This window comes from Xiphophorus couchianus, chromosome 8 (assembly GCF_001444195.1).
Source record: "Xiphophorus couchianus chromosome 8, X_couchianus-1.0, whole genome shotgun sequence".
Taxonomy (NCBI): Eukaryota; Metazoa; Chordata; class Actinopteri; order Cyprinodontiformes; family Poeciliidae; genus Xiphophorus; species Xiphophorus couchianus.
Window position 1 is genome coordinate 22,181,635 of NC_040235.1, and position 69,552 is coordinate 22,251,186.

Consider the following 69,552-nt stretch of genomic DNA (forward strand, 5'->3'; position numbering starts at 1 on the left):
TTTCACCAGTGACTTTATTTCTGGTCGGTTTCTGAGTTTCCTTTGATTTTTGAGATCCCTTACCTCATCATGTCAGACAGTTTCCATTTAATAGATTTCTTAATAGTGTATCTCTTGAAATTGAAACCAAACTTTTCAAGATATGTGATCAATCATAGTAAATTCCTATTTTATCAATGGGGACAATTTATTTTTCTTGCTTTGAATGGCTTTTCTTTTTTTTTTTCCACAAACCAAAATTTGTGCTTCGCTATGAGCCAATCGCGATCCCCGTCTTTCCAGAAGTTCTTGTTTGAATTTGACAACTGGCTGGAAGAGATGGGGGTTGTTGGAGGGGGAAGGAGAAGGTTAGTATGGAGGACAAACATCCACACACGGATACACACCTCCTTGTGCAGATGGTGCGTGACCATTGATCACCAGAGTCACCGGCGGCTCTTATCAGCATCCCGTTCCAAGTGAACCCGCACTGATTCACTTTCACAGTCTAATCAGCCCACAGTGTTTATCTCAAACTCGTGTTTGCTAACTCGGAGTGTGAGTGGGCGAGCGCAGGAGAGGGGGAGGTCAAAGGGCAGGAGCGGCGGAGTAAATGAGTAGCAAAGTAGAAAAGGCTACAGATGGCTTCAGCAACCTCTGGCTCTCCATCTTCGTCAGGAGACTGACATCGTTCCCCCGAAATCACACAGCTGAGGCGGTTTTTGTGTCAGCGTTATCTTTGTGTATGCATTTCTTTCCGCTGTAATCTTAATTCATCTTTTCATATTTCATATTACCTTTTACATTTTGTCTGAAAATGTAAAATTATACATTTATTCTCCATCCTCAATAATAATAATTAAAAAAAACATTTAAATGTTAGTCCATGAGACAAACACCCAAAATGAGAGTTAAGCCCTTCCCCTTTAATAAAACTCATACCTAAGAGTTGCACATCAAGGCACCTTTTCCTAACTCTGCTACATTCTGCTTCTACTCTCCAATTTCGCAATTTTTTCTGCTGTTATTTTAGCGTTTAATTTAAACGACAACCGGCTGAGAGTTTTTCAGTTTAGCTCTCTTCCAACGAATCTGTCTGTACAAGCTTACATTTCTCCAGTCAGAGCATTTTCTGACTGTTGGAGAGGTTCAACAACATGCTTAAAGAAAAAGGTAAGTCGAAAATCATCTGCATTCTAAACTTAGAATACTCTTGTTTTAATGTTCTTAGCAAATTACTGAGTATTGATTTAATTTGCTGTAAATCAATCACATACCATAAATCTTAAAGAACACTACCCATTACGTTTCAAAAGGATTCTGATTAGAGAGATGAAAGAGATCCACGACAGGAAGAGAAACTCTGACTGATATCCATTCTTTGATTCACCCATTTTACTCTCAGTATTTACAGTCTTGCTTTTTACTGTCCAAGATCTCACCATCGACTCCACCGCCTACGAAGCTGTGCTGGCCTAAAGTCTTGATTTACACACTTTCACTCGCAGGACTTGAAGATTTATTCAAATCGCTCAGACAGTTAACCCTCAGCAGATAATATAAAACAGCTGCCAGAGCAGGTGGATGTAAAACCAGCCCCATGTTTGTTTGTTTCTCGCCCCAACCTACCCGTCCTTCCCCACTCACCCCCCTCCCCAGCCCCTTTCATTTATTCGGGGTTTCCTCCTTTCCGTCTCTCTGCTCCGTCTGTGGCAGGCCGTTCCCAAGCCCCCTCTCACAGCAGGGATTCACACATGGTACAATAGTTGATGGCTAGATGATCTACTACTGTTTCTGACCTGGCCGCAGCCTTGCAAAATCCGATTCGGAGCTGTTACTTGTGACACTGTAGCCACAGATTTGGGGGTTTCTGATGGCTGTGAAAAATTGTTTTATTGTGGTTTTTTGTCGTGAAGACAAGCTGTCAGGACCTTGCTGGGATTCCTCCGAGGCACCTGTGTGAAGAACTTGTGACCCCAGTTCGATTTGTGTTTGTTTGGCTGCCAGACCAGAAGGACACTCAAATACTCCAACAACAACAATAAAAAGTAAAAAAACAAACAAGTGAAGGTCGGCACAGATTGGTTTGATTGCCCCGTCCTTTAACTGTTACTGCTCCTAAAAGCTGGTTTAGCATCTCAACTGTCTCCCTGCCTTCCTGTTTGCTCTGTAAACGCGGTCACTTGACTTCACGCCTTTTGAAATCAGCTCAACTTTCATATACGAAAGGATCTGTTGCTAATCGGTGCGTAGAGCTTTTTGTTTTAGTGTTGTTTTGGTAACACCCATGCCCGACATGTCCCTTAAATTTCCCAGACAGTTAAAATAGCGTCCCAGATGAAGCATCCATCCGTTCATCCATGCGTGTTCTGGGATCGATCACGAGTGAGACCAATAACCAATCTGGCCTTCTTGAACCTAGCCAACCTTTTTCCCTGAAGTGGTGCTAAGTTCAAAATGTACAGAAATATGTTTGCTTTACAAACCAAAACAGTTCGCGGACAGGTATTTCTCCACTCCTTCTCCACTCTCTCCAGTCAGCACGTTTCTCTGCATGCATTGCTGCGTGTTACATGTGGATTTGCTTTAAACTATACCAAAACTCGACCCTTAAAGCTTCCTCTCAGGTTTTATGAATGTCAGCCAAGTATGTCTGCCTTTTCGTCAGACCGTTAGCTCGCTGCTTGTGCTCTTCAGCCTTGTTCCCCACCTGGCTCACTGTAAGCTGAGCTAAAGACAGACAGGTCTCTGTATATTTGTTGGCTATAAGACACACCAGAATTTTCTCATAAACTAAGAAAAAGAACCAAAACAATTTATTTATTTTCTTTCTTTTGCCACACAATCAGCCCTCTAGATTTCACAGTTCCAATGTCATGATGTGATTTTCCATTTCAACTAATCATCCCAGAATTAAAATGAAACGGAGAAACATTTTTTTTGTATGATATCATGACTATTATATACTCTTTGTGGAAAATTGTGGAAAACACAATTACGATCCATTGTACGTTTTCTGATGGAATCCACCAGAGATTTAATTAAAATCATCTGGTCTTTAAAGTCTGTAATACCATGTGATATTTAATCCAAATATTCAGTTTTTACCCACCATCAAGGAGTTTATTATTACTGATGCATGTTTTCCTGTTTCACTGGGATATAAATTTGCCATTTTCCAAAAGTAAAAAAAAAACAACCTCCCGAGATCACTGGAAATTCACACAATGGACAACAACACAAACATTTAGATCACAACAAGATTAGGCAAACGAATGTAGTGACCCAAACAGAAATGTGTTCATAAATATGAATTAAAAAAAACAAACCAGGAAGTGTTTGCTGCTTGTAGCATTCAGTGGCATCACAGTCTAACCTCTGCTTCCTTGACCCTGGAGGTCCGCTGCTAAGTATGTTCCCCACCTGAGAGAGGAAGAGTGCGGCGGACGCTGGACATGAAGTCACTTCCTGTGGGGAGTCCGAATATAGTTGCGTCTCGGCACAGAGAGAGGATGTTTACATTATGTACCGCTGCTCTGACACAATAGGGAATGTTTGTGAAATGACTGCAGGCATTGTCGCTAAGGCGCGTTTTTTTTCCTATTGACAAGCCTCGGCGTAGAATTTGGGGCCTGTCGTTTTTTGTTGCTCTGCATTGTCCTGGTGCATGATGGGAAGTGAGAGCTCCATCTCGCCGCTGCATGGGGGACATTTACGTCCGACATGGGAAACCCGTCCCAAGGTTGAGGATTTTAACTGCTGCCACCGCAGCGACTGGCATGACAAAAAAAAAAAAAAAACTGTCTCCGCGGAGATGTAAAAATCGATTTTGTTTACATGGAAACCAGCAGAAAACCCCCATCATAATTCACTCCCTGCTGAGGCTTACACACATGTGGTGCATCCGTTTGGATCTGACAGCAGGTGTTGCAGATTATCCGTGGGAAGCCGAGCCCGGGATCATCCAGGTTTCTTCTCCTGGCGGATGAGCAAACCAGAACACAAACACAGTTGGTTCTGGTGTTTTGAGTTATCATTGTCATATTTTATAAGAGCTAAACTTTTTGCCCTTCGATGATCATAATCCATCACGGAGGAGATGCTTTCGAAACGTCGTCTTCCTCTCTTTGCTCTGTTTTTATTCCATGTGGCGGCCAGTTGTCAAGAATTTTTAGAAATCCCGATTCACGTTTGATTTTTACATTTTCTGCAAAACAAGTAAGACAGTAGTTTAAGATTATGTTTTATTGTCCATCCACCCACATATCGAGATGAGTGGTGGTACTTCAGTCTGTCAGTTATAGAGCAAGATGTTTGTCCCAACAGGGAAAGACGAAACGTCTTTTGCTGTAGAATTTTACTTTATAAAATATCCAAGAAATTATTTGTCTCAAAGAAGCACCGAATCTTAATGTCGGTATTCCACGCAAAACTCTAAAACACCGCATGAAAATATTGGCACCAAAATATATCAATAAAATTAAATTGCCTAAAGATGGACCAAGTAATTGCTTGATGGTGACAATTGGCCAATTTTCAAACTGATTGGTCCTACCTGGTGAGCGACCAGTTGGAAAATCACAAATGAAATCTTTTTTTAGAGCAATTAGCACAACACACAGAAGCACTACCGAGTTGTGGCGGCGACAACGTTCTTCTCCAAGTAGAAGTGAACTGTTTAATGTCTGAGGCAGAAGAAATGAACAGATGTAAGAAGACATTTAAGGGAAAAAATTTCAGCTCTTCGTTCAGGACGCTAACCAGTAGCACTAAACTCAAGAGGGCGTCGGTCTCGAGATCTTAGTGGAAAACAGGAAGCTTAAATGTACCCAACCTCACCTCTGTTGTTCACAGCATATGTTGGCTTTAGACATATTTGAGAAAAATACAAAACCGTCCTAATATGAAGATGTTGATCAATCTTAAGGCCGCAGTAGTTTTGCCTTAAAAGGATAAAACCGTGTTTTACTGTGACTGCTCTACCACGTATGGTGGGACGACGTCTCTGCTCAAAATACATGATATTGACTTGTTATGGCGAAAAAGCCGGATTGAGACAGTTTGAAAGCTCTTTAGTAAACAAAAAGAAAAAAGAATTATGCATGACAAAACTGAAGATGAGAATTTACAAATATCTAATCTGTGCATCAGTACAAAAAAATCCTGGGAAAAGATCTATTAGCAACCCAGAACAGGGATCAGAACAAACTTAGAATCCAGAAAAGCTACCTTAGCAACTACGTTTTCGACTCCTATTCTTCCAAACTAGAAAAGGAATTAGACCAGAGGATACTCATCTACCAACCCCGAATAGGAGTATCGAGTTTACATACTTTAGATCAACATTAGATTCTTTTTCTAGTTAAAGCCCTTTGTATTGCCTTGTTGCTGAAAATGTGCAATCTTAATAAAATTACCTTTACCAAGTTTATAGCTTCATTTCTTGCTGCAACAACACTCCGTTAATTCACAAGAAGAGATTAGATTTGGTTTTAGATAACCAAATGTTGTATATCGTTGCCCATTATTGAGTTCAATATAAGTTTTGTTTCTCATCATATCAATGATTTTGAATTTTTTACAGTTTTTTTTCCCACGCCACATAAGTCTTGTACTCCAGCAGGTCACTCTTTCTTTAGACCAGAGTAACATTTGTATTGTTCATACGTTCATTAAACATTTCTGTTTTTATTTGCCATTTTCCATGCAATAAATATTACAACCAGAGATTGTCGAATGTGAGCCTCCCATTTCACTCCTGAAAGCAGAACATGATGGAACTCCCTATGGTTTCCACTGAAGCTTGGTATTACTAAAATGTGTCTGCAGCGCCACCAGCAGAAGAGCTTAAGTCCTGCACAGATTGCTAGTTTTACAACAGATCAGAGGCAACAAAATATAGTTGTGCTGCCCGCTTCGCAAAAATATGTACTTCATTTTATGTCAATATTTGGAGAAAAATAATTTCAAAATGATTTAATTTACTAAGGGGGTGGGGGACGACATTAAGACATGACAAGTTATTAGATTTTGGGGTAATTTCTTTTTCCCAAAGAGACAATTTTTTTAACCCAAATAAATTAAAGCCATTGTATGATTTTGTTTTTTGTTGTTGTTGTTGTATTTACTCAGGTTATATTTGACAGATAATACAATTTGTTTAAAGCTCTGAAACATTCGAGTGTGCTAAGAAAGCCAAAAAAGAAGAACTTTGAAAAGGAACAAATCAACAAACTGCCTATTTTATTCTAAATAATATAAGACATGAATGTGGAAAAAGACACATTCATATCTGTACTGTGGCAACAGGTTCAGATTTTGGTGTTGATTTGTGCGATTTTGATTCTTATTCTCCCCGAACTCTTCAGATTTAGAGAACAGATTTAGACGATCTTTTAAATACTACATTACATAAAGGCTGTTTGACATACAATTTGGAATTCCAGTCCACAAATTCCACAATCTGGTCCTATTCTTTCAAAAAGCTACATCAAAGTAAATAAAATAAAATTCTTCAACGCGATAATTGCTCAAAAAAGGTGCGACATTTTACATGCCTACTGTACCTACATGTTTGCTCCCCTGCTTTATGAATCAAAAATACTATTGTCAGCTTTGGCAGTAAAAGGTAAACAACATTGTTTTACAGCTAACCCTGTTTGAGATAATATAAAAATCTTCATAATTCTACATAAACATTTTTTTAAAAATCACAATTAAATAATCATTGTTACTTTTCCTGGGTTTATCCAAATGTGAGATATCTATAAAAGGACTTTTACAGTTAAGAATGTTTTTATTTCTTTTCATTGCAGATCAAGTTTATCCATCAACCAGTGACCTTAACCTTACAGGTTCTTTTTCTATCATCTCTGTGACCTTTTTATATTTTCTAGACAAAATAAAATAACAATAATTAAAATTAGATTGGGACAAATAACAGGAATTATACCCAGCTACACCTCATGCTCGCTGTTCGCACCCCTCCTGGTGGGTGAGCAGCACCACCACTGGAAAACACACCTGGCTTTCTTATCTTCCAGCATTATGTACATGCAGATCTTCAGATGTGGCTCTCTGAGCCTCCTTTCTGTGGATCATCTCATTGTTCATGTCACAGGAATGTGCTTTGATTCTCCGAGAGACCGTCCTCCAGGCGAGCATGAGACGAGGTGAACAGCGTGGGAGTGGGAGTGGGGGGCTGGAGGGAGCGTTTAAGTGTGATTGGTGGCACTGCTTTCTGTTTATGGAAGGATTAAAGGTTGACCTGTGCCCTCTGGTAGCCTTCTCCTAACTACTGTGGGAATATGCGCTGGAGAAATGAAAGGAAAGAGCAAAGAGCTCCAATCATCCAGTCATCAGATCGCATCCACACACTGCCTTTTCCCACCTGATGACGGCTGAAACGGCGACCACATCTTTCTGGGGGAAGTTTTATTCCTCCACATAAAAATAGGCTGCTTCCACAATTGGCTGCTACTTGTTTATTTATCTTTTCTGAAAAGAATCTCCATTGTTTACATGTTGATCAATGCCAACCTGGAGGAATGACTGTGATTTCAGATACAACAGTATCTCCATGGCACCAGCAGTGATGTTTTATTTTGTCACAGTATTCATCCAGTTTCTGTCTTATTTTCTGCATCCTAATGGAGATGAGGTTTTTTTTTTCTCTTTCATTTTTTTCTATGCTTTTATTAAAGTTTGGTCGGGAATTGTGTGTTTTGTGCGTTTTATGTCTGGTTCTTAATCCCTGGGACCTATCTCAGCTGTGCTGTAGCGCCACCATGAGGCTGATAAGTCTCACTTAAATGTATTTGGTCTGGTGCTTCTTTTTTTCAACATTTTGTACATGACGCAGAAAAAGTTGCATTTGGGTTTGTGGAGATATTTTTACTATCAGAAACCAGGCTCCACTCATTAAGCAGATGACATCTCTTTTAAGCTTTTTTTTTTTTTTGCTTTATCAAGAGCAAAACAAAAATATTTTAGCAGAAAGGTTAAGAATATATATAAACAATTATTATTTTGTAATGTGAAACATTATGACGTGTCTTACAGCCACGTTTTTGCTAATCTTGACCCTAGGGTCATGACCCCAACTGTGTAACAGTGGTGTTCATATAATCTCCAATGATTATATTTAAGCAACAATTTTGTAAAGCGATAAAAAGAGAACAGTCATTAGTGACTTGTGATAAAGATATGTCTTTACTTCATGGATTCAGAGGTTGTAAGAGTTAGGGAAACTCAGCCATTAATGTGTAAACTGATCCCCTTTAAGAAGGAGAAGAAGAAGAAGAACCTTTGGACCCTGACGTCACCAGTTGAACCACAGCAGCACTTCCCGTTCGGGACGCTTCGCCATAACAACGCGTCCCTCTCGGCTTTTATCCCGGTTTGCCTTCGCGAAAGAAATGCAGCCGAGAAAGCAACACGTCCTGCTCCTCTGGTTGCTTTTCTACTCCAGCATGGCGGAGGCGCTGGAACCCATTAGCACCACTATCGCAGTAGGAATGGCTGCGGCTCTCACGGGGATTTTAGCGAGATACCAGAACATTTTCTACTACTTCCACGAGTGCTGCCGACCCGAGTGGATATCATTCAATATAACAAGTAAGCAAACAATCCTGCAAAGACTGCTGCTTTTTAGTGTTGTTGGGGATTTTTTTCACTTTAATCCTCGTGAGTATCCAATTTAAACCATTTTTTCAACCCTGACTTGAACGAAGCTCAAAAAATGACGTAGGCGGAAGCGCCCGTTGCAGGCTTTCCGTCGTTTCTTTTTCTCGTGCTCTACCATTTTATGACACAAAAACGTCTTATGTCGGAAATAACCCTTGTGGCTCGACAATGAAGGCTTCGCATATCTGTTTGTGGGTGACACTGGCGTTCAGCGGGTTGGTGAGCGCGTTTGATCCGATCACAACAACGGTGGTGGTCGGTTTCGGGGCCGCGCTGGGGCGGGCTATCTTCAAATACTTCAAGGAAACGTGCGATCCAAAATGGATAGCCTATAACGCAACAGGTGAGCTCGGATGCAGCGTTAATGCTTGAGCTTGGTGTAAGAAATCTACTTTGTTATTGTTTTGCACTAACGGTAAAAGGCGGTAAAATGGCGCTTGTGGGGGTGGGGTAATGTAAACTGAAAGCGGAAAATATTGCCCTTTTAGCTAATGTTGCAGAATGTCTGCATCTGTAGATCTCCACAGCAGTGTAGTGCACATTAGAGGGCTCAAGAAACTTAAAAAAAACAACAAAAACAAAACCCTCATAAACAACAAAACGGACATAAATAGTTAATACAGTTTGTTATTCATTGTCGTGGCATAGAGGTGTCGTTACCCCGTTTCTCCTTCTTCTGCAGCCAACTTCAGTAGCAGTCAGTTTCGAAAAGATTTCTGCAGAAACCTCTGACTGAAGACACTTTTACCTTGTCAACCTTATAGCACAATATCCAGGGAAAAATAAGATATTTACAGTAGTATATCCTGGATGACATCTCCAGTTGTTGGCAAGCATTGCTAATCTGCCTCATTTGCTTTTGCAGCTCCTCTTTAAATCTCTGTCTTACCATATAGTTGGAAATCCAGGTAGAGAGACATTGGAGTCAAGGTTGTGATCCTTCACCATTTTGATCAGTGGAAACCATCTTGTTGCCACGGTTACGAATCATGAAACCCTAGGAGAGTGAAAAACCAAACGGAAAACAAGAGGGAAAAATCAGAATGGACCTAACTTCAACCAATCCTGATGCCTCTCTTGTCTAAATTCTCCAGGGCTCAAGACGGACCTGGACTGCAAGCTGTTCGGACAGCACATTGCATCCCGCATCATCTTAAAAGCTGTGAACGGCTTCATGAGCAACACGAACCCGAAGAAGCCCCTGGTGCTCTCTCTCCACGGGTGGACCGGCACCGGGAAGAACTTTGTGAGCCAGCTCATCGCCGAAAGCGTTTTCGCCGAAGGAATGCACAGCCGCTTCGTCCACGTGTTCACGTCCACACTTCACTTCCCACACGCGGAGCACATAGCCACCTACAAGGTGAATTATAGTCCATGCAGAGTTTTACAGCACATTTCAGCTGTCTGACCTGTTTTCATTGCTTGCTTTTGTCCTCAGTCTCAGTTGCAGCAATGGGTCAGAGGCAATGTGACCAACTGTGAGCGCTCCATGTTCATCTTTGACGAGATGGACAAGATGCACCCGGGCCTGATTGACAGCATTAAGCCATACCTGGACTATTATGACAAGCTAGACGGGGTTTCTTATCGGAAATCCATCTTCATCTTCCTCAGGTAAACGACTAAGTCTTCAGAAGATTTGGCTTGTGTCCTAGGAAATTAATACTCTTGGTTTTATATTGATTTTTGTCAATGTAGTAAATGAAGAGAAACAAAGCATTTTTCTTAGGGCTATATATATATATATATATATATATACAGTACAGACCAAAAGTTTGGACACACCTTTTAATTCAATGAGTTTCCTTTATTTTCATGACTATTGACATTGTAGATTCACACTGAAGGCATCAAAACTATGAATAACACATGTGGAAATATGCACTAAACAAAAAAGTGTAAAACAACTGAAAATACCCCTTATATTCTAGTTTCTTCAAAGTAGCAACCTTTTGCTGTGATTACTGCTTTGCACACACTCTGCATTTTCTTGATGAGCTTCAAGAGGTCGTCACCTGAAATGGTTTTCACTTCATAGGTCAACCTGCCCTGTCAGGTTAATAAGTGGGATTTCTTGCCTTATAAATAGTCATGAAAATAAAGAAAACCCATTGAATTAGAAGGTGTGTCCACACTTTTGGTCTGTACTGTATATATATATATATATATACATATATATATATATATATATATACACTGCTCAAAAAAATAAAGGGAACACTCAAATAACACATCCTAGATCTGAATGAAAGAAATATTCTCATTGAATACTTTGTTCTGTACAAAGTTGAATGTGCTGACAACAAAATCACACAAAAATCATCAATGGAAATCAAATTTATTAACCAATGGAGGCCTGGATTTGGAGCCACACACAAAATTAAAGTGAACTAACACTACACACTGATCCAACTTTAATGTAATGTCCTTAAAACAAGTCAAAATGAGGCTCAGTATTGTGTGTGGCCTCCACGTGCCTGTATGACCTCCCTACAACGCCTGGGCATGCTCCTGATGAGGTGGCGGATGGTCTCCTGAGGGATCTCCTCCCAGACCTGGACTAAAGCATCCGCCAACTCCTGGACAGTCTGTGGTGCAACGTGACGTTGGTGGATGGAGCGAGACATGATGTCCCAGATGAGCTCAATCGGATTCAGGTCTGGGGAACGGGCTGGCCAGTCCATAGCTTCAATGCCTTCATCTTGCAGGAACTGCTGACACACTCCAGCCACATGAGGTCTAGCATTGTCCTGCATTAGGAGGAACCCAGGGCCAACCGCACCAGCATATGGTCTCACAAGGGGTCTGAGGATCTCATCTCGGTACCTAATGGCAGTCAGGCTACCTCTGGTGAGCACATGGAGGGCTGTGCGGCCCTCCAAAGAAATGCCACCCCACACCATTACTGACCCACTGCCAAACCGGTCATGCTGAAGGATGTTGCAGGCAGCAGATAGCTCTCCACGGCGTCTCCAGACTCTGTCACGTCTGTCACATGTGCTCAGTGTGAACCTGCTTTCATCTGTGAAGAGCACAAGGCGCCAGTGGCGAATTTGCCAATCCTAGTGTTCTCTGGCAAATGCCAAGCGTCCTGCACGGTGTTGGGCTGTGAGCCCAACACAACCCCCATCTGTGGACGTCGGGCCCTCATACCATCCTCATGGAGTCGGTTTCTAACCGTTTGTGCAGACACATGCACATTTGTGGCCTGCTGGAGGTCATTTTGCAGGGCTCTGGCAGTGCTCCTCCTGTTCCTTCTTGCACAAAGGCGGAGGTAGCGGTCCTGCTGCTGGGTTGTTGCCCTCCTACGGCCTCCTCCACGTCTCCTGGTGTACTGGCCTGTCTCCTGGTAGCGCCTCCAGCCTCTGGACACTACGCTGACAGACACAGCAAACCTTCTGCCACAGCTCGCATTGATGTGCCATCCTGGATGAGCTGCACTACCTGAGCCACTTGTGTGGGTTGTGGAGTCCGTCTCATGCTACCACGAGTGTGAAAGCACCACCAACATTCAAAACTGACCAAAACATCAGCCAGACAGCATAGGTACTGAGAAGTGGTCTATGGTCCCAACTGCAGAACCACTCCTTTATTGAGTGTGTCTTGCTAATAGCCAATAATTTCCACCTGTTGTCTATTCCATTTGCACAACAGCAGGTGAAATTGGTTGTCAATCAGTGTTGCTTCCTAAGTGGACAGTTTGATTTCACAGAAGTTTGATTTACTTGGAGTTATATTGTGTTGTTTAAGTGTTCCCTTTATTTTTTTGAGCAGTGTATATACAGTATATATATATATATATATATATATATATATATAGTGAACTACACGTGAACTCCGTTTCCTAATTACAAGACTTCTAAAGGCAATTGGTTGCACTGGATTTTATGTATCACTTCTGGTTTTCACCCGACAGCAACGCAGGAGGAGATGGCATCATCCAGACGGCTCTGGAATTCTGGAAAGCGGGAAAAAATCGAGAAGAGATCGAGCTCAAAGACCTGGAAACGACACTCTCGCTGTCCGTGTTCAACAACAACAAAAGTAAGCCGAGGTCACGTCGTAGTTTCTTTTAAAAAAAAAAAAACCCAACAAAAATAAGTAAAGTTCTTCAAGTACTTTTCCGTTTCTCTTCCCTCAGGCGGCTTCTTTCGTACAAGTTTGATCGACAAGAACCTGGTGGACTTCTTCGTTCCCTTCCTGCCTCTGGAGTACGAGCACGTGGTACAGTGCGCCATGGCTGAGATGGAAGCCAGAAACCTCAAACCGAACCCCGACGTGGCGGACATGGTGGCCAGGGATTTGGTCTACTTCCCCAAATCTGAGCGAGTGTTCTCCGTCAAAGGCTGCAAGACGATAGAGAGCAAACTGGACTTCTACACATAGATGTGCGCATCTGAAGGACGTGAAAACGAGTCACTAAGTGCACTTTTTTTTTTAGAAAAAGAACTTTGCAGCCAAAATGACTAGAGACAGGAAGCCAGTCTGGCTGAAGAGAGTTAAGTGAAGATTTCTCTGTCTGACCTTGTGGCCATCAAGCCATCAGGAGGCCTTCTCACTTACACTCAGCGCCAGCCGGATGAAATATTCAAGCGGTCAGAGTGATTTGTCGCTTGCTAAGGAGCTTAACCTCTGCTTTTATGTCGCCAGTCTCGGACGGTTGTGTTTGCTTGCAAAAACTCTTAAATATTGATTTCCTTTTGGAGCCGTTCTCTGACGTGTTCTTGACGCGAACGAACTGCCTTAAATCTTTATCTCAGTTTCTAGTAGAATTTTTACAGATCAACAGCTGTTCATTTACCTCAATAAACGAGCAGCTGGTGGTGTAGGTTGGGTGAAAACAGGAAGTCTTTTATTCTGCACTGTTAAACCTCACTGCACTGCAAAGATTACATCAGTGAAATGAAGTGTTGTAACGTGATTTGTTTTTAAGAAACTCAAAACTGTTGTCTTGTCGTCAATTTTGATCGTCTGAATGGAAACAGCTTCGGTTGGCGTTTCCCAATCAAAGCGCTACATTACGTGTAATATACGGTGAGTCTCAAAAACGAACACTTGCTTCTTAAAATGTCAGGTTTTTGTTACGAAAAGAAAACGAGTCCATGATAAATCGCTTTAAAACATTTTCACATGTAATGTTGCGGATAAATTTATCGTTATGACAACATAATGCAGTGTAATTATATTTTAAAAGGTGAAGGTTTTAGAGAATTAACTTAGACATTGACCTGAAGCCATTTTGTAATAAATCCTTGTTAAGATGGACATTTATTTCATTTTTCCAACATTCGGACGGATGATAATCTATGATTTTTGTTTTCAGGAAACCAAAAGCAGAAAGACCTTAAGAATACAGACCTTACACACATTATCAAATATTGCATCATTTAGTACAACTCTAATACAGATCAGCTGAAAAGTAAATAAATCAGTTGGAAAGCTTTAGCTTAGCTGCAGTAGCCTAGTTTTATAAACTTTAAACTTTATTAATTTAAGCATCTGGGCGTCTTTCATCCAGCATTTAGACTTGCAACAATAATCCAAGTCTATTTCATGAGGCGATTTACAATTGATGTTTGTTCTGAACTTTAGCTTGGCCATGACAAAATATCATCGCAATATCAGTACGTGCAAAATCAAAATTAGTGGTGCACCGATAATTTTGGTGCACCGATAAACGGAAGAAATCAACCCTGATTTCTTGCGTTTTGGTTTGATCAGCAATCGGCCGATGCGTACATAAATCCACCGATCTTATCTATCCCCGCAAAAGTCTGAAAATTATGTTTGTAGGTGCAATAGGTCATCCTATTGCTGCCAACTTGGTGTCTTTGTTGCTGTATTTAGTGACTTTAGAAACAAAAATAAACAAAAGTCATTCATTTAAAAAAATTGTTGGCCAGTGATCGGCCAAAAAACTGCAGTCGGTGCACTCCTAATTCAAATAACAAAGATCAGCCTTGGACAATATTTGCTCTGGGTGTTCTTGATGTATTTGACCAGCAGGATGGACTCTGCTCTTAATGTTTACACCTGATATATAGTTTCAGTGGCTGAGCTGCCCATGGAGGACGGGAAAATAAAATTTCGGGTAATAATTTATATTGCTGGAATTTTCAGCAAGAGTATCACAATTATACATTTTCCTCCTATTGTGCAGACCTAGTGTTTACTCAAGTAGAGTGGATGATGAAATTTAACATACCACATTTTAGTTTAAGGTTTTCATAATTATTAAACTGTATTTTGCAACAAAAAAAATCCATTCCAACTGATTTTTTTTGTTCCTTTAGTTGACTTGTACAGAATAAATGTTACATTAATGTTGGAAAAAGTTTAGATGATTTCTCATTGTTTCAGTGCTATACTAATTCTTTCTTTATGGAGCTACTGTATTCTACTTTTTAAGCAGTGGGAGGAAGTATATGCTCTGTTGGTTGTACAAGTGTTAAGAAGAAAGCAAACCTTTTCAGTGTGACTGCTTACCTCTGAATGTCAATGTAAATTTCTGCTGTGCAGTGAAAGCTCCTTGGCTGTAAACACACCACCAAGAAGTCATTCGGATCACAGCTAATAATAAAAAAAATATTTTTGATTATCAGCATTTTACTCATTAATGTAAAGGGAACACCAGCTTCCAGCTCATTCAGCTCATCACTTCAGTAAACCCCTCATGGGATCGGCCGGCATTGAAAGTTGTGAAATAATCAAACATGTTGCATAGCATGACTGTGCAAAGTGCAACTTCAGGTGAAACGGTGAAATAAAAAGCATAAAACCGATGGAGCAGGAGAACCACAAACACTGTAAACCAAAATAAGTTGGGGTTTTTTTCGTAGGAAAAAGGCTTTTTTCATAAACATTAAGTATGTTAAGACAAACCTCACTTCTGTTTAGAATTAGCTTTGCACATTCAATGTGTATTATTGTGCCGTTATCAATATATTACTTGAAAATGGTCAACATTATCATTTCTCCCAATAATTACTGGGAAAATTTATTGTCCAGCAAAATATATGATCATTTCAGGTTTAGCTAAAAACAGTCTTAAGATTAAATAACAGTATCCACAGATCTGAAAAGCTGTGTGCGTTCTTGACCAGCGTCAGTAGTTTCCAAGGTATCTTGTGCTGCTATTTCTTTGTTTTTTTTTCTTTTGTGAAAATATAATAGTTCTTGGAGGGAATTGTTCACAGTTATAATTGCATGCCATTTGTAAGCTTCCTTGTCACTGTTCAGTTCTGAATGGTGGTGATTCAGAATTATGTCCTCATTCATTTGTTATTCATGAGCAGAACTAGAGTTTAACCATAAATAAACTCTCTACATAAATGTATATTCTAAACATTTGCTCACACTGTAAAATTAAGTCCTAGCAGCTTACAGTGTGTAAATTAACCCGACTAATAAATGTTGGTAGGTTTCAGTGTACGTAGTTACGTGGCAGTTATGACGTAGTTCATAGTTTGTTAGTTGATGGAAAGTTTAAGGAAGTGTTCCTTTGATTACAGATCCGCCATTTTGCATATGATTAATCTATCCTAAGTAAACGGACACATAACACAAGCTTTTAAGGTAAATAAAACAGTATAAGGCAGCTTTGGACCTTTGAATGACCACTTTTATAACAACACTTCCACTTCGAGACGCTTCGCCACAATAATGTGTTCTTTTTGGTTTTAACCCAGTTTGTCTTGCTAATCGAAATGCATCCGAGGAAGAAACATGTCCTGCTCATCTTGCTGCTTCTGTTGTCCAGCAAGGCGGAGGAGCTGGACAACACCGCAGTGGGAATGGCTGTTCTCGTTGTTGGCACAGGAATTTTATGGTGTTCCATTTTATTGTCCTACGAATCCTGCTCACCCGTTTGGATATCCTTCAATAGTACAAGTAAGCATATGAGTAAGCAATACAAGCAATAGTGTGTTTTTTTGTGTCAAATTTAATTCTATAAAAACGTTTTATGTAAAAAAAAATCTGAGTGGTTCGACAATTAAAGTTTCACATATCTTTTTGACGAACGCGTTTGTTCTTTGAAAGCGAAACTGAAAACTGTTGTCTTCACAGAGTTTAGCACCTGTGGCAAATACTTCTACATATATCATCTCAGCAGACTATGATCATTCACCATTTAGGATATTTTAATTTTTTTTTTTGTTTGTTTGAAATAAACTTATTCATATTCAATATGCAATCTGCCACAAAAGCTAGAAAGCATTTCTTCAATCTCAAGGGCTCAAATCTGTTGTTCCAACTTGTATGAGGTATTCTCATGCTTTCATTCTTATTAATTGACAAGACAACAGGGATTACTCCACAAATTCAGAAAAAAAATGATGGCCCCCCTGCAAACCTTTCCTATATGACTCATGGCTCCAGCCACAAATCTCCTGATCAGCTTTTCATCTAAATTCTCCAGGGCTCGAGACGGACCTGGACAACAAGCTGTTCGGACAGCACATTGCGTCCAGCATCATCTTAAAAGCTGTGAACGGCTTCATGAGCAACACGAACCCAAAGAAGCCCCTGGTGCTCTCTTTCCACGGGTGGACCGGCACCGGGAAGAACTTAGTGAGCCAGTTCATCGCCGAAAGCATTTACAGCAAAGGAATGAAAAGTGACTTTGTCCACTTGTTCACATCCACTTTTCACTTCCCACATAAACATATGATTGATACCTACAAGGTAAGGAATACCCCACATCTCTAATCAAGTCAGCTTTATTTGTGTGGCACAATAAGGTAGTTCAAAATTCTTTACTTTAAAAAAACATAATGCTGAAACCAGTTATATTGTGAACAATGAACAATTATTACATTTGTCAGACACTGTTGCAATAATCAACAGAGTTGATTATGAGATGAGTTTCTCTAGATCTTCCTGGGACTTTTGTTCATTATGGCTGTTCTTCAGGTGATAGAAGGCCGACTTTGTAACTGTATTTATGTGGCTCTGAAGGTTAAAGTCTGAGTTCATCACTACACACAGATTTCGGCCTTGTAATAACTAAATGTTTTAATTTTTGGTGGTTTGATAATTGCTGTTTTTAAATCCTGGAGGGAAATACTTGATGAGAGTCTTTTTCTGTCCAGTTCAGCCAGCTGACATGCTTTTGTCCTCAGTCTCAGTTGCAGCAGTGGGTCAGAGACAGTGTGACCAACTGTGAGCGCTCCATGTTCATCTTTGACGAGATGGACAAGATGCATCCAGGCTTGATTGACAGCATTAAGCAGTACCTGGAATACTATGACAATCTGGATGGGGTTTCTTATGGGAAGTCCATCTTCATCTTCCTCAGGTAAGACCACACAAGATTCTGGTTACATTTTAAGGAGGACCGCTATAGGCTACTTTTATTTTGAGTTATGATGGATGTTTGTGATCATGAAGTAAATGCAGAAAAATACAGCATTTTTTTCCTTGTAGTTGTCATATAAACAACTCTGAAACGGTACTGAAAGTGGGTCTGGTATGTGATTGGGCTATTCCGACATATCAATATGCTTTGACCAATACTTCCATTGGCGCTCTGACTGGAAGATGAACTTCCACTACAGTATGAACTCCTTTGCAACCTCAAACAGGTTTTCTTCCAGGCTCCCCAAAAGCTACCACGGTGCCGTTGGCTTCTTCTGTGGTTTATGACCTCCATGCTCAGGTTCAGTTTAGGTTGGTAGCTTTGCTACTGTGTGAAGCTCGTCTTTTTTAAGATGATACGTTGAACGTTGTGAGATGTCCACAGCTTGGGATATTGCTTCAGAACCTAACGGTTTCATCTCTAACCTGTCTGTTGTGTTCTCTAACTTCATGAGATTGGATTTTCTCTGATATTCTTTGAGACCTTCATAAAATGCTAAATTATACAAGTGAACTCAGTTTCATAATTACGAGACTTCAAAAGGCGATTGGTTGCTCTGGATTTTCAATTTAAATTTCAACGTATCGTTTCTGGTTTGTATCCGACAGCAACGCAGGAGGAGACGACATCACTAAGACGGCTCTAGAATTCTGGAAGGCGGGAAAAGGTAGAGAAGAGATCACGCTCAAAGACCTGGAAAAAACACTCTCACTGTCTGTGTTCAATGACCAAAATGGTAAGCTGAGATCTCGACAACTTTTCCTTAAAATCAAGTAAAAGTGCTCAGAGTCCTTTTCCGTTTCCCGTCCCACAGGGGGCTTCTTTCACACAAGTTTGATCGACAAGAACCTGGTGGATTTTTTTGTTCCTTTCCTGCCTGTGGAGGAAATACACATAGTCCAGTGCGCCATGGCCGAGATGAAAGCCAGAAACCTCAGACCAAACCGCGACGTGGCGAACAAGGTGGCCAGAGATATGATCTATTTCCCTAAAGATGAAAGAGTGTTCTCTTCCACAGGTTGTAAGACGGTACAGCACAAACTAAACTTCTACAGATAGATGTGCGCATCTAAAACATGAGAATGAGACACTATGTGATGTGACAGATGTGAACGAACAACAGGAAGTAGCTGCCTTGCATCTTTGTCTGTTTTTATTGGAAGGAACTTTGCACTTAAGCAGCTCTTTATTTACCTCAATAAATGACCAGAGCTGTTAAATCTCATGGCACACTGCTAAAAATTGCACAAGTGAAATTAAATGTCATAATAAGATTTGTTTTTAAGAAACTCAGGATTGTCATCTCATCATCAACTCTGATTGTCTAAATGGAAACAGTCTTTGTGTTGATGCTTCCCAATCAAAGCACTACATTATGTGAAATATATAAGGTGATTCTCAAAAACAGGTTTTTGTTATGAAACAAAATCAAGACCATGATAATCACTATAAAGCATTTTTCACTTCTTCTTATGAACATGTACAAAGCAGAACACATTGTAATCATATTTTAGAGGGTAAATATGGGAATGCATTAAGTTGGACTTTGACCTGAAGAAACTTCTGTAATAAAACATTGTTAATATGGAAATTCATTGAATTTTTCAGCACATATCACACTTTTTCCTAAGGTCATGCAGCCCTAGTAGAGAAGTAAATAAATCACTGAAATTCCCATGTTGGAGTCTGTGGAAGTGAAGACAATACAGACGTAAAGGACCGGGGTGAAACTAAAATAACCAGGACCAGATCGTTCCAAATATTATAATTGTCACTTAAGGTTCATAATCAGCTTCAGAATTGTCATCTGTGGAGAAAAACAAAGTGGTAAACTATCCATCCATCCATCCATCCATCCATCCATCCATTTTTTTCCGCTTCTCTGGGGTTGGGCCGTGGGGGTAGCAGCTTCAGCAGGGAGGCCCAGACTTCCCTCTCCCTGGCCACTTGTTCCAGCTCCTCCAGGGGAATCCCAAGGCGTTCCCAGGCCAGCCGAGAGACATAGTCCCTCCAGCGTGTCCTGGGTCTGCCCCGGGGCCTCCTCCTCGTGGGACGTGCCTGGAACACCTCACCAGGGAGGCGTCCAGGAGGCATCCTGACCAGATGCCCAAGTCACCTCAACTGGCTCCTCTCAATGTGAAGGAGCAGCGACTCTCCTCTGAGTCCCTCCCAGATGACTGAGCTTCTCACCCTATCTCTAAGGGAGAGCCCAGAAACCCTATGGAGAAAACTCATTTCGGCCGCTTGTATCCGCGATCTCGTTCTTTCGGTCACGACCCAAAGCTCATGACCATAGATGAGGGCGGGAACGAAGATCGACCGGTAAATCGAGAGCTTCGCTTTTTGGCTCAGCTCTCTCTTCACCACGATGGACCGGTACAGCGCCCGCTTGACGGCAGACGCTGCCAGGCCAATCCGCCTGTCGATCTCCCACTCCCTTTTTCCCTCATTCATGAACAAGATCCCGAGATACTTAAACTCCTCCACTTGGGGCAGGACACACCCCCCGATCTGGAGAAGGCACTCTACCCTTTTCCAGTTCAAGACCATGACCTCGGATTGGGAGGCACTGATCCTCATCCCAGCCGCTTCACACTTGGCTGCGAACCGCTCCAGCGAGAGCTGCAGATCATGGCATGATGAAGCCAACAGGACCACATCATCCACAAAGAGCAGAGATGAGATCCTAAAGCCACCAAAACGGATCCCCTCAACACCTTGGCTGCGCCTCGAAATTCTGTCCATGAAAGTAATGAACAGAATCGGTGACAAAGGGCAGCCCTGGTGGAGTCCAACTCTCACCGGAAACGAGCCCGACTTACTGCTGGCAATGACTCTGACACTGGTCATACAGGGACCTGACAGCCCGTATCAAAGGGCCTGGTATCCCATAGTTCCGGAGAACTCCCCACAGGGCTCCCCGAGGGATACGGTCGAACGCCTTCTCCAAGTCCACAAAACACATGTAGACTGGTTGGGCGAACTCCCATGCACCCTCCAGGACCCTGCTGAGGATGTAGAGCTGGTCCAGTGTTCCGCGACCAGGACGAAAACCACACTGCTCTTCCTGAATCCGAGGTTCAACTATCCGACGGACCCTCCTCTCCAGGACCCCTGAATAAACCTTGCCAGGGAGGTTTAAGAGTGTGACCCCTCTATAATTTCAACACACCCTCCGGTCCCCCTTTTTGAACTGGGGGACCACTACCCCAGTCTGCCAATCCAGGGGAACTGCCCCCAATGTCCATGCGATATTGCAGAGTCGTGTCAGCCAACACAGTCCTACAACATCCAGAGCCTTAAGGAACTCTGGGCGGATCTCATCCACCCCCGGGGCCTTGCCACCGAGGAGCTTTTAAACCACCTCGGCGATCTCGTCCCCAGAGATTGGAGAGCCCAACCCAAAGTCCCCAGGCTCATCTTCTTCAATGGAAGGCATGTTGGTGGGATCGAGTAGGTCTTTGAAGTATTCTGCCCACCGGCCCACAACGTCCCAATTTGAGGTCAGCAGCACACCATCCCCACTATAAACAGTGTTGGTGCCGTACTGCTTCCCCCCCGAGATGCCGGGTGGTGGACCAGAATCATCTCGAAGCCGTATGGAAGTCATTCTCCATGGCCTCTCCAAACTCCTCCCACGTCCGAGTTTTTGCCTCAGCAACCACCCAAGCTGCATGCCGCTTCGCCCGCCGGTACCCGGGACTCTGCTTCCGGAGTCCCACAGACCAAAAAGGCCCAATGGGACTTGTTAGAGAGATAAATAGGAAATATTTAAGTTATTTGTATGATGGTTTGTTTTTTATTTTATTATATTTAGTAAGAAGACTTACTGGAAGACTTACATAAAAATGGTTCAGGCCATTTTTATTGTGAAATTTAGATTTATTTTGAAAGGCTTGCTTCCTCTCGGGCCATATATTGTATTAAAAAAGCTTGACGGATTACCAAGACACGGAGCAATACAGTTTTTGACCGTGTAAGCTATGTATGTTTTGGAAAAGGAAAAAGAGGAATTGTAAAACTGATGTATCGTCATTTTTGTATTTGCATTTTTTCGTTACTTTTTACTGATAAAGAATTTTTGTTAAATTCACGGTTTGCACGCGTCCTTTACTTCCAGTGTCTAAGGAATGACACAGATATTGGATCTGTTGCCATAACAGGACTCCTTGAGCCTGACAGCATCCCTCACCGAAGGTGTCTACCAACGGGTTTGAGGGTTGCCGTGAGCGTTGAAGTCCACCAGCAGAACAAGGGAGTCCCCAGGAGGAGCACTCTCCTGTACCCCCTCTAAGGACTCCAAGAAGGGTGGGTAATCTGAACTGTCGTTCGGCCCGTAAGCACAAACGACAGTCAGGACCCGTCCCCCCACCCGTAGGCGGAGGGTGGCTACCCTCTCGTTCACCGGGTGAACCCCAACGTACAGGTGCTGAGATGGGGAGCAACAAGTATGCAAACTTCTGCCTGATGCCTCTCACCATGAGCAACTTCAGAGTGGAAGTAATTCCAGCCCCTCTCAAGGAGACTGGTTCCAGAACCAGAGCCATGCGTCGAGGTGAGACCGACTATTTCTAGCCGGAACCTCTCAACCTCACACACTAGCTCCGGCTCCTTCCTCTCCAGAGAGGTTACATTCCACGTCCCAAGAGCCAGCTTCTGCAACCAAGGATCGGACCGCCGGGCTCCCCTCCTTCGACTGCCGCCCATCACGCACTGCACCCAACCCCTTTGGCCCCTCTCATGGGTGGTGGGCCCATGGGAGGGGGGACCCATATTTCCTCTTCGGGCTGAGCCTGGCCGGGCTCCATGGGAAAAAGCCCGGCCAACAGACGATCGCCGTCGTGCCCCCCCCCCTCCAGGCCTGGCTCCAGAGTGGGGTCCCGGTGACCCGCGTCCGGGCGAGAAAATGCCAAGTCCAATGTTTTTGATCATCATTGGGGTCTTCTGGCTGCGCTTTGTCTGGTCCCTCACCTAGGATCTGTCTGCCTTGGGTGACCCACCAGGGCCATGAAGCCCCAGACAGCATAGCTCCTAGGATCATTGGGGTACTCAAACCCCTCCACCATGATAAGGTGGCAGCCCAAGGAGAGGTGGTAAACTAGATTGATGTTTTGCACCCAACAGTTTATAGCACCATAGAAGTTAACATACATTCCAAAAGCCCAGAATTTAGAAAGGCAACTTCTGTTTTATTTTTCTAGATATTTTTCAAACACACCATCATCACAATATTGATGTCTAAAGACAGCTTAAGATTAAATAACATTATTCCCAGATCTGAAAAGCTGTGTGCGCTCTTGACCAGTGTCAGAGTTTAAAAGTTATCTTGTGTTGCTATTTCTTTGTTTTTTTTTTCTTTTGTGAAAATATAATAGTTCTTGGAGGGAACTTTTTGAATATCAGGGTTTTACTCATTAATATAAAGGGAACACCAGATTCCAGCTCATTCAGTGACCACTCTTCCATCACTTCAATAAACCCGTCATGGGATCTGCTGGCATTGAAAGTTGTGTAATCATAAGCTTGCATAGCATGACTGTGCAAAGTGCAACTTCAGGTGAAACGGTGAAATAAAAAGCATAAAACCGATGCAGCAGGAGAACCACAAACACTGTAAACCAAAATAGGTAGTTGTTTTTTTTTTATAGGAAAAAGGCTTTTTTCATAAAAATTAAGTATGTTAAGACAAACCTCACTTCTGTTTAGAATTAGCTTTGCACATTCAATGTGTATTATTGTGCCGTTATCAATATATTACTTGAAAATGGTCAACATTATCATTTCTCCCAATAATTACTGGGAGAATTTATTGTCCAGCAAAATATATTATCATTTCAGGTTTAGCTAAAAACAGTCTTAAGATTAAATAACAGTATCCACAGATCTGAAAAGCTGTGTGCGTTCTTGACCAGCGTCAGTAGTTTCCAAGGTATCTTGTGCTGCTATTTCTTTGTTTTTTTTCTTTTGTGAAAATATAATAGTTCTTGGAGGGAACTTTTTGAATATCAATGTTTTACTCATTAATATAAAGGGAACACCAGATTCCAGCTCATTCAGTGACCACTCTTTCGCCAAAAGAATGGTCAAGGACAAGGAAGCATTTGTAAGCTTCCTTGTCACTGTTCAGTTCTGAATGGTGGTGATTCAGAAATATGTCCTTGTTCATTTGTTATTCATGAGCAGAACTAGAGTTTAACCATAAATAAACTCTCTACATAAATGTATATTCTAAACATTTGCTCACACTGTAAAATTAAGTCCTAGCAGCTTACAGTGTGTAAATTAACCCGACTAATAAATGTTGGTAGGTTTTATGACGTAGTTTATAATTTGTTTGATTAGTTGATGGAAAGTTTAAGGAAGTGTTTCTTTGATTACAGATCTGCGATTTTGGATATGATTCATCTATCTTAAGTAAACGGACACATACCACAAGCTTTTAAGGTAAATAAAACAGTATAAGGCACCTTTGGACCTTTGAATGACCACTTTTATAACAACACTTCCACTTCGAGACGCTTCGCCACAATAATGTGTTCTTTTTGGTTTTAACCCAGTTTGTCTTGCTAATCGAAATGCATCCGAGGAAGAAACATGTCCTGCTCATCTTGCTGCTTCTGTTGTCCAGCAAGGCGGAGGAGCTGGATCCGGTTAGCATCACTATAGCAGTGGGAATGGCTGTTGGCGCTGCTGGTGTCACAGGAATTTTATCGACTAGCATTTTCTACTACTTCAAAGAGAGCTGCTCACCCGTTTGGATATCCTTCAATAGTACAAGTAAGCATATGAGTAAGCAATACAAGCAATAGTGTGTTTTTTTGTGTCAAATTTAATTCTATAAAAACGTTTTATGTAAAAAAAAATCTGAGTGGTTCGACAATTAAAGTTTCACATATCTTTTTGACGAACGAGTTTGTTCTTTGAAAGCGAAACTGAAAACTGTTGTCTTCACAGAGTTTAGCACCTGTGGCAAATACTTCTACATATATCATCTCAGCAGACTATGATCATTCACCATTTAGGATATTTTAATTTTTTTTTTTTTTTTGAAATAAACTTATTTATATTCAATATTCAATCTGCCACAAAAGCTAGAAAGCATTTCTTCAATCTCAAGGGCTCAAATCTGTTGTTCCAACTTGTATGAGGTATTCTCATGCTTTCATTCTTATTAATTGACAAGACAACAGGGATTACTCCACAAATTCAGAAAAAATGATGGCCTTCCTGCAAACCTTTCCTATATGACTCATGGTTCCAGCCACAAATCTCCTGATCAGCTTTTCGTCTAAATTCTCCAGGGCTCGAGACGGACCTGGACAACAAGCTGTTCGGACAGCACATTGCGTCCAGCATCATCTTAAAAGCTGTGAACGGCTTCATGAGCAACACGAACCCAAAGAAGCCCCTGGTGCTCTCTTTCCACGGGTGGACCGGCACCGGGAAGAACTTAGTGAGCCAGTTCATCGCCGAAAGCATTTACAGCAAAGGAATGAAAAGTGACTTTGTCCACTTGTTCACATCCACTTTTCACTTCCCACATAAACATATGATTGATACCTACAAGGTAAGGAATACCCCACATCTCTAATCAAGTCAGCTTTATTTGTGTGGCACAATAAGGTAGTTCAAAATTCTTTACTTTAAAAAAACATAATGCTGAAACCAGTTATATTGTGAACAATGAACAATTATTACATTTGTCAGACACTGTTGCAATAATCAACAGAGTTGATTATGAGATGAGTTTCTCTAGATCTTCCTGGGACTTTTGTTCATTATGGCTGTTCTTCAGGTGATAGAAGGCCGACTTTGTAACTGTATTTATGTGGCTCTGAAGGTTAAAGTCTGAGTTCATCACTACACCTAGATTTCGGCTTTGTAATAACTAAATGTTTTAATTTTTGGTGGTTTGATAATTGCAATTTTTAAATCCTGGAGGGAAATACTTGATGAGAGTCTTTCCCTGTCCAGTTCAGCCAGCTGACATGCTTTTCTTCTCAGTCTCAGTTGCAGCAGTGGGTCAGAGACAGTGTGACCAACTGTGAGCGCTCCATGTTCATCTTTGACGAGATGGACAAGATGCATCCAGGCTTGATTGACAGCATTAAGCAGTACCTGGAATACTATGACAATCTGGATGGGGTTTCTTATGGGAAGTCCATCTTCATCTTCCTCAGGTAAGACCACACAAGATTCTGGTTACATTTTAAGGAGGACTGCTATAGGCTACCTTTGTTTTGAGTTATGATGGATGTTTGTGATCATGAAGTAAATGCAGAAAAATGCAGCATTTTTTCTCTTGTAGTTGTCATATAAACAACTCTGAAACGGTACTGAAAGTGGGTCTGGTATGTGATTGGGCTATTCCGACATATCAATATGCTTTGACCAATACTTCCATTGGCGCTCTGACTGGAAGATGAACTTCCACTACAGTATGAACTCCTTTGCAACCTCAAACAGGTTTTCTTCCAGGCTCCCCAAAAGCTACCACGGTGCCGTTGGCTTCTTCTGTGGTTTATGACCTCCATGCTCAGGTTCAGTTTAGGTTGGTAGCTTTGCTACTGTGTGAAGCTCGTCTTTTTTAAGATGATACGTTGAACGTTGTGAGATGTCCACAGCTTGGGATATTGCTTCAGAACCTAACGGTTTCATCTCTAACCTGTCTGTTGTGTTCTCTAACTTCATGAGATTGGATTTTCTCTGATATTCTTTGAGACCTTCATAAAATGCTAAATTATACAAGTGAACTCAGTTTCATAATTACGAGACTTCAAAAGGCGATTGGTTGCTCTGGATTTTCAATTTAAATTTCAACGTATCGTTTCTGGTTTGTATCCGACAGCAACGCAGGAGGAGACAACATCACTAAGACGGCTCTAGAATTCTGGAAGGCGGGAAAAGGTAGAGAAGAGATCACGCTCAAAGACCTGGAAAAAACACTCTCACTGTCTGTGTTCAATGACCAAAATGGTAAGCTGAGATCTCGACAACTTTTCCTTAAAATCAAGTAAAAGTGCTCAGAGTCCTTTTCCGTTTCCCGTCCCACAGGGGGCTTCTTTCACACAAGTTTGATCGACAAGAACCTTGTGGATTTTTTTGTTCCTTTCCTGCCTGTGGAGGAAATACACATAGTCCAGTGCGCCATGGCCGAGATGAAAGCCAGAAACCTCAGACCAAACCGCGACGTGGCGAACAAGGTGGCCAGAGATATGATCTATTTCCCTAAAGATGAAAGAGTGTTCTCTTCCACAGGTTGTAAGACGGTACAGCACAAACTAAACTTCTACAGATAGATGTGCGCATCTAAAACATGAGAATGAGACACTATGTGATGTGACAGATGTGAACGAACAACAGGAAGTAGCTGCCTTGCATCTTTGTTTTCATTGGAAGGAACTTTGCACTTAAGCAGCTCTTTATTTACCTCAATAAATGACCAGAGCTGTTAAATCTCATGGCACACTGCTAAAAATTGCACAAGTGAAATTAAATGTCATAAGATTTGTTTTTAAGAAACTCAGGATTGTCATCTCATCATCAACTCTGATTGTCTAAATGGAAACAGTCTTTGTGTTGATGCTTCCCAATCAAAGCACTACATTATGTGAAATATATAAGGTGATTCTCAAAAGCAGGTTTTTGTTATGAAACAAAATCAAGACCATGATTTTAAAGCACTTTAAAGACTTTTTCACTTCTTCTTATGAACATGTACAAAGCAGAACACATTGTAATCATATTTTAGAGGGTAAATATGGGAATGCATTAAGTTAGACTTTGACCTGAAACTTCTGTAATAAAACATTGTTAATATGGAAATTCATTGAATTTTTCAGCACATATCACACTTTTTCCTAAGGTCATGCAGCCCTAGTAGAGAAGTAAATAAATCACTGAAATTCCCATGTTGGAGTCTGTGGAAGTGAAGACAATACAGACGTAAATGACTGGGATTTAAACTAAAACAATCAGGACCAGCTCTTTCCAAATATTATAATTGTCGCTTTAGGTTCATAATCAGCTTCAGAATTGTCATCTGTGGAGAAAAAAAAGTGCTAAACTAGATTGATGTTTTGCACCCAACAGTTTGTAGCACCACAGAAGTTAACATACAAAAGCCCAGAATTTAGAAAGGCAACTTCTGTTTAATTTTTCGAGATATTTTTCAAACACACCATCATCACAATATTTTTGTTTATTTTTGTTTAATATGGCTTTAAGTGTGGAACCAGCCTTTTCTCAGACATCATATGAGCTGACATGAAAGACATGAACAGCTTCGAGTTCTAAATCAGATTTTGATATATTGTGAGGTTATTATTCTATTGTTATAAAGTCTACAAGGAAGATACAAAAGTCAGGGAAATATCTGATGGCATTTCAAGTTTATTTATATCAAACGATTTCCTTTCAGAGTGTCCTTTTTGCTGCAGTAGACATAGCCAATCACAGCTCCAGCCACCTTCCCAATAGTTTGGTGAATGTAGGTCCACTGTTAATCAATGCTCTTGGTGTAAACAGGAGTTATCGGGCAGGTAGAGAGTCTTATACCAGAAGAACTGCATTAATACATCCATCGTTCTCTGGGTTATTTGTCACCTGGGCGTATTTACCTGAGAAAGAAAAAAATCAAACATTTCAACGTGAAGATCTTCACTTGGTAAGACGTATTCAAAAGATGAGGAATTTCTACTTTTGTTAGATATATGCAAATAGAAAAGAGACAACAGAAACAAAATTATACTTTAGTTAAATTAGTTCTTAGAAAAATCCTTATTGAAGAAGAACTCACCCCAGATAACCTTTCCTCCTTGTGTAACCAGGCCCAGCTCACTGACATTAACCTCTATCACCGTTCCCTTGGTGATGACCCCCAGAGTGGTGTAGAGTGGTGACGAAGGGTTCTTCTTCACTCCCAGGATGGGAAGGCAGAACGTTGCTTTCAGTTCTGGGTGTGTGACGTGAGCCTTCTTAAAACGCAGACCCTAGAGAGAATGATATGTGGGTGACCGAGCTCCTTGGTAGTGATACAGATATTAATCTTTACCATTACCGATACTGGAAAAGAATTTTAGATCGGTTATTGGTCACCATGTGACCGATCCATAATTCAGTCTAATTCTATGCTTTTTGCTCTGTTTGCTTCATTACTTATTTTACATTATATTTAGAATTCCTAATTGCACTTTCTGAACCATTTGAAAGGATGTTTGTTGCCGTTTGTTTTTGTCAGCTTCAGTTTCTTTATTATTTATTTCACACTGACTGTTGCAATGACCAAACAAATGAAAGTTGTGCTGTTTTTACATGTTTGACCAAGCTTGTCAAGCTATTGGTGCATTTACGTGCACTGTACTGGTGCAGAGATAAATTTGTACATCAGTATATTTATGTCTGAGTTTAGAAAAATAAATCTTTTAAGCTTTTTATCTATGTCAAATCGGTACCGGCCGATACTAAACCTCATAGATCTATATCTGTATCGGAAGTGCAAAAAGTGGATCGGTGCATCGGTACCAAGGAGTAGAAAACATTTTACCTCGACCTGTACTGTTGTCTTACCATAGGTCTGATGAAGCGTTCGTACTTTGGAGGTTTCCTTGTGAAGCCGTCTCCAACAAAGCAGACTTTAGTGACCATCCTCTTCCAGGCTTTCTTTTGTCTCTTTCCTGTTCGGATGACTTTAAGAACTTCTGTCTCTCCTTGAGCGCGAACCTTTGGCAGGGGCACCTCCCACTTGCCCTACAAGCATAATTATGTTAATATTATACAAATGTTTACAATTACAAAGAAGTAAATCAAAGAAAGATGTATGTGCACATCATAAAACATTACTTACGGCTTTCTCTTTCCTCTTCTGTTTGATCATGTTGGAGAGGACCTTTGCACGAGACTGTCCCTCTCTGTCCAACAGGTAGGCCGGGACGGCTCCTTCAGGGGTCTTGTCATCGTCCTTCTGCTTGGTCTTCCTCTGTTCGTGCATTTTGATGCTGAAAACAATGAAAGAAAATGTTACATGGGTGAAAACAAAACAAGACAGGATATCTTCCTTTCTACTCACGTCTTCTTCATCTGGATCTTCTCTGCATGTCTCTGTTTGTGGTATAGCTTGGCCTTCAAACCAATCATCTTCCTGGCCTTGTGGGACCGCTCGTGGGCTTCTCGGCTCTCCTTCTTCCGCTTCCTCTCATGGTGGTCCAGGCGGTAGCCATGCCGCTTGCGGTGCAACTCGATGTGCTCGTTCTGAGGCTGAGAAACGAGACGGACACACGCGTTCAAACACTGCTGTTGAGACCGTACGGAAATCAACTTTTACAGATTTAGTTAGAAACCTTTGTAAATTAAATTGTGGCTGAAAGATCACAGGTGCTTAATCCTTTTGAGTTCAATGTAAAAAGCTCTGTTTAGAGTTTATATCAGACATTTCTACAGTTGTTGCCCTTTCAATATGTCACCTTTAAAAACAGACACTTTGAGAAATAATTAAGAAAATAAGGTTGGAAGGTTTCAAGAAAAAACAAAAACACATTAATATTGATTTAAGGCATTGAGACCGAGAACAAAATCAAAAGCTAAAATCATTTTCCAAGTTCAATTTTCTTTACTTGTGCAAAAAATATTTAATCACACTCAACATTTGTTCAGGATTTTTCATTAACCTTTCATGACTGGTTGCCTAAGCAAAAATTGCGTCGCCCTCCTTTCCTGTGTAAAATATACCCTAGATATTGTGATGACATCACAGACCTGATAATAACACAATGAGGTGAATTTTGAGACAAACAGTTGAAATCCAGCTTCGCTCACAGTAGCGCCTCGCTGCCACATGCTGACGGAAGCTAAAGCTAGCTCCAGAAAAGCTAGAGCGTTAAATTGTCTCATACTGGCGAATAAACAGCATTTAGACGACTGGGTTTCTTACCATGTTGTTCTTCGGAAGTTGCTTGTTTCAATAAAGACGTTGCTGGTAGTTACGCCTGGTGAAGGCACGGTGTTTTTTGGTGTTTTTGCTTCAGGCTGGGGCTCTTCTGATGTTGTTTTTCCCGGAGCCGATACGTAGAGGAAGTGCGTCACCACGCTTCTTCTTCTTCTTCTTCTTGGTTTTTATTGGCGGTTGGCAACAAACTTACAGTAGCATTACCGCCACTTACCAGTATGGAGTGTGGTTCGAGATGGTTTATAAACTTTCACTTTCTACCTTTTCCCTCCATTAACTCCTGATTAAACATACCCCTACACATACACACCTGCTTATATTATCCAACTTGCTTATAGCTTTATATACCCCTCTTTCATATTCTTTACACATTCACACCCAACTTGCTCTACTCATATCCTATGAAATAGCTTTGTTTTTTTTAAGATACCGAATAATTATTTGAATATGTCTACTCCCGAGATCTCTCCTCAAAAATTCTATTAAATTAAACCTTTCTTTAATACCTACACACTCTCTCAGCATGCATCTTCTCTCTTCTTCATACATACAACACTCTAAAATAACATGCTCTATTGTTTCAGACTTCTCACAATAATCACACTTTCCAGTTTTATGCTTTTGTATTTTAAAAAGTGAATAATTAAGCCCTGTATGACCGAACCTTAACCTTGTTATTATTCTTTCCTCCTTCCTATTCCTTCTTCCTATTCTTTCCTTTCCTACAGCCACCTGAATTTTATAGAACCACCTTCCTGTTAACCCTTTATCCCACCTTCTCTGCCATATTTTCATCATCTCTTCTTTGACTTTACTTTTCCCTTCCGATTAACTCATCCTAACTGTAAAACTAATAGGATTATGTATTGCCTTCTTTGCCGTTATATCAGCCTTCTCGTTTCCTACTATCCCTTTATGTGCTGGAACCCACACAAATGTAACTACTAATCCCAAATGTTGTATTCTAAATAGATTATGATATATTTCTAATAAGATGTCCATCCTACTGTCCGTATTATTATATTTTATGCTTAGCAAAGCTGAGCTTGAATCGGAGCAAATTATTGCTCGTCACCACGCTGAAACAACATATCCGTTTTTAATTTTTTTTAATTTTTTTGAATCGGCTTTGTTGTCAAATACTGTAATACGTACCCGTTGAAAAAAAAAAGCTTTAATTTATTATTCTTGTAAAATGTGCTCAAAAGATTTAAATTTACTTAACTGTAAAAAAAAAATAAATAAATAAAATAAATAAAAAGAGTGAATTTTCTTCTAAACGCGGAACCAAATGACGTAGCCTGAGGGATCCAGAGGATGTATTTTGGTGTCGTGCCTTAAACGAGCTCTATGAGTAACAAAAATGACTCTGGTCTCAAGGGTACTTTAATACACTTCCTTTTCTGTATTATTCAAATAAATTATTTCTATTTCTTCTGTAACGAATGAGGTGACAGCTCTTCGTCCAGTCTCATTGTCTTTAAAGCTCCGACAGAAAGGCAGTAAGGAGCTTTTATAACGACCAGAGATGTCTGTCGGAGCCTTACAGACGCTCAAGGGGATCATATGGGTAAGAAATATCATATTTATTTTACATATATGCTGCTATTAACTGATCCGATTGATAACGGTGTCGTTCACAGGGACGATGCTTATTGAGAGCTGGATCACAGAGCTGCAAATGCAGACTGAGCTGGGATTTAAGAAGACATTATGTCGCTCTACCAGGTGTGATAACTAAATACTAATATTTTCATCACTACTAAAGGGCACTGTGGATGCATTCTTTTAAGCTTAAACAGGATTACTATAGCAGAATATATTGCTACATTCCTTAAGTAAAAAAAAAAAAAAAAGACTATTTGGGAGTTATTTTGTAGCTTCATTGTTTAAAATGTTTTAAAATTTGTGTTGGACTTTTAAGGATTTACAGGAATATCCTTCTCCGTGCAGCATGGAATTATATTCATTTTGTCACTTTGCCACTTCAAATCAGGATCCATATCTACTACTGCTACTCTTTCGTCAAGGCCATATTTGTTGAGTACACAATGAATAATTGTCCTGTTAACAGATTTTATCTCCTAAGCTGTGGATCTCTGCTTCTCTGAAAATGCTTTTTGAGATTCATTAAACAATCATTTATTTAACTAGATTTTATTCGAGGGTATTAAAGTAAAGTAGGTGAACACATTTGCACACTAGACTTTTGAGATGCCTTTTCTGGTCGAATATTTTTTTTCACAAAACAAAGCCCAACTAAATACGTTGACATCGTGTGTCTGTAATGTTATAAAATGAGAAGTTCAGGAGTTGAAAATACATTTGCAAGGCATTCAAGGAATTTATGCAAATACCTCATTTTTTTTAAGACATTTTACAATTTTTTTTTCTTCCAGTAAGTGATGATGTACACAATAAGCAATTAACCTCCAGTTATTTTGGTGCATTTATGACAAAATAATTCATTTTGTTTCAAATACTCAGCATTTACCTTCTTGCTAACTGTCACAGATGATATCAAATCTCTGCGGGCTGTGCTCAACCCCGACATTTCCAAGTAAGGCGTTTTTATTCAGCAGGCTATTTTTATTGGCCATTTGCTACACGTTCTACTAGAAGATCGGTGTTAAGGTGTGCTGTGTTTCTGAAGGATCCGAAACATCGGCATCATGGCTCACATCGACGCTGGAAAGACGACCACAACAGAGAGGATGCTGTACTACTCTGGCTATACGAGGGCATTAGGAGGTGCGTGTCAGACACAGACAGCGGCGTGTGGACGTCTGTTTTCCATGGTTTGAACTGTTGCCGCTTTTGTGTCTGTCAGACGTGGATGACGGGGACACGGTCACGGATTTCATGGCTCAAGAGAGGGAACGTGGCATCACCATCCAGTCGGCAGCAGTCACGTTTGATTGGAAAAGCCATCGCATAAACCTCATAGATACCCCAGGTAAATAAATAAAAACTTTTTAAAGCTAAAATATTAAAATGAAAGTGTAAAGGAGCGTAGAGTTTGTGTGTTTGCAGGACATGTTGACTTCACTCTGGAGGTGGAACGGGCGCTTCGTGTTCTTGATGGGGCTGTTGCCGTGTTTGACTCGTCTGCTGGCGTCGAGGTTGGCAAAGCAGATACTTTTACAATTATTTTTAAAATCAATTTTCCCCATGTAGTTAGCAACTTCTGCCGCCTTTGAAAACCCTAACAGGCCCAGACTCTGACCGTGTGGAGGCAAGCAGAGAAGCACCATATACCCTGTGTTTGTTTCCTGAATAAGATGGACAAACCTACAGCAGAGTAAGTGACGTAGACATCTTGTCTTCTGCAAACTGTGAGTTTATTTTAGATGATATTAAAAATGGAGCTATATTTTATTTTATTTTTTTTACAGCCTAAATTTCTCAATGGAGAGCATAAGACTGAAACTGAAAGCCAGTCCAGTCCTTCTGCAGGTACATCTGTACATCAACATTCTCTCTAAATTGTTCATTTTTACTGAATAAATCCCTTTTATTTCCAATTCTTGTCTTCAGCTGCAACATAAACATCTCTGTAAATAAATATGAGGTTTTTTTTGTGAGCTTCTCCCAAATCCATCCCTGTCTAGATACCACTTGGCAGCGGTAAGAACTTCACAGGGGTGGTGGACTTGTTGACCAATCAGAAGCTCATATGGAACCTGACGTCGACACAAGACGATGGACGAACATTTGAAGCCAAACCTCTCGGCCAATCCGAAGATCCAGAACTCCTGGAAGCAGCCGGTGAGGCCAGGGCGGCACTCATTGAGCAGGTACACATCCTGAAATTTGCAGCAACAACTAACTTTTAGAAAAGAACGGGGTTTGATGAGCTTAATTTTATCTTGTCTGAATCCCAGGTGGCTGATCTGGACGATGAATTTGCTGAGCTGCTGCTAACGGATTTTAGCGACAATTTTGAGGCCGTTCCCGCAAAAAAAGCAAGTCTTCCATTGCGCTGACCTAAAATAGGACTTTGTGTTCAGATGTAATAATACTTTACAAACTTACCTGTGTTAAATCTGATATTCCAGCTACAGGAAGCTGTGCGGCGCGTGACCCTGGCCCGGAAAGGCGTCCCGGTGCTGTGTGGGAGCTCTCTGAAAAACAAAGGCGTTCAGCCTCTTTTAGACGCCATCACTGCTTACCTGCCTGCTCCTAATGAACGGCACCATGACCTGGTGTGAGTGACCGCTGAAACCTTTTTTTCAGTAATTTTATCTATTAAACAGATGTCAAATTATATGTAGAATCTTATTTTTGTCATGTCCCCTTTGGAAAAGATATGGAAAATGCTAAGGGGAGGAAATATTTGATTGGAAAAGTGTTATACTGAAAATCTAACATTTTGTTTTAGTTTATTTATTGAAAGTCATGAAGAAATATCACGGTAAGAGTAGTTCCTCTCCAAAATACAAAAAAGAACAAGAAAACATCCAATTAAGTGTGGCAGATAGTATTCTGAATGTCTCTGTGGTGGACTACAAGAAAATAATTAGCTTCTTTGCAAAAAGCTAAAACAGCCACAGCTAGCAGGCATCTGATGGTGTAAGAAGAAATCTTTCTCTTTTTTTTGCATCCATTTCCTTTATTGCCAATTACAAAAAATAGCTGTTGTTATAGAATATAGATATTGTGGAGGACATTAAAAAATGATTTGGGTGCCAATAGAGAGTCATTAAAGAGAAAAATGTTTTCACAATAACACAGCTAGCGTATATATTTGCTTATTTTTCATAAATATCAAATTTGGTAGCTGTTAAAATATAAATCAATGCATGAAATGTACAAAAAGGTAATATTTTGATGCCTGAACTTAACTTTAATTTGTTTGTGTTGTGAAAAATGAATGATCAAAGTGTTATTACCTCCAGCTAAAACCAAGTAGAGGTTTGGTTTTAGCTCGCTATTTGGCTATTAGCCTGAAGCTAACATGCACTGCTGTCGATAAAACACACAAATTACAACTTTCATGTATAAATATTTCATTCTATTGTATTTTTCATATATCAGTACGATTCCTTTAGGAACATACATTTTAAATTTATTTCTAAGTAAAATGTTAAGCATATTTTAAGGGTAATTTTTCATATTTTTGAATAATTTTTTGTTGTATCAATGTAAATATTTATCAGATCTGAATAAACTTTCTACTATGCATCATCGTTAATAATTTAATTATATAAAAAATTCTTAAGTGATATTGTGCACATATTTTTTTGGAGTGGCTCTGATGGTTTTATCTTAAAGAATTGATTTACTTTATTTACTTAATCTAAAAGTGGGTTCTGAATTATTAATTTGTTATGGAAATTGCAGACTTTCAAATAACACAATATTGTTTTTAATGAAAATTATTTGTCTGTGTTCGACCAGCAGACGGTGGTACAAAGACGACCTGTGCGCCTTGGCCTTTAAGGTTCTCCACGACAAGCAGCGCGGTCCGCTGGTGTTCCTCAGGATCTACTCTGGAACGCTGAAAGCACAGACGGCCGTCCACAGCATAAACCGGAACAGCACGTATGTCGTTTCCAACCCAGCAGCCGCGGCGTCGCTTATTCTTACGATGCGGAGTGATAGAAGTGTTCCGCTTGCAGGGAGAGGATGAGCCGACTGCTGGTGCCGTTCGCTGACCAGCACGTCGAAATCCCCTCCATGAGTGCGGGGAACATCGCCCTGACCGTAGGACTGAAGCAGGTGACCCGTTTATCCCCCACGCCTTTTTACGAATATTAAGAGTTTGCTCATGTTTTTCTGCGCTTTCACGTCAGACGGTCACGGGAGACACCATCGTTTCCTCCAAGGCGTCCGCGGCCGCCGCTGCTCGTCGAGCGCAGAGCGACGGCGGGACGGCGACAAAGCGTGGAGACCATGCCGACATCGGCATCGTCCTGTCTGGAGTGGAAGTCCCTGATCCCGTCTTCTTCTGCACCATAGAACCCCCCACCATGGCCAAGCAGGCAGGTCGGTGCTAGAGGCAACAATCACGCGATTACTTTTCTTTTTTTCCTGAATTATTGAAATATTATCACAAATTACCTCTATCTTGCCCACGCAACAATACATTTTTAAAATAGCGTATTATTTTAATGAAAATTAAACATGACATGTTTACAAAGCATTAGTCTGATATTAATATTTGCTATTATTTAGCTTTTTGGGACAAAATTACTTTCTATTTTCTTGGTCTATAAAATGTTTTTAGTTTGTTCCCAGCAACAATTTTCTTTTAAAGCCTCTGCTGTTTTCAGCCAGTCAGTCAGTGAAAAGTCGCTGGATGTTTGTGGCCCCGACCTACTTTGACATAAAACTAAAACAAACCAAAAAGGCTAATAAAAGAAAACTGATTTGTGTTGCAACAAAAACTCTCATCCCAAAGTTTCTTTTTTTCCACGTCACAATTCTTGCACCACTTTGCGTTTGAAATCCCACCAAAAAACTTAAATATGTATTCCTGTAAAGTGACAAAATTTTAGTACAGTGTTTATCTTCACTCCTGAAAATGTTCCAGTCATTCGAACTTTCTTTCTTCACTAAAAGATCTGGAGAATGCACTCAACTGCCTGCAGAGAGAAGACCCCAGCCTGAAAGTCAGAGTTGACCCCGATTCTGGTCAGGTAATAGCATTTTTGGGATCAGCTAGAGCTTCGTCCGGAGCACAGCGCGTTAACTTTAAATGTCCCGTTTTCCTTCGGTGCTAAGACCATCCTGTGCGGGATGGGAGAGCTGCACATCGACATCGTCCACGACCGAATCAGACGAGAATACGGCATCGAGACTCACCTCGGGCCGCTGCAGGTGGCATACAGAGAAACTATCCTTCAGGAAGCCTCCACTGCAGGTACGCCACTGTAACGTTCATTTCTGGAAGGCTGAAAATATCATCTAATGAATCCGCCTTTGTTAGACACACTGGACCGAACCATAGGGGACAGAAGGCATTTTGCGTCGGTCAAGCTGACGGTCAGACCGGTGGACTTCGCCTCGTGTGAAGTAGCATTTACAGAAGAACTACAAGTGCAGATCCAGCCAGAAATAAAAGAGGCTGTGGAAAACGGAGTGCACAGCTCATACCTACAAGGTAAAAGAAGCTTTAAAAATTATTTGTTATTCCTAAACATGAAACATCACAACACCAAGGCAAAGGTTAGTATTAAAAATTTTCAACAAAATGAGAAAAATCATAAAATTCAGGATGTCAGTTTGCACTCGCTGGATGAGGTAGCTTTTTGTTAAAGGTCTGGAAACTGAAACCTATCTTCTTTTTTTTTTACCCCCATTCATTTTCTTTTATTCACTCAATAATAAATATGAATGGTTCACGTAACAACTAAAAAAATATGAATGAAAAAGGAGCAGAAAAAAATGATAAATTTATATCACATGAAAAGAAACGTTTAAAGACTATTATAGACGTATTTCAAATACACAAAAACAAAACCAGCATATTCAAAGCGATTCACCATCAGGGTGTTCAAATGGGATTTTTTTTTTTCCCCCCCAGGCCCGCTGCTGGGTTACCCCGTCTGGGGCGTCTCCTCTCTGATCCACAGCATTTCCGTGGAACCAGGGACGTCTCCAGCCATGGTGTCGGCCTGCGTGTCCCGTTGCATGCTGAAGGTAGACCTAGAATGTTTGTTCACGTTAAAAAGCGCAGAACGTTAGACGGCATCGCCTTAACGGTGTGGCTTCGGGAACCCAGGCCCTGAGGCTGGCAGGGGGACAGGTCCTGGAGCCCGTCATGTCCCTGGAGGTCACCGTCGGGGAGGAGCACCTCAGCTCGGTGCTGGGGGACCTGGCCCAAAGACGGGGGACCGTCAGAGAGATCCAGAGTCGCCATGACAACAAGGTGCTGCTGGCAACTGTGCCCCTGGCTGAAATGATGGTGAGATTCGGCATGACTTAAATGAGTATCCCTCTACTCTCTGAAAGTCATTTAATGATTTAATCTTCTAACACGTTAAAGGGCTATTCCACGGTCCTGCGAACTGTGACCTCTGGGAACGCCACTTTCTCAATGGAGCTGGACGCCTACGAAGCCATGAACCCCCATGACCAGAGCACACTTCTTAAAAGAATGTCCGGTCTGATGTGATCACACATTTTTACAGTTTTCTCCACATGGAAAAAACAACAACAAAAAAAAGCCATTTATTATGGTAAATATTGAGATTACATTGAAAGAGGACAATGTCATACTCCTATTACGCTGCTAAATGAATCCGTGGCCGCTGTATTTCTGTATAGTTCTTGCTAATAAAAACCAAAACAAAAACACAGAAGCAATTACAATTTCAAGATTTATTGAAATCTTTAGAAACATTCGCACCAACAAAAACAAAAGCATATAGAAAAAAAATCATTCATATCGACATAGAACATAGGATTTGAGAGTCGCATTCAATTCGTACAGTGACAGCTCTGAAGAAGAAGCTCCTCAGTTGATTCCCCAGTACTACAAACCAAGCATAAAGGTTCATTGTCAGTGCATGTGCTTCCCTTTTTGGTTCCCAGACCAGCCCGTCAGCGCTCAGATGCCTTTATATTCATGCAGGCAGAAGCTGGGAGACAGCGGCTCAGCTGGTATCCCACGCCTTACAGAAAAGAGGAAAAAAAAAAAAATTCCTCATATCTCTTGTAACCTTACTATCCTTAACGGACAGTAATAATATCCTTTACGTACTTTAACGGTTTCTCGATACTTACTCTACCAGGCGACAGCGGTGAAGAGAAAGTCTGCTGTAGGCGTCGCCGGTGTCTGTGACCTCTTTAGCGCTCCACAGCCGCTCTGCTACAGCACTGGCTCGAGGCCTAAGAAAATATAAAATAGCATTCTGATATTACTTGTGCTTACAGTGCTTGGGAAAAATAAAAAGTGCCCATCCCTAATTAACACCTCTTGAACGTTTTCACACCATGTCATAGTACAACCAGAATCCTTCCTGTTTGGCAGACAGGATTTTGATACAGACCAACAATAACATGGTTCACAATTGTTAAGAAGGAAAAATCTGAAAAATGTGATATACATTACATATTAAGTCTCAGTTCAACCAAGTGCCTACATATCCAGTACAATTTAAAAACCATGTATGTTTTTCAATTATGCACTACTTTGTGTTGATCCCTTAACACAACAAAAATACACTAAAGAAGTTTGTGCCTATAAACATGACAAAAAGTGAAAAACAAAAACATCTTTAAAATAAGCCAAGACAGACGTATTTTACCAGAGTCTCGGCGTCAGATTCGTAGCGTCCACGTACTCTCCCCACAGACAGGCCTCTCCACCAATCACAAGCTTCTTTTGTTCTTCAGTTCCTGTTTTTTTTTTTAAAAGCATATTTTCAGTAAATTCAGCTTCCTTTTCATAAAGCACAAGCACAATTTCCTGCTCTTTATTCAACAGGCTTACAAAAGTTTGCACAGGAGTGACAACACTGGGACATGTCAGTTTTAGTTTAAGGATTTTGCTTCATTTTAGCCAAACGCCAGCTTAATAGTAAAGCAGGGCAAGTGTAGTAGTGCTGATCATAATCAACGCATTCCCCGTGTTTCATACAGACTAGTGACACAAATCCATGCAAATGTATTCTATCTAAATATTGTCAAACATTCCTGGTTCTTGTGTTTTGGCTCCTATTGAAAGAAATCTGAGCCAGAATTTTCTCGCCAACTGTTGAAACTCAAAGTCTTCAATCTAGTTTTTCTCAAAATGTTTGTACATGACACAGTTTAAATTGTTAACACTTAGATTTTTTAAGTACTATTTTAACCCTTGAAAAGGTAACATCTCAGTGCGAGAAAACATTTCTCTCTCCGAGGAATTTTCATTTTTACTAATCAAACTGACAGTTTGTTAAGCAATGAGCTGTGCTCCATTTACCTTTGCCCAGCTCTCTTAGGAGCGGTTGATTCATAAATGTTTCTGTAAACAAGCCTGATCCATTAACCTTTGCATGCTGAGTCACGTTCAAGTCAGCGAAGAGTCTCGAAACTGGAAAAACCTTTTGACTTTTAGACGTTTGCAGCAATAAAACTTCTTATGTTACGTGACTGTTGAAGCACATGACTTGGTTACAGACTAGCCTGTGGTGTTTAGTAAATAAAGTCCCTGGGGCGTTAGCCAATCGCTGCTTTTCTAACTTCCTGCAGATGCTAGCTGTGTGGCAATGCTAGAGCTAGCTTCTAAGTGCAGGAACAAGACAGTTGCAACCAGGTGAGGCGTAACTAGACAAAATGGGAAGGTTTTCAAGCAACGAGTAGATAAATAAAAAAATAAATATATATATTTATATCACGTGGACACCAACCCTGAAAATCTTGCGGATCGGCTTTGTAAAAGCCCGGCCAGTCCTGGCCGTAGGCGATACGGTTCAGGTACCAGGGAGCGGACAGCAGGGTCTTGTACCCTGCCAACGTAATTCTTGCCATCTCAGACTGGTATGCCTCCTGGGTTCCTTTCCAAATGTGGATTAGTGTGTCTGGTTTCAGCTACAGAGCACACACACACCCACACACCCACACACACAGAGAGGGAGACAGATTGAAATAATAAACCACAAGTAGAAAGTGTGCATTTCCTAAATGCAAGTGTGAATGCTCAATGCTTTTGGTGAAAATGGCAAAAGCGTTTGAAGCCGACCTGAGACATGAACTGTGAAACACAACCACATTTTATATTGTAGTCCTCAATTCTGCCACAAGTCGTAGCCGTTTCCCCCATTTCTATGGGGTGAAAAATTCATAAAAGGCTGAATATTATAAAAAGTATGAAGGTTATGAATACCAAAAGATACAGCCGGCATTAGGAGAGCAAGACGAATAGTATAAAAGTTGAATGGTGAAAATAGCACAAAGTATGCAGGAGAAGAAGCACGGCAAAAAAAAAAGAGCAACCAGAATATTAAAAATAATAATAAAGGGAAACAGGAACTCCTGCCTACAGCATTCACACTAATAACAGACACAATAAGTTTTTACATCTCCTCATAGTGGTCCCTCCGAAACATCCCAGAATCTAGAAAGGTTCTGAGCACCTTTTGTCGTCTGATAGATGTTATCTGGTTTGATCTGATCATTGTGAAACCAAAGATTGAAGTTGACCAGTCGAGTGAAATACGCAAATAAAGAAGCAAACCCACCAACCACACTGCCCTATGTTGACACACTGACTTTTGTTGTCACAACTGTGCAGTTTCTGTAAATTTAAGCCTGTTGAACAAAAACGAGCTGAGTAGTGATCCCCCACCCTCAATCATGAGATGATTGGGAAAAAAACAGAAAAGAAATAATCACAATCTTTATCTTCATCATCATTATTTTTATTAACTACTAAAACTGACCGTTGAAATTGAGCGGCTCAACATTGTAGTACTTCAGCCAGTCCTGTCCCACGCTAATATAATCTAAGTACCATGGGGCAGAGAGGATGGTGGTGTATCCCGCTGCTGTCACTTTGCTCATCTCTGAGTTAGTCCCACTGCCGATCCACACGTGCACTACCGTGTTGGGCTTCAGCTGCAATTGTTACAAGTCAAACTCATGTCTTTAACTCGCATACAGAAAACATAGCTTATAAAGAAAGAAGGTAACCAGTTGGAGCGGAAAAAAATAAAGAAATTGAAGATTTCCAGGTGATTGTTGGTTTTTTTTACTTACTGTAAAAAAAAATATTGCCAGTAGAGACTCTTGTTTTATCTGAGTCCAACTGCTTTTGAGCAGCTACATAGAAATTTGAATCAATACCCAAATATTTCCAGAATTAACTGTAGCTGAGCTTAGTACAGAAGTTACTAAGAAGCCACGTTTTGTCCAGCTTCCCAAAATGACAGAAAAACAGCAATAAGTTATTTTTTGTTTTTTGTACAAGATACCAAATCATCAAATCTGTCTTAAATTGACACAAACTGCTTAAGCTGTAAAAAATAAATTATAAAAATGCTCCCATTTACATCTGCAGCAGAAAAATGCTAGTACTAGCACTCTGTTTTGATAGGACTTGTTGATACTGCAGCACAAAATTTCGACACGGCTCCAGGTGATTGTAAGAATGTTGCTATTGGCGGACCAAACCAACACCTGGGATTGGGTGGGACAACATTAAACGGCAACAACTTAGAAGCATCTGCAGAGTCCATATCAATAAACCTTTTCTAAATTATTCAATAAAACCAGAGTTAAAAACAACAGCTTGCGGTTTAACAATCATTTTACACTATTTTAAGTAACACATTTTGCATTCACTTTACAAAAATAAGGAAAATAGAGGATACCTTAACTCCATTGTCAAAGACCTCCTGCCAGATGATGTAGCCTTTATTGGTAGCAGCGACAATGTCCAGAAGTCTATTACATGAAAAAAAAGAATCAATCAATCAATAACAAGAAATAAATGAATATTTTTTTAAAAAGAAACTAAAATAAGATGCACACTTTTGGATGTAGAAGGACTCCAGTTTCCTATAGTCCTTTCCAAAGCCTTGCTGCTCCATGAACTTCTGAATGTCTGGATTGGACTGCCTGTAAAGATAATAAATAAGTAAATAACAGCCGCTAACATCTCTGTGGTCTATTAGACGGATCAGGGCTCCTCACCAGCACGCGAAGGACACCTCATCACCTCCCAGGTGAACGTAAGCATCAGGGAAAACTTCACTGATCTCTTTGAAGAACTGCGTCATGAAGTCGTAGGTGGAGTTGAGGATGGGGTTCACCGGTCCAAAGGTGCCAGAGGGCTTCGAGCCGGAGTAGCAAGGCGTGAGCAGGTCAGTTTGACCTGAGAAGCAAACGCATGGAGGCGGACATCAGGAGAATGCAGAAGCTGAAACTAAATGTGGACGGCAACAACTAGAGAACTCACCTTTACCCCAAGACTGCGTGTGTCCTGGGGTGTCGAACTCGGAGACGACCCTTATGCCTCTGAGGCGGGCGAACTCAATCACCATTTTCACATCTGCAGGCGTGTACACGTGGGTGTACGGGTGGTAAGCGCCCTGTCAACATTGTGATGGGATACATTTATGTCAACACAGGGACATGAAACATTTGGGTCAGCGCAGATAATAAGTTTGTTCTAGAACCTTTTGGCTCAAGTTTGGGAACGTCCGGCTCAAGTAGGGAAAAGACGGATCATCGACGATGTGCCAGTGGAAGACGTTGAATTTATTCATCGCCATGATTTCCTGCAGGGTGAAGTAAAGTGGAATACATCTTTAAAAAGTTAAGATAAATTAACTACTTGGTACATAAGCAGGTGGTTTATGTACCAGATTTGTCAGGATGACTTTAATTGGAAGGAAATGCCGCGACGTGTCCAGTAAGACGCCACGGTGAGCAAACCTTGGGAAGTCACTGATAACCGTCGAATTGATGGTTTTCTGGAAAAAAGTTGCAGAAACAACATGAACCGCAGCTTAAACACTTGTGTTGGGAAACGATTCACTAACAAGGAGCGAGACACAATTCATCCGTCTCACTTACAGTTCCATACTCGTCCTCAAAGATCAACTGGCTGAAAGTCTCCAGACCTCAAAAAGGAGAAGAAGACATCAAATACATATTTCCAAGCAAGTTCAACCCCATCTGGAAAACCCCTTTTGTTTGGCTGTGAATACTTTTGCAAAGCACTGAGAATTGCTTTAAACGAAACAGAGAGAAAAGAATCAGAGTCCGGTCAAAGTTCATTTAAAAATGTCACATACGTCTTATGTCACGAGAGATAAGATCTAAATTTAATTTTGTTATGTCCTGCGACCTCACAATAGAGAGAGAGAGAAAAAAAGTAATGTACTTGTCATTTGATGATGATTTAAAACCAGGCACATGGGTAAATAAACTCCTACCATGCAGGGCTCCCCAGACCTTTGGTGCTTTCAGGACAGCGAACGGCTGATCCACGGTCAGCTCATCTGCAGAAACAAACAGTCGTAGTATGACCTGATAAAGCTTTCCAGGAGGTTAAATCAGGACTGTAAGCCATGAAGCGTTTGGTCTGGGTTAATTCTTTAATTTGCTTTCCAGGTAATCTTTACTTCCTCCTTCCCATCATGAGTAGGATTGCTGTTCTTGGAAAAGGATGCATGCAACCTATTCACCAAGTAAAGCACTTTTTTTTGTCCAGCTCTTTACAAATTCATCGTTAATCAAATATTAGATCAAATGGAGCCAAATCGCTCACTGAAAAATGTCACCATGGCGACTGTTTAACGTTTCTTCAGATAAGATTATCCAAGTGTGTCATGCTGACTATTAACTTGTGACCCGTTTCCCTGATGGTAGTCTTCCCCACGCTTCATTAGTCAAGTTTTGTCGCTACAATGGGGTCAGCTCCACGAAAATATTTTCATGATCCCACATTACTAGAAAGCAGCAGAGATCAAGTCAATAATAATGATTTTTTAACATTTTTTACTTTTTAATCCAGAAGCACAATATCAGGGCGAAAAACAAAAATTTCAAGAAACCATTTAATTAAAGTATTCAATGCGATGTTTTATGTGTCCTTTCCTAATAACTTTTTTCTAAACCGATAAATGCAACTGAAAGATTTTTTAAGCTGATGAGTTTTTAGGAAGTTTTTTTTATTTATTTAGCAATCCCATACTTCCCATTTCCAGTGTGTAGATACAATGTGCAAACTTCATTTAGCCACTCTTCAAAATGGGAAAGACAAGAGAACATGTCATTCTGGTAACGGTGAGCTTGTTTAAGACAGAGGCCAATTTCAAGGTACAGCTATGAACATTTTCAGAACTACCACGCCTTGATATAACCCATTTTTCCACAGCTTAAACACAATTTGATTTGTGTCACTCAAGACTAGGATGATCTGTCTTAAAAAAAAACAACATAAATTTAGGGAGATAAAAACAAAACAAAAATCTACAACGATTGCTGTTTGAAGTCTGCAGCAGAGAATGGCATCTTGGGGTTACTTCTGGTTAGTCTCCAATGATGATTACCATCCACATACCAACCAGAAGCTTGGGAGGCATGCCAGTAATTTTTATTCTGAACTTTTCATGTTGTGAAACGATAGACACTTTTTTTGTTGTTTTTGAATGTACAACGCACCAGGAAGGCTGGGGGTAAAAACCAAAACTCAGTGATATTCTTGAAAATGGGGCTTTCAGCAGGATAATGATCCATCACATGCAGCCAAACCAATGCCAGGAGATATTTCACCTTCGTCCAAAGTCGTTTCGGTCCTACAGGAGCTAAATCTTTTAGAAAAGCTGAAATGTGAGCTGAAGATATATTGACAGTTTATCAATGACAGATCATTTTGTAAATTATTATTACTATTCATGGCATATTCCCCCTTCCACTGAATACAGGTACAGTGGAAGGGGGAAAATGGAAAATGTACATTTTTTTGTCTAAAATTACGATATGATCACAAAGGTGAAATTTGTCTTCCAAGGTTGTTTTTTTTTAAATTCATGTAGTTATTTAAAAAAAAGAAAACGATAAAAATGATCTTCAACACCAGTATCAGTAAGTTTTAAATCTTCTGTAACCCTTTTAAAATTGTAATAATAATAATGCCATTATGTTGTTGACATGCAAAAATATGAATGTTATTTTGATTACCGTAATTCAACCAAGTGAGCTTTTGCTATTCACACATTATATAGAAAATATGTAAACAAAACCAATGATAAATGAAACAGTAAAAGGCGGAACGCTTTGCTTTATCAGCTGTACCCTGCAGAAAATAAGTCATTAATAAAATACATGTTCAAACTTTAATTGCGCACATGGATTTATTGTAGAGAGGCAATATTGGGCTTTTCTTCCGCTCATAAAAACTTAAGTTCTCCAAAATAGATATGCAAAGTAGATAACATCTATAAAATGGCATTTTTACATGAAGTGCTGCTGACCAAAAAAAAATGTTATCAATGAGGAAGAGACTCACATGCCTCATCAGAAGACACGCTGGGGTAGCCGTCACACTCCGAGTCAGGTGATGTGATCCACACCTGCAGCTCCAACAGGTCCGTGGGACCTGCTCTCGCGCTTCTATTCCCCTTCTGCTTTTTAGCGCCCCCAAATATGTATTCATAATACCTGTACAGAGAGAGATACAGAAGATAGAAGTCAAAACAGGTCCGTGAATGCATCACGAACACAACTCGGGAAACTGAAAGAGAAAGAAGTCCCCTGTTCCCCCCCCCCAAAAAGAAAACCTCTCCAGACCTCCTGTAGGCCAGCTGAAGGAGGCCGCAGCTCGGACCGGCTCCAGACTCTTTGGCATCAGTGATACTGAAGCTGGAGGAGCTCAGCTTGAAGGAAACATCCGAAATTTGCACCTTCTGCGGCAGAGGCCACAGAGAGCCGTATTTGGAGGACTGGAAGACGAGCTCGGGCTCCTCCTGGTCGACGTCGTTGTCCTGATGCCCCCGGCAGGAACCGAGAGCCAGCAAGACGAACGTAAACCCCAGTAGGCTGAACATGTTTGTCTGCGGCGCTGTAAAGTCACAAGACCTGGACAACGACGAGAATGACAAGAGATTTGTATGGGAAGCGGGAGGGCGGGATTTCACACACGGAAGTAACAATTTAAAGGGACCGTGTGTAGATACATCGCCCTTCACTTTTTTTTTTTCTTTTTTAAATTTGGCTTCTCTAATAAAAAATGATTTAAAACTTAAATGCTTCTACTTTATTCTCGTAATTTAATTACTCCTAGTCTTGCCCTAATACTCCGTCGCACCAGTACTTTGTCCTAGTTAAAGTTTTTTTTTTTTTTATCAACACAGTGTAACCGAATAAGATGCTCAACAACATTCTTCATTTTATCGGAGTTTTAAGGGTGCTTTTTCTCGTTGGAGTTCCCATAACGACTTTAGTCTGGAAATTGCGACTTTATTCTTGTACTTTATTCCGTCGTAAAATACAGTACCACTTAAAATAATATTTTACTGTACTTGCGCAGTATTAGGGTGACGAAATTTAAACCCAGAACTGAAGTTCCCAGACATTTTGGAAGAGAAGCAGGCCCAAAGCATCACAGGTACTCCACCATGCTTAACAGTGAATATGAGCTGCTTTTCCATAAACACGTTCTTTGTTTCACACCCTTTTAGTTTCGTCTGACTAAAACCCACAATTCTAGTTAAGCAAACTATCCATATTTTCATGACAACATACAAAAAAAAAAAAAAAGCTTCTTTCTGGAATCACTCCCACACAATTAACAAGAGAGTATTTAAATTTTCTATGGTGACCCTGTCAAGAAAATCCGAGCTCATCCCACTTCCCCATGCTGGAGATTTTAGTTTAACAGTAATAATAAATAAAGTTATCTTTAAAATTAATCACTCAAGTGACATCAGGGCCCAACAGTAGACTTAAGTGTCAATAAAGTTAGTTTAACAGTAATAATAAATAAAGTTATCTTTAAAATGAATCACTCAAGTGACATCAAGGCCCAACAGTAGACTTAAGTGTCAATAAAGTTAGTTTAACAGTAATAATAAATAAAGTTATCTTTAAAATGAATCACTCAAGTGACATCAAGGCCCAACAGTAGACTTAAGTGTCAATAAAATAAATCTAGTTGTGTGTGTTGTTTTTGTCTCATGCAAACTTTGCTTTAATTCTACTTTTTTCTATCTAATCATAAGAAATCATAGTCAGTCAGAGAGAGTCATTAAACAGGAAAAGCAGGTTTTCTGGAAAAAGAGGAAGTTTCCAGCCTGCAGATTTATAAAAATAGCTGAGACTATTTTAAAGCATGAAAGTTTTAAAGAATGAAATCTAAACATTATTAGTAATTGGATAAGATTCAAAGTAAAATACTTATATGAATATTGGTTTACTTGTAATAATACACTTATATTTGTGGGAACTACAAGAAAAACAAGTAACTGTAACTTTAGTAGTAAATAATTAGAATCATGTATTATTCTTGGTTTCTTTTCAGAAAAACATCTGTAATAACTCACATTAAGATTATAATAAGAATAATTAATAAGTTATGGTTATAAAATCATAAATGAATGATAGATCAGAGAAGCTGAAGAAAATAAATGTGATATAAGTTATGGTTATAAAATTATAAATGAATGCTAAATCAGAGAAGCTAAAGAAAATAAATGTGATATAAATGTGATTTTGACATTAAACTTGAAATGGTGTAAAAAGGTGTAACTGCAATTAAACATCACTGATATGTTGGAGGTAGAGAGTAGGTGAAAGGTTGTGCAGGCAAGGGACATAGGAGGTTGAGCAACCCTGAGACATTGGCACAGACATCAGGAAATGTCTGTAAGACAGTGATGGATATGAGATCATCTGTCTAAGCAGACAGCAGGCGCACCAGGGGGGTGGATAAACCCTATAAAAGGTGGGTGCAAAAGAGGAACCTTTTGTTGGATCCTCCGGGCAGCTTCGAGCCAAGATCGAGATGGACAAAGAACTCTGCAGCTGAAGAAGAGCCGGGGCCACGGAGCCGGAGACTGTCCTGCACATGGAGACCAACCCGTCTGGCCCACAATCTGTGGCTTCGAATCGCACTTCTCTCATCGGCTGGGTTCAGACCCCAAAGACAAAGATGAAGACAAAGACAAGGAAGAAGAACTGGTGCCTTTTTTCCTGCCAGCACCAAGTCCTGTGTGACCTCAGCATCCATGCGGAGAAGAAGCTCATCGGACCTGCGGAGATCCTGGCCTTCGCCGATCAACATCTTCCTCCTGCTGCCACACCTTCTTCATCATCAAGCCAGGTCTGGGGTTCGAAACACCAAACTCCGTCCGTCTCGCTCTAAGGTTCCTTCTTTAGTACTCAGTATCAGCAGTAGGGAAAGATAGACTAGATGATTGATTTTACTTATTTGATTATTTCTGCTACTGAATTAAGCTGTACTGACCCTTGCAAAAATGCCTTACTAATAAAATATTTAGCATAAAGAAAATCTAAAGATGTTGTGGACATTCAGTTAATGAGTCACCTTAAAGTTCTTTGATGGTTGTAAAATAGCTGTGATGTTTGATTCTGGAGAGGAAGAGGTGGAAAATGTTTTTAGGTTGCTGGTAGCCCATATTTAAAACCTCATCCTTGGGACTCGACCGAGTCACTAAAACCTACCTGGTTCAATAACAAATGCAAGTTGCAAAATAGAGAACGAGCGACCGTTAACAGGTGTGCTCTGTGAAACTAGTTGGCTGTAGGCTGCTCAGTCTGGCTAATTCACAGGGGGAAGAAGGGTGGGACACCTGGATGTAGGCCGTCAGATAACCAGGCGAATCGTTTCTCGAAACCAGCTTAAACAGAGTTTACTTCAGTTCTGGACAGGGTAAATCCCAGCAGATTTAGGAAACTCAACGTACCCGTTAGACGGAGAGCTGGTAGCACATCTCCCCTCTCAGAAGAGGAAGTACGAGAGTGAGAGAGTAGAGACAGAAAGGAGGGGGGGGGTGTTGCGCAACAACAAGTGGCGCCCAACGTGGGGCCCAGTCCAACGGAGTAGGAGGGCCCTATGGCCAAGTTAGTAAAAACAGATGTGAGGATCTGAATAGCTCACTTGGCTTGTTAACTCTTAAGGAATAGAGTTAATGGTGACTGATAAGGCCGTCAGTCACAACCCTTGCAGTAACTGTATAGCATACAGGTGAGGGAAAGCTTCTACTGAGGATAAATGACCGGATCCAGACAGTGAAGCTAGTAGCCAACATAGTCTAGACCCATCCCTGCTCGAAGGCTAAAGAGAGGCTTTGGGGGATAGACAACTCGAACCGACAGAGAGACGGAGTGATGGATGATCACTTCGAGGAGGAAAATCTGGGGAAGAAACCGGAGGAAGCCGGCCGTCCAGATCGTTTGGAAAATGAGGAGACCTCAACAGAACTGCATCAGCTTTCTGCACAGCTACTGTGACTCAGACCTGAAGCAAGTGGGGAAGTTGGTTCCAAGAATGAGGAACTGAAACATCAACCCGAGACAAAGGAAAGTTGGCTCAGTCTTGCTGGAGAGAAAAGTATCATCAGCCGACGATGGATGAGGAAGCACACCGCGTCCTCCACTGCAGCCATCGAGAAGACATCCGGCAACAGAGGAACAAACACCAGCAGCTGACATCATCACACAGACGCAGACATGGTTAAAGACATCCTGCTGGACCTGGAGCTTGAAATTGGGCCAGCACAACCCACCAGTAAGAAACGACCGTAAGAGACATCTGAGAAGCCAGAACAACCGGAATGGACAATCTACACCGATGGATCCAGAAAGGGGTCCGACCAGTCGGCATACTGGGGATTTATTCTGAAGCAAGACGGCAAAGAGAGATGCCGTCAGAAAGGAAAAGCTCCCGGTAGTGCTCAAGCCGGAGAAGTAACGGCAGTACTGGAAGGATTGCTGGAGCTGGTGAAAAGGAAAATCAAGAGTGCCAGGTTAGTAACTGACAGTTACTACTGTGCTCAGGCCCTTAGAGAGGACTTGGCCATTTGGGAAGAAAATGGTTTCGAGACTGCAAAGGGCAAGCCCGTGGCACACAAAGATTTGTGGAAAAAGATTGCTGAGCTAAAAATGCAGTTGGAGATAGAAGTTGAGCATCAAAGAGCACACACGCATGAGGGAGCTCATTGGCGTGGGAATGATGAAGTGGACTGTTATGTCCAACAAAGGAAGATCGTCTTTGTCGGTACCGAGAAGTGGGACAGTACTCCCAGAGGACGGGAGGTCCCAGAAGAGTACGTGGTCGAGGTCGTGCGGAGCGTGCATGAGGCCCTTGGACATGCAGGCGTGCGACCTACCCGTAAGGAGCTGGAGGAGCAAGATCTTTGGATCCCAGTGAAACAAGTCCAACGCGTGCTGAGGGACTGTGAAGTGTGTGGTCAATACAACGCAGGTCGCCGAGGGCAGCGGATGGAAGGTTTGTTCATCAAGAGCACAGTCCCATGGGGTTCAGTCTGCATGGATGTAGCAGAGCCAATGGGGACAACAGGAAAGAGAGGTGAGAAGTACCTCTTGGTGCTGATGGACACAGTGACAACTGCTAGAAGAGCAGGTCTTCCCCTGCAGAGGAACTCCGTTCACGTCACAGAAAGCAGGGAGGCGAAGACACTTCTCCTTTTTGCTTAGAGAAGGAAAAGGGAAGTTGCAGCTTGAAGTGTCACTGAAAACAGGGCAGAGAGTTTGGATTAAAGCTCAAGATCGGCCTGCAGCTACGGGGATCAAGCTGAGATTCAACGCCCAAGATTTTGTAAAGTAAGTACTGAACTTCAACACAGTACTACTGATGAAGAAAGGGGTCCATGAGGAAGCAGTGCTCAAGCCAGTTCTTAGCTACAGCGAACCAGAACATTACAAGAAGATGGCCAGAGAATCAAGCACCATGCCATCCTATATTAGACTGGCCACTATTACAGGAAGGTTGCCGTTCAAAGAACAACTTCAAGGCTTTGGACTGGGAGGGCCGTGAAGAAATTGGACTATGCTAAAGAAGAACTCCTGTCACAACCTGATGGATTAAACTGGAAAAGGGGCTGAAGTCGTGAGGAAGAAGCGGCGTCATAGAAAATCACCAAGATCAATTCTGTAACAAGGCATTGAAGTCAGACCCAACACCTGGAAGGTATGGATGGAAATCTGTTTTTTAAAGAAAAGAAGATGCCACTTGTACACTGTGAAACATTTGAAGGTGGTTTAATTTGAAAATGAGAGTCCACCTGCTGCCTTGAAAATGTAGTTCAAGTCCACAAAATTGTTTTGGTTTTATCTCAGAAGTTAGTTTATGAAGTTGATTTAACAACAAGAGACAAGTTATCTAGAATTTTTTTGTCTTGAATTCTGCGTTTTACTTAATGCCTTAAATTTAAACAAAATAGTTATTTCACAATAGGAGGGAGAAAACTATTGTCACCTAGTAAAGGAGCAGACATTTCTCTGTTAGTTTCATTCACAATATTGAGTTAAAGTAAATGCCTATTTTACTTTAGAATTATTTAGATTTTTGTTTCAAATTGCATTAATAAAATTTCTGATCTGATAAAATTTTTTGTACATCACAATGAATTCTGCTCAGAAACATCTAGTATGAACAGGGTTTTTTTTTTTTTTTTTGATGACCTAGGAACTCTAGTTTATTCGACTCTTAGAGGATTGCAGAATGAATAAATGCTTAAAACAACTTACGATTAAATTTATCTTTAATGGACTCACACATTTAGATTTAAAATCTAAAACTTGCTGAATCTATTTGACTTAACAAATAGAAGATAGTAGAAACAATTGAAGACGGCTCAAATGTTTTACAGTCTATGTGTGTTATCAAACCAAACGCAAGCTGAATTCACCCCTCAATGCATGGCATCAGAAGCTTATTTTACAAGCCTACAAGCAACCGGAGGACTTAATTGTGTCCCACACGATGGATTGCATCCACAGAAGGAACTGTTTTGTTTTTGTGTTTTTTCCACCTTCATCACACTTCAACCTGGCTGTAAGTTTTGATGAACGGGTCCAAAGACTGCAGTTTTTTAATTGGACAATTCCTGATGCCTCTGACAACTCCAGTACCCCTTAACGACCCCAGCTATGGAATAGGATCATGATTACGGATAAAGCGTCATGATGCTTATGCTTTTTGCTTTGCTCTGCTGAACAGCCAGAAAAGTTTTTTTTTTGAGGCCTTCTGTCTCAGCCCATCTTCCCTAAAGAACCATTCCACATCCTGAAGAACCGACAGTTCATCCAGCGAAGGTTCCTGTAGAAGAATCAGAGCGATCCAAGTTTTCTTCGACATTCATCACCTCATGGGGGAAATCAAAACTCCAAAGAGGGGGTGTCAAGAGAAGTGGAGTTTTGATGACTACACTGAGCCCTCTGTGAAAACTGAGGATGAAGAATCTGCATCTTCACATCCCAGACGAACTTCTTCTCTTTCTAGGGGATGAGGACGGCGAACTGCAGGAGGGTGATGGACTCCCAGCATGTGAAAGGTCTGACCTCGTGGAGGGGGTGTCAAGAAAATCCGAGCTCATCCCACTTCCCCATGCTGGAGATTTTAGTTTAACAGTAATAATAAATAAAGTTATCTTTAAAATTAATCACTCAAGTGACATCAGGGCCCAACAGTAGACTTAAGTGTCAATAAAGTTAGTTTAACAGTAATAATAAATAAAGTTATCTTTAAAATGAATCACTCAAGTGACATCAAGGCCCAGCAGTAGACTTAAGTGTCAATAAAGTTAGTTTAACAGTAATAATAAATAAAGTTATCTTTAAAATGAATCACTCAAGTGACATCAAGGCCCAACATTAGACTTAAGTGTCAATAAAATAAATCTGGTTGTGTGTGTTGTTTTTGTCTCATGCAAACTTTGCTTTAATTCTACTTTTTTCTATCTAATCATAAGAAATCATAGTCAGTCAGAGAGAGTCATTAAACAGGAAAAGCAGGTTTCCTGGAAAAAGAGGAAGTTTCCAGCCTGCAGATTTATAAAAATAGCTGAGACTATTTTAAAGCATGAAAGTTTTAAAGAATGAAATCTAAACATTATTAGTAATTGGATAAGATTCAAAGTAAAATACTTATATGAATATTGGTTTACTTGTAATAATACACTTATATTTGTGGGAACTACAAGAAAAACAAGTAACTGTAACTTTAGTAGTAAATAATTAGAATCATGTATTATTCTTGGTTTCTTTTCAGAAAAACATCTGTAATAACTCACATTAAGATTATAATAAGAATAATTAATAAGTTATGGTTATAAAATCATAAATGAATGATAGATCAGAGAAGCTGAAGAAAATAAATGTGATATAAGTTATGGTTATAAAATTATAAATGAATGCTAAATCAGAGAAGCTAAAGAAAATAAATGTGATATAAATGTGATTTTGACATTAAACTTGAAATGGTGTAAAAAGGTGTAACTGCAATTAAACATCACTGATATGTTGGAGGTAGAGAGTAGGTGAAAGGTTGTGCAGGCAAGGGACATAGGAGGTTGAGCAACCCTGAGACATTGGCACAGACATCAGGAAATGTCTGTAAGACAGTGATGGATATGAGATCATCTGTCTAAGCAGACAGCAGGCGCACCAGGGGGGTGGATAAACCCTATAAAAGGTGGGTGCAAAAGAGGAACCTTTTGTTGGATCCTCCGGGCAGCTTCGAGCCAAGATCGAGATGGACAAAGAACTCTGCAGCTGAAGAAGAGCCGGGGCCACGGAGCCGGAGACTGTCCTGCACATGGAGACCAACCCGTCTGGCCCACAATCTGTGGCTTCGAATCGCACTTCTCTCATCGGCTGGGTTCTGACCCCAAAGACAAAGATGAAGACAAAGACAAGGAAGAAGAACTGGTGCCTTTTTTCCTGCCAGCACCAAGTCCTGTGTGACCTCAGCATCCATGCGGAGAAGAAGCTCATCGGACCTGCGGAGATCCTGGCCTTCGCCGATCAACTTCCTCCTCCTGCTGCCACACCTTCTTCATCATCGTGCCAGGTCTGGGGTTCGAGGCGCCAAACTCCGTCCGTCTCGCTCTAAGGTTCCTTTTTTAGTTCTCAGTGTCAGCAGTAGGGAAAGATAGACTAGATGATTGATTTTACTTATTTGATTATTTCTGCTACTGAATTAAGCTGTACTGACCCTTGCAAAAATGCCTTACTAATAAAATATTTAGCATAAAGAAAATCTAAAAGATGTTGTGGACATTCAGTTAATGAGTCACCTTAAAGTTCTTTGATGGTTGTAAAATAGCTGTGATGTTTGATTCTGGAGAGGAAGAGGTGGAAAATGTTTTTAGGTTGCTGGTAGCCCATATTTAAAACCTCATCCTTGGGACTCGCCCGAGTCACTAAAACCTACCTGGTTCAATAACAAATGCAAGTTGTAAAATAGAGAACGAGCGACCGTTAACAGGTGTGCTCTGTGAAACTAGTTGGCTGTAGGCTGCTCAGTCTGGCTAATTCACAGGGGGAAGAAGGGTGGGACACCTGGATGTAGGCCGTCAGATAACCAGGCGAATCGTTTCTCGAAACCAGCTTAAACAGAGTTTACTTCAGTTCTGGACAGGGTAAATCCCAGCAGATTTAGGAAACTCAACGTACCCGTTAGACGGAGAGCTGGTAGCACATCTCCCCTCTCAGAAGAGGAAGTACGAGAGTGAGAGAGTAGAGACAGAAAGGAGGGGGGGGGGGGTGTTGCGCAACAACAAGTGGCGCCCAACGTGGGGCTAAGATGTCACTCTTTGCTGCAGTTCCTGATATCTGATTCTGAAGCATGAACTGTCCTTAAGGTATTAACAAACAATGTGAGTTCTTACAGACCAGTTGTGAAAATGCTAAGTAAAGATCTGTGTAGTTTTACAAAGGTATATTTCCAATGTTACAGAAAACAGATTAAATAATTCCTTCTGTTTGTGCCAGAGTCGGGAAATGTCACATGTTCAGTGGTTCCTATGGAGATGTATTTAACTCCTCCACTTGTACAAGGAACTTAATGTTTGTTACACTATAAAAGATTAGCAAAGCATATATAACTATAACTGGCTTAGCACAATTTCTGCTTTAGTTTCCTCTGACAATGTGAAAATATGCATGTTGAATTCATTAGTGATTGTAAAATGACCAGGTGTGAGTGTGAGCATGCATGGTTCTCTGTCTCTATGCATCATTGCTGGTGACTTGTTCAGGGTTCAAAGCTCCCCTCAGTCTATTGTCCGGAGGTCATGTGATCTCATCACTATGGGGTCCGAACAACAGCTCAAGGACAAAATTATTCTCGCTTTTAAAATGCCGAGCCTGCGAAACCTGAAGAGTTTTAAACAAAAGAATTAAACGCTTAGTGGTTTTCAAGGCAGCACCCAGAATTGACACAGTCAATCATAAGAAATTGATGATTCAAACAGCAATTTGTAGCTGAATTTCTCTAAAATAGCAAAACATTTTTTTTCTTTTTTGTCCTTGTTTAAAATGTGAACTTTTTTGTGTATAGTTTTTTTACTTCTTCTTTGTTTTAATCCGGTGTTTGTTTATTTAACACGGTGCTTATAGAGTATTAAAAGAAAGTCAGAACTGAGAAGTAAAGTGTGATGACGTGTTTCTTAAACACAACCATCTGGTTGTCACTCTGGCGATGATCAGATGTTTTTCTTCTGTAAACTTTGACACGCGAATGAGTAAGTAGGTCAGCGCAGATGTAGGTGTAGATTAAAAATGACACATTAACCTTTGTTATCGCGCGTCTCTAATGCAGACATGGATGCATTTAGGCTCCATGCAGGTACAGAGCCTGAATGCAGGCTTACAGAATCTGCTGCAGCACCAGTTTCCTGTAGAGCAGACTGGACTGCAATGAGGCCGTCAGCGCAGGTCTGTTTGCTTTGTTGTCACAGTACAGTTCACTTTAAAAAAATCTTTAATAATATGCACAGTCATTACACTGCTTTTCCTGAGAACAGCATGAGAAAAAAACAAACTATTGTTTGACTGTTTTTATAGTGTTGTTGCAAAGGATTCCAAACCCTTGAAATTTTAAGGTTGGATTTTATGGGATGGACCAGAAGTCAGCAACTTTTACAACAGAGGTGGGGACTCGAGTGACATGACTTGGACTCGAGTCAGACTCGAGTCGTTAAAATCACGACTTGAGACTTGACTTGAAAAAATGCTCAAAGACTCGGACTTGACTTTGACTTTCATGCCATTGACTTGGGACTTGACTCGACTTGAAGCTGTTTACTTGAAAAGACTTGATATTTTTTACTCAAAGTCTTAAAATTTAAAACACATTATTTATAAAGTGGCGTCATTAATTAATTTCACTCATTCCGTATCAATATGCGCAGACCGTCACTATGGTTTTCCTCTCTCCTTATGTATGTATGTGTACGTAGCTGCAGCACAACCAATCAAATTAACAGGATTTGGACGTTTAAAAAAACGCGGCAAAGCTACAGAGCTCAGGGAACGAAATACGAAATAACCGCTCGAATATGCTAATTTCTTTTGGCTACGTAGGTTATGAACTTTCGACTAAAAACCGAACTGCAACTTGTAAAACATGCAAGAAGAGAATATCGGATGGAGATGCCACGACGTCCAACTTTGTCCGGCATTTGAAGCTTCACAAAGATCGGTAGGTGGTGCTTTTCTTTTGCTGTAAGATAGCTGACTTTAGCTAACTTCGTGTTAGCATGTGTACTCCGGTTAAATTGGTGATTATTTACCATAAATCCGGTCCTTCAAATGCCTCCACAAATAATGTGCACCGTGTTAGCTCAGGAAGCCGGTGGATAGTGAGCGGGGCTCCGGAACAGAAAGCAGATTCTGGACCTGAACACAGGGAACAGAGTCTCTCTGTCCCATCATGATGATGAGCCGGGTCTAGTATCATCTAAGGATGGTTGGTGTGTTTGAAGACATCTACGTTGGGAAATTATATTGACAATATATTGTTTTGACAGGTGAGAGAAAAGAGGAAAAAACTGCTGTTATGGTTCTTTGTATTGTGCTGTGGAAATGTCAGCATTTTCGTCTTTTTTTATTGAATATCAAGTTTAACAGAACTGGGCAATAAAGTGGTCCAATTTAAAAATGTTTTTATACTTTGTGTTCAGCTACACATGTTCTATCATTTGAGATAAATACATATTTTAAAACGAACAAATGGTCTATTATTTGAATTTTATGTATAATTGCAAATTATAAAAATAAAATAAAATAAAAACGACTCAAAATGACTTGAAATTAAAGGTTCCTGACTTGAGACTTGACTCGACTTTTGCCTGTCTTTACTTGAGACTTGACTCGGACTTGAGGACAAAGACTTGAGACTTACTTGAGACTTGCAACACAGTGACTTGGTCACACCTCTGTTTTACAACCCAAAGAGTCATTTTTGCCTCCGCTCTAGCTTGGCAAAGTCGTTTGGAGCCACAAACCCTGTATGACTCTTCGAAAAGAAACATGACATTTTTTATAATATCTATTATAAGATTGTATTTTTTTTACATTTCTAATAATTTTTTTTTTTTTGTGGAAAATAACCAGTTGTCCTTAAAAGGAAATTAAACTTGTAGTTTGCAATCAAAGGAAAAGCAATGACTTCACAAAAACATTTGTAAAACTGCTATGCTAGATTACAAAAACTGCTGAGGCTAGTATTTATTTATTACCTTTGTGTTTTAAGCAATTTCTTAATTCTTTATGACTTTATTTATTAGTATTATTATTATTATAGTTATAATAGGTTTTTAATCATATACTGTATATGTTAATAAAGTATAGTGGACACATTTTTTCAGTAACCTTATCTTTTTGTAGGCCCACTTTCTTATTATTATCTGATGGATAATAATAAGAATAATCGTAAACCAATTCTGATGTTTGCTCATTTAAGAGTTCAAATGTGTACAAATCCAATGCTGTTTACTTCTTTGGCACGCGGAGCTAAGAGAAGTGATGGCTGTAAGTCAACCAATGGCCACTAGGTGGCTGATCGTAACATCACAGCTGAGAATAATCCGCATGTTGTAAACCAGCAGTTTAAAACATGCAGTTCTGACTGAGAACATTTTGGTTCAGTCTTTCCGAGAATAAAACACTGTGTGGTTTTCAGCTAAAGTTCAAAACAGGACTCATGGCTTTCTGTAAAATAACACACAGGGCGCCTGACTTACTCTTAGAACAGGGGACTTAAACTCCAGTCCTGGAGGGCCGCAGTCCTGCAACTTTTAGATGTGCCTCTGCTGCACCACACCTGAACAGAATAATTAGGTCATTAAGACTCTGGAAAACTGATCTACACAAGGAGGAGGTCATTAAGTCATTTCATTCCAGTGTTTTGTACCTGTGGCACATCTAAAAACTGCAGGACTGCGGCCCTCGAGGCCTGGAGTTTGAGACCCCTGTCTTAGAACAAAGTCCAGGCAGTGTACTCCTCCTCAGTGCTTCTGTTTACATCAAAGTCTTTAATGGTTGTATCTATAAAAAGCAGTTGCCACATTGATTCTCCCGCATTTTATCTTTGAAAAAGAACAAAATAAAATAAAAGCAACAGCTGAAGAATACTTTTGGATATCGCGATGAGTTTATACTGCTTTAATGCACTTCAACTCAGTGTGTGAAAAAGCTGCCGGAAATCCTTTCCCGCAGGTCAGATGTAAGTTCTGGAGGCCAGCACGCCCTTCAGGCAGATCTTTCCTCCAGACATGACAAAGGAACACCGACCTCTGACTACGCCAGATGAGGAATAATCTCTTACTCCTGAGTGACTTGTGGAAACAATGCTGACAGCATAAGTTGTACCAGCTGTCGGGTGGGCTCAGACCGACTGCCCCCTCCAGTGGATCAGATGTGGTGCATGGTCTATACCAGCAGAAATAAAGGCTATTCTAAGAAAGAAAGATGCCAACTAAAGAACCGCGGCGTTCCCACACCTCCGTACCAGGAAAGAAGCCAGTCTCGCTTTACTGTGAAACGCTTTCAACACGTCCAACTGGTTTTTACATTTTTATTTTTCAGCATCTAGGAGTAACTGCAAGGTGAGGCAACACCAGCTCTCTCTCTTTTGAGTCAAGCACCTCGGCCATGATTACTTACCCATTCTTCACTCATTATTCAACAATGGCACATCTCATAAGACAGGTAACAGTGTGTTTGTTTGTCATGGTCACACAAAAGGGCTTAGTCAAATCAGCTTAGTCAAGTTACGAGGGCATTGATGTTTGCCATTTAATTTTTTTTATTAGTCCATCCAGATACAAGCTGCAGTTTGACATCCAGTACCGTAAAGAGTATAAATCCCTGATAAGGTGGCTGTGTTTATTGTGTAGCTGTTGTCATTTTCCGCCGCAAAAACTCTAAAAATGTCATTTTGTATCATCATAATATATTTTTTTTCTGTTGTGGTTACTTTTTTATTTTATTTTTATTTTTTACAATTTTCTGTTCCATTTTAGCTGCATTTTTTGCATCCACTACGCAGCACTAAACATCTCTTCATATGTGTTGTAATACGGATTGTTCTGCATGTTCTATCTTTTACTGTCACCACTTCACGACTTTTAAGGGCACAAGACTGCAAGGTGCCTCCATTCTAACTCCATGGCAAGTAATTCAGACTTTGGCACAAAATACCCTTTTGACATTTGAGTCTGGACTTTGAATAGGCCGTTCTAAAGCATGAATACACAGCTTCTAATTCATCCTTCTATCAACAACGCTGCCCTGCTTCCCCCCGGCTCTTTTGAAGAAAAGTCTCCTAAAATGCATCATTTTAGGGCTGGAACATTCAGGATGATCTCTTTCCCCTCTGCTTGGCAAACATTTTAAAAACTTCTTTATTTAATATGTTGATTCGACCAACATATAGACCCTCCCTACTTGGGCAATTTCTGTGATTAGGCCCGTTTTAGGATCACCAATAATAGCCCGCTGAATTTTACACATTCATTCTGTAACATTTACACTTTATCATTGACTCTTTTTTTTTGTTGACAAACCACATTTAAAGATGACAAACAAATAAAACACCAGTGGCTGTTTTCTAAAACATTGTGAGCGGGTTGGACAAAATAAAAGAGGAGAATTTGGGAGGAAAACCAAATGTTTTTCATTTACCTGCTTCATTTTTTAATATATATTTCGTCCACTAGGTGTCCCTCTTGCTACATGTAAATGCTTAGGTTTTAATGGGATATTATGGCCCCTGTTTACAGCACTTTCCACGGTGCGCCTAATGAAGCTTGAGTCGTCATTTAATGTGTTGTTTTTGCAGTAATGGTGTACTGGTGACGTCACACACAGCTGACGGGAAGGGAAGGCCCTGCGGTCACCAACACCACAAGCTCACAGCAAGCAAACAAAATAGTGACATCACTGCCTTAAGGGTCCAGCGAACAGTTTGGTCACAGCCAGCGAAGACCACAGACATGACGCACGTTAAGACGACGCAAGGGATAAAATTGGACCTGGTGTTTCCGGGAGCCCCGGCGAAGAAACCATAATGCTTTTATAATCCTATGGGATTGAACTTTGCACTCGGAGTCGCCTATAGATTGTAAGTTCTGGAAATATGTCCCCGTAGTTAACGTCAACACTGGATTCTCATGTCTGGGATCTATTCTAAGCGCTGGACCGTGCGGGGAACTATTGCGCTATTACGGATGGATGCCTAAATCGCAAAGTAGTTTAAAAAATAAAACACCTGTAACAACTTCGACAAGAATTTTTTTATTAGGCCCGAGCAGCAAAGCGCTGCGAAGGCCTATTGTATCTGTACTGTTTATTATTATTATTCTTCCCACCTCTTCGTGTGCCTTTTTGGGGGCTTTATCATATTCAAAAACTCACCAAACTTGGCGGAGGCGTCTAGGCGGTTTAAAAATTTTGAATTTTAAGGTCGTTGCAAAAATCGCAAAAAAAATTGCTCAACGCCGGCAACTAGCAATTTTCAACAGACCCATTGCTATTCACTTACTTCATCGTAGAGACTTGAAATTCGGTACAGTTGTAGAGCTCACTAAGACGCTCAGAATTTACAAGTAATGTCATAGTGCAAGTATCGCAGGAAGTCGGCCATTTTGTATTGAAGGTCCATTTTTTACCTCGATTTTGACGTTTACAGCCTTCGTATTTGATCGAACTCCTCCTAGGGATTTCGATTGATCGGCTTCAAACTCGGTCAGTCTGATCATAAGGCATGTCTGATTTAAAGTTATCAAATTGGTGAGTTTTGGAGCATGTTGAAGGGGGGTTACCAGGGGTCAAAGTTCACCTACACGCCATGAAACAAAAACCTCTTATATTTCCTATACAAAAACACATAGAGGGACCAAACTTTCAGTGATTGATCGACATGGGTGTCCTATAATACCCTGCAGTGAAATTTTTTTTTTACGTAGGCCACGCCCCCTGAGAGCAGGAAGTGTCATGTTTTACTGTGAACGGTCGCTATCTTAGCCCTTTGACCTAATCAACATGAAACTGTGTCCAGAGACAGAAGACATGTTGGTGTGTTGTGGATTCCAACCCCGACCGGCTGCGATGAAGCAGGTGGGTGTGGCGGCGTTGCGAACGCCGTCGAATTTCGTTTGGCTCTGAATTCCACAGTTTCGGGGTGAGCTGCTCCAAACTCACTAGGATGGATCCTTATCCACCCGCCAACAGGACTCCATAGCGATATTTGGTGGGCGTGGCCTAATTTCTCTATACTGCCCCCTAGAATATTTTAAAAAATCAGCCCCAAGCCATGCTTTAACTTAGAATTACGAAACTTGGTACACATGTGTATCTTGTCAGGACGTGCAAAAAAGTCTCTTGGAGCCATGCTCTAAACCCAACAGGAAGTCGGCCATTTTGGATTGAAGGTCCATTTTGGGCCCTGTTGTGGCCGTTTACAGCCTTTGCATTTGATCGAACTCCTCCTAGGGATTTCGATTGATCGGCTTCAAACTCGGTCAGTCTGGTCATAAGGCATGTCTGATTTAAAGTTATCAAAACGGTGGCTGTAAGAGCTTGCTGAAGGGGGGTTACCAGGGGTCAAAGTTCACCTACTCGCCATGAAACACGAAACTCTTATATATCCTGCACAGAAACTCACAGAGACACCAAACGATCAGTGATTGATCATCAATAGGTGTCCTAAAATACCGTGTGGTGAAATTATGACATCGCTTAGGCCACGCCCCCTGAGAACAGGAAGTGTCATGTTTTACTGTGAACGGTCGCTATCTTAGCCCTTTGACCTAATCAACATGAAACTGTGTCCAGAGACAGAAGACATGTTGGTGTGTTGTGGATCCAAGCCCTGACCGGCTGCGATGAAGCAGCTGGCTGTGGCGGCGTGGCGAAGTGACCTGTAACGCCGATGCCATACGTTTGCTTCTAGATTCCACATGTTTCGACCGAGCTGCACCAAACTTGGCCTGACTCATCCTGGTGTGATGCCTGACAATGCTATGTCATCATATTATGACGTCACCTAAGCCCCGCCCCCTCAGAATGAATTAGAGAGATCTTCTGTGTAATTACATAATAAACAGTCCAAGTTCGTTGTTTGTAGGGCAATGCTGCCCTCTGCTGCCCACTGAAATAGTTTCATTATTTCAGTAATTCGACACCAGAGGGCAGCATTGCCCTACGGAATGACAGTTCAATGTTGAATTAAAGAGGAAAAAATTAAATAATTTGTAATTCTAACAAAAAAACTCACAGAGACACCAAAGTTTGAGTTATTGATCATCCTCTTGTGTAGAATAATATCCAATGGTCAAATGATGACATCACGTAGGCCACGCCCTCTGACAACAGGAAGTCTTGTATTTTACTGTGAACGGTTGATAGCTTCTGCACCAAACTTTGCACGAGTGACCCTGGTGGGATCCTTGACGACCCTATGTCATCATATTATGACGTCATCTAAGCCCCGCCCCTCAGAACAGGAAGTGCCTTTTTTTCCTTGGAAAGCTCTGTTTATGGCTCTTTTGACCTAATCAAGATGATTCGGATGATAAACTCTGTCAATGCTCGCTGCTGGCTGAACCGTGTGGGCGTGGCCAAATGGCAAATATCAGTCCCTCGCCATATGCATACGTTTGGCTCTTATTCAGGCATAGATCATCCGATTGGCGCCAAACTGGATATGTATGACCTTTGTTCACCTCTAAAGAGCCCAACAGGTTTGAAATGTAATTTGGCTCCACTGCGCCCCCTAAGTTAATACATGGGTTGTATCTCCTCGACGCATCGACCGATCTGCGCCAGATTTTTTGACAGTTGTCGGGCAGCGCCGCCGAACGCATTCACGCGTATCGCCCGGTGGACGGGCGGGGAAAATGCGCGACAGCTTCTGCGGCGGCTGGCGGGCGGCGGTGCTGGAAACTGCGGCAGAGCTCCTGCGGTGGGGAGCGGGCTGCGGCTCTGGAAACCGAGCGAGAGCTTCTGCGGTGGCCGGAACCCCCGCGGTGGCCAATAGGCCGGAGCGGCGCTTGCTGCGAGGGCCGCCCGAGGCTGCTTGCAGCTTTAATTTTTTTTATTTTCCCCGAGGCCTAACGTCACCGATGAATGATTGTTTCCCAAGAGTTCCTCTGTGCTTATAAATTGGAAAAAAAAAAAGGCCCTAAAGAGGTAAAGCGGACAAAAAAAGGGGTTAATCTGTTGACCCGCTGGCAGGGGGTCACTCCGCCCCCAAAAGCCCAGGGGTGCCACCAGCGAGCCTTGAAAGGTCTGCCCAGAAGGGGGCCGTGAATAATTTTGGGGTGTTGCTCCAAATTTAAAAGCCATCACAGAATGTTAGGAATTAGTTACGTAAAGTGGGACATTTGAAATTTGGGTCTAATTAAAAGAAAAAAGAAAGAAAAAGAAGAAAAAATATTAAAGATCCCAATAGTCTTCTAATGTTTACAAGTACCTCTGCAACAACATTCGGGACAGAGATTTAAAGGTGGCATGCAAATGTTTTAACTAGACACGGCTGAGATGCAGGTAAGCAAGATATTCAGAGTTTTCCAGAGCTTATGGTTTGAAAATTGCTAAAGCATTTTTCCTTCTAATGTGAGATGGTAGAGAATGCGCACTGCCCCTCCTCCACCTGTTGCTGCACACCACCAGTCTGTGGGCTGAAGGAAGGCTATTGCACGTTTATTGAACTCAATTTCTATTTTTTCCTAACTTATGATTAAGTCTATGCATTATTATCGAAATAACAGTCATAAGTAGCATTAATCAGGTAGTAATAATCATTGCATTATCTTCGAAGAATTGAGTATATTTATTGTCTTTCTTCTTTAAATGAAAGCAATTAGATGATGTTATGCATTTTTCATATATGTTCTGGAGCAAACACCGTTTGAAACTGATATTTTTTTTTACTCGAGATTAGGTTACCATGGTGAGCTGCTTTTAGTTTCAAACTCTAATCATTTTCTCCACTAAAATGGGATGAATTGGATCTAAAAAAAAGTGAGATATTTAATTTAATTACTTTCTGTTTCTTGTTGCTGTCACCTTGTGAGACAACCTCCCCGTCCCATCTCTGTGCATGCGAGCCCCTCTTTCTCTCTTTGTCTCTCTCTTCTCTCCGTTTCGTGCGCTGAGACGGAAGAGCCGATCCTCCCCACCACTCGTGTATGGCAAGCCAGTTTTAGATTTACCAGGTGGCGCTGGCAATGGAGCAGGCGTCAACAAACCAATTATTTCGGTAAAAGTGAACGTTTCGGGTATTCATAGCACTCTTCGTATTCACAACTAACCTTTTTGATAATAACATTGTCGTCGTGGATTACTTTGATCCATTCTGGTTATAATTTTGAGTAGGTGAAATTTTTTTTAAATTGATCTCTCAAATATGAAAATGTATAATAAATTGAAATTACTTGAAATTAGAAAAGTATTAAGCAAGATGTCAACTAATTTCTTTGTTAATATCCATAAATGCAACCATTATTCTAATTATTGATTTCTAAACGTGCTTTTTAACTACCAAACTCCATTCTTTAGACAAACAGACAATAAAGTGAGTAAAGATATAATATTAATGATTATGTAACGGGTTGTTTTCTCACACACAGTTACAAACACATAACGATCCCAAACAAGATCTCGTTCGAGGTTTAAGTTAATTTATCGAGGACGACATTAAAAGCTTTCTGAATTTATAAATTAATAATATGAGATAACATACAAGAAACAACTTGAAATACATTCTTGTTTTAACATTATACAGCATATATATTTTTGGAGATTCGTGAACATCATCTAGGATAACAACATATTACGATTCGATTTAAAAGGCCCATCGAGGATCAATAGAAAGCAGTTCTTGTAGGTCAAAGGTCACATTTGATATGTTGCAGCCCAACACACTAATAGGACTGGAGTTGTAGATACATTCAAACTTCTTTTTTAAAATTTTTTTTTATTTGTAGTAACGTAACGCTATAACGTAACAAGGGGTCATCTTTAGTAAGAGTGTTATTTTTTGAAAAATGGTAACTGTATTATCGCTCTCTATAACCTGGCAAGAAACAGAGGCGGCTCTTCGGTTAAATACGAAAGCGACCTGCCACACACACCCTCGCAGTAAAAACACACCCACTGATTTCAGTGGAAGAGCAGGCGGAGGGGCGACGACGAGCAGCGGAGCAGAGCTGGAGCTGGAGGAACGCCTCCAAACAGCGTCTCCCCTTATTATTCACCTCTTCTCCGCCGCACACAACCAGACCCAACGAGCAGTCCGCGTATTTAGCGAGAGCGCGGCTCTTCTCGCGACCTATTTGCTCGGAGATAACCAGAGGAGTTGCACTCCGCGCGAGCGCACAAGGCTTTGCATCGTGGCTCTCTCACGAGCGGCATGCTCGAGCGACCCGTCGGGCGCGACTGAAGTCCTTCTTTCACCCAAAGAGGTAAAAACAACGAACAATTTCTCCACATACGCGCTTTATTCCCCCCCCCCCACTGACTTACGAATTTAAAGTTGCACAGTGAAAGGGGAGCGGTCCGGGTCGAGCGCATCAGGGTTAGTGGAAGCGAATTGTGGACATTGTCATTATGTCAATATTGCTTTTATTGTTTGCATTTTGCGTTTCCCTTTTTCCCCCCCTCTGGATTTCTTCCTCTTTGCTGGCGGCGTAAGGTGTTTCACGCTCCCATGTCATTTTTCTTTATATATATATATATATATGCAGCCAATGAATCTGAGTCTGTTTGAGGGTCTTTAGATTGTTCCCTGCTGCCACTGCACGTCTGCGGTCTTTGTTGTGCGTCTCGGCAGATGCTCGGAGCTAAGTCCACATAAGCCTGGTGTTTACTTTTGAAGTTGTCTCCCTCCCCATCCCTCTCTCTTCCCGTGTCCATGGTTGACTGTGAGCACCTGGCAATGATTTCCACCAGACTGCAGCCAGACCCTTTTCTCTCTCTCTCTCTCTCTTCCTATTTCCCATTCTTGTATTTCTTTCTGCATGTGGCACATAGTCTGGCTGTGCGTCTGTTGGATCTGGTTTCTTTTGAAAAGGATGAGGATGGCATTTTGCCTCCCATCCCTCTCATAGCCCAGCGAGCTACGAATCCCGGAAATGTGTGTTATGTTCAATTTAAAAGGGGGGAAAAAAACAATAGAAAACAGGGTAAAAAAAAAAAAAGCTCATCAAAACTCCTGGGTATTGAAAAAATGCATTCTGGATGCGGAATCTCACATTTTAAAGCGTGAACAATAAGAAATTGTGGTGCTTTTTCTCCGGTAGAGCCACACACAAGAGATGATGCACAAACTCAGTCATGCAGTCAAATTGAAAGGACTCATCTCATTGCAGAATGAAATAACAATGGAAAAGCGTCACTTCCTCATACTTGCAAACGCACACCTAACGTTTTGGAGGAATTTTCCTCCTTCCAAAGCGGTCTCGTTATACCTCCCTAAACAACAACAACAACACAGAGACGAGTCAGTGGAGATGCTGCTGCTCAGATTACAGTAGTTAGTTCCTATTAGACAAGTCTGTCAGGCTGAGCCTAACTTCTACGTAGCGCCTACAGCATGTTCCTAACAAGGCGAGCGTTGGTTGGTGAAGGCGATCTAAACGGTAAGATGGGATCCTAATAACATGCCACAGCAAATACAGAGCAAATCCTGTAAAGGTCGACATAAATCTTCATCTGGTAATGACCTCAAACTTTTATGTATTTCAGCAAGATATTATGGTGATGCATCAGGACAGTGTAGCGCCTGGTTTTTACAATATTCTTTTCCAATTATCCATAAAGTTTGCCTTTTGAAAAATGAAAATACTGTCAACATTCACAGTTTTCCCTGTATCTACTGAAGAAAAGCATCCCCACAGCATGATACTGCCACCACTGCTATGGTTCACGGTGCGGACAGTTTGCGTGGTCAGTTCTACGGTCAGCAGTGTTGCGCCTACGAATCACTTTTCATGGTCCGCAGATCGTTTGATCTAAAACACGTCCTCCGGATATCACACAGCACTGGATGTCATGTATAGAGATTACAGTAGGAATGTTAAAACAAGAACATTTTGAAATTCTTCAACTCAAACAAGCAAACATTTGGACAGCAGATTAGATTGCTAGCATTTCTGAGGAAAAAGGCCATGTCGCATTTTGTTGTTGTGAAGATGTTATAAAGTTTTAAGCCGCGACAAGGTCAGCTCCTAGAGAAATTTACTGCGCAGTGGAAATTAAAAGCGAGATACTGAATCTAAAGGTTATATAGTCAAAATGCCATGATGCTGACATTTAGATTTCATCACTGCGTCTGTTTGGGTTTATTAGTGATGCAGATTCTCAGTTGCTTTGTTTTTTTTCCCCACTTTCAGTGTGATCACTAGCTCTACTTTCATTTCACATGTGCTATATTGGGGGCATATAAAGCTAAATGTATCTGCTATACTAGAAAAAAGACACATCAAGGAAAAGAAAATTTAAATATGCTCAGATGAGACATGCATATATGTAAAATTAAGTATATTACAGTTTATGTCAACTTTTGCAAATACTATGCAAATTTTTATTTGCATAGTACATTTCAGCCACAAGACAATTCAGAGTGCTTTAGATGATAAAAATATATCACAATAAATTA

At 40.9% G+C, this 69,552-nt stretch overlaps 6 protein-coding genes across 12 annotated transcripts in view; 4 read left to right on the plus strand and 2 right to left on the minus strand.

Annotated features, from left to right (window-relative positions):
• The first annotated feature begins 8,396 nt into the window (after positions 1–8,396).
• tor1 (torsin family 1) lies at positions 8,397–13,604 on the plus strand. Of its 2 annotated transcripts, none has more exons than XM_028025211.1 (5): positions 8,397–8,595; positions 9,759–10,024; positions 10,103–10,278; positions 12,581–12,708; positions 12,806–13,604. In XM_028025211.1, exons 1-5 carry the CDS (start codon positions 8,397–8,399, stop codon positions 13,048–13,050), a joined length of 1,014 nt encoding a protein of 337 aa, XP_027881012.1. In that variant the 3' UTR covers positions 13,051–13,604. The 2 variants fall into 2 exon arrangements, with proteins under 2 accessions (XP_027881012.1, XP_027881013.1); XM_028025212.1 differs by lacking the exon at positions 8,397–8,595 and adding an exon at positions 8,706–9,007.
• A 117-nt stretch (positions 13,605–13,721) lies between these two features.
• Positions 13,722–27,931, plus strand: LOC114149388 (torsin-1A-like). Of its 4 annotated transcripts, XM_028025209.1 has the most exons (7): positions 13,722–16,239; positions 16,353–16,427; positions 24,655–24,799; positions 25,324–25,589; positions 26,027–26,202; positions 26,871–26,998; positions 27,077–27,931. In XM_028025209.1, the coding sequence occupies exons 2-7, from the start codon at positions 16,371–16,373 to the stop codon at positions 27,319–27,321; spliced, it is 1,017 nt and encodes a 338-aa protein (XP_027881010.1). In that variant the 5' UTR covers positions 13,722–16,239; positions 16,353–16,370; the 3' UTR covers positions 27,322–27,931. The 4 variants fall into 4 exon arrangements, with proteins under 4 accessions (XP_027881010.1, XP_027881011.1, XP_027881008.1 ...); XM_028025210.1 differs by lacking the exons at positions 24,655–24,799; positions 25,324–25,589; positions 26,027–26,202; positions 26,871–26,998; positions 27,077–27,931 and adding exons at positions 17,084–17,349; positions 17,787–17,962; positions 18,631–18,758; positions 18,837–19,697 and having other exon boundaries at positions 16,353–16,554; XM_028025207.1 differs by lacking the exons at positions 13,722–16,239; positions 16,353–16,427 and adding an exon at positions 24,336–24,466 and having other exon boundaries at positions 24,580–24,799.
• Positions 27,932–28,208: 277 nt separating this feature from the next.
• On the minus strand, positions 28,209–31,127 carry nsa2 (NSA2 ribosome biogenesis homolog (S. cerevisiae)). Its single transcript, XM_028025213.1, has 6 exons — positions 30,951–31,127; positions 30,090–30,277; positions 29,868–30,018; positions 29,591–29,770; positions 28,821–29,013; positions 28,209–28,641 (listed from the first exon to the last, which is right to left on the minus strand). The coding sequence occupies exons 1-6, from the start codon at positions 30,951–30,953 to the stop codon at positions 28,574–28,576; spliced, it is 783 nt and encodes a 260-aa protein (XP_027881014.1). The 5' UTR covers positions 30,954–31,127; the 3' UTR covers positions 28,209–28,573.
• Positions 31,128–32,277: 1,150 nt separating this feature from the next.
• gfm2 (GTP dependent ribosome recycling factor mitochondrial 2) lies at positions 32,278–39,268 on the plus strand. Of its 2 annotated transcripts, none has more exons than XM_028025568.1 (20): positions 32,278–32,535; positions 32,609–32,693; positions 33,453–33,525; positions 33,619–33,716; positions 33,796–33,921; positions 33,999–34,087; positions 34,178–34,266; positions 34,361–34,421; positions 34,577–34,762; positions 34,850–34,930; positions 35,024–35,172; positions 36,366–36,509; positions 36,587–36,686; positions 36,761–36,953; positions 37,530–37,606; positions 37,692–37,830; positions 37,897–38,070; positions 38,494–38,609; positions 38,692–38,874; positions 38,956–39,268. In XM_028025568.1, exons 1-20 carry the CDS (start codon positions 32,494–32,496, stop codon positions 39,082–39,084), a joined length of 2,334 nt encoding a protein of 777 aa, XP_027881369.1. In that variant the 5' UTR covers positions 32,278–32,493; the 3' UTR covers positions 39,085–39,268. The 2 variants fall into 2 exon arrangements, with proteins under 2 accessions (XP_027881369.1, XP_027881370.1); XM_028025569.1 differs by having other exon boundaries at positions 32,279–32,535; positions 33,480–33,525; positions 36,369–36,509.
• A 7-nt stretch (positions 39,269–39,275) lies between these two features.
• hexb (hexosaminidase B (beta polypeptide)) lies at positions 39,276–47,511 on the minus strand. 2 transcript variants are annotated; one of them, XM_028025570.1, is made up of 14 exons: positions 47,193–47,511; positions 46,912–47,063; positions 44,834–44,899; positions 44,472–44,518; positions 44,258–44,368; positions 44,072–44,173; positions 43,852–43,984; positions 43,587–43,767; positions 43,425–43,511; positions 43,265–43,337; positions 41,303–41,483; positions 40,220–40,310; positions 39,696–39,800; positions 39,276–39,583 (listed from the first exon to the last, which is right to left on the minus strand). In XM_028025570.1, the coding sequence occupies exons 1-14, from the start codon at positions 47,447–47,449 to the stop codon at positions 39,520–39,522; spliced, it is 1,650 nt and encodes a 549-aa protein (XP_027881371.1). In that variant the 5' UTR covers positions 47,450–47,511; the 3' UTR covers positions 39,276–39,519. The 2 variants fall into 2 exon arrangements, with proteins under 2 accessions (XP_027881371.1, XP_027881372.1); XM_028025571.1 differs by lacking the exon at positions 41,303–41,483 and adding an exon at positions 42,335–42,509 and having other exon boundaries at positions 47,193–47,508.
• A 19,547-nt stretch (positions 47,512–67,058) lies between these two features.
• enc1 (ectodermal-neural cortex 1) overlaps positions 67,059–69,552 on the plus strand; it is a 13,267-nt gene continuing 10,773 nt past the window's right edge. Inside the window, exon 1 of the mRNA XM_028025611.1 lies at positions 67,059–67,357. The gene's annotated coding sequence lies outside the window, so the exon portion shown is untranslated. The remainder of the gene's footprint in view (positions 67,358–69,552) is intronic.

What these genes read in the sequence shown, in the direction of transcription:
- gfm2 (XM_028025568.1), top strand. Translation starts at nt 32,494, where the DNA reads ATGTCTGTCGGAGCCTTACAGACGCTCAAGGGGATCATATGG. An exon ending in ACATTATGTCGCTCTACCAG is followed by an intron (nt 32,694 to 33,452) that starts GTGTGATAACTA and finishes TCAAATACTCAG; the next exon opens with CATTTACCTTCTTGCTAACT. An exon ending in GAACGGCACCATGACCTGGT is followed by an intron (nt 35,173 to 36,365) that starts GTGAGTGACCGC and finishes GTGTTCGACCAG; the next exon opens with CAGACGGTGGTACAAAGACG.
- LOC114149388 (XM_028025209.1), top strand. Translation starts at nt 16,371, where the DNA reads ATGCATCCGAGGAAGAAACATGTCCTGCTCATCTTGCTGCTTCTGTTG. An exon ending in TGCTTCTGTTGTCCAGCAAG is followed by an intron (nt 16,428 to 24,654) that starts GCGGAGGAGCTG and finishes TTGTCCAGCAAG; the next exon opens with GCGGAGGAGCTGGATCCGGT. An exon ending in TCCATCTTCATCTTCCTCAG is followed by an intron (nt 26,203 to 26,870) that starts GTAAGACCACAC and finishes TGTATCCGACAG; the next exon opens with CAACGCAGGAGGAGACAACA.
- hexb (XM_028025570.1), bottom strand. Translation starts at nt 47,449, where the DNA reads ATGTTCAGCCTACTGGGGTTTACGTTCGTCTTGCTGGCTCTCGGTTCC. An exon ending in GAGGTGTCCTTCGCGTGCTG is followed by an intron (nt 43,512 to 43,586) that starts GTGAGGAGCCCT and finishes TTATCTTTACAG; the next exon opens with GCAGTCCAATCCAGACATTC. An exon ending in CACCGCTGTCGCCTGGTAGA is followed by an intron (nt 39,584 to 39,695) that starts GTAAGTATCGAG and finishes CTTTTCTGTAAG; the next exon opens with GCGTGGGATACCAGCTGAGC.
- tor1 (XM_028025211.1), top strand. Translation starts at nt 8,397, where the DNA reads ATGCAGCCGAGAAAGCAACACGTCCTGCTCCTCTGGTTGCTTTTCTAC. An exon ending in AGCACATAGCCACCTACAAG is followed by an intron (nt 10,025 to 10,102) that starts GTGAATTATAGT and finishes TTTTGTCCTCAG; the next exon opens with TCTCAGTTGCAGCAATGGGT. An exon ending in CGTGTTCAACAACAACAAAA is followed by an intron (nt 12,709 to 12,805) that starts GTAAGCCGAGGT and finishes CTCTTCCCTCAG; the next exon opens with GCGGCTTCTTTCGTACAAGT.
- nsa2 (XM_028025213.1), bottom strand. An exon ending in AGAAGAGGAAAGAGAAAGCC is followed by an intron (nt 29,771 to 29,867) that starts GTAAGTAATGTT and finishes TTATGCTTGTAG; the next exon opens with GGCAAGTGGGAGGTGCCCCT. An exon ending in AACGCTTCATCAGACCTATG is followed by an intron (nt 29,014 to 29,590) that starts GTAAGACAACAG and finishes CATTCTCTCTAG; the next exon opens with GGTCTGCGTTTTAAGAAGGC.